At 40.9% G+C, this 72089-nt stretch overlaps 1 protein-coding gene across 1 annotated transcript; it reads right to left on the minus strand.

Annotated features, from left to right (window-relative positions):
• Nucleotides 1–16975: 16975 nt before the first annotated feature.
• On the minus strand, nt 16976–17967 carry LOC122662995. Its single transcript, XM_043858701.1, has 2 exons — nt 17725–17967; nt 16976–17650 (listed from the first exon to the last, which is right to left on the minus strand). Exons 1-2 carry the CDS (start codon nt 17965–17967, stop codon nt 16976–16978), a joined length of 918 nt encoding a protein of 305 aa, XP_043714636.1.
• Between the last annotated feature and the right edge of the window lie 54122 nt (nt 17968–72089).

A 72089-nucleotide genomic window follows, 5' to 3' on the forward strand; every position in this document is an offset into this window, starting at 1 on the left:
AGAGACCTTGCCGGAGAAACTACAGCGGCAATGGCTGCCGCTTCTCTCGTCTTCCGCCAACAGGCTACTCACCCATGCTAAGCAGGTCCCCAGTTCTCACTAGTCTTCTAAGTCCAAAGTTTAGACATCTTTTTTCTTCACTAAGGTCGGGTTCTGGCGCAGGTTAGCACACCCTTCTCCTTTCTTCAGCGTCTATCGCTAGGTGCCCCTTTCTCCCTTCCTTGTTCCCCTGCTACTTCACCATCCCATCCTTGATCTTCTTCATCTTAAAGCTCTCATGCTGTGCTAGCTCCTTCAGTTTCGACACAATTGCAGAAGTCGGCTTTATAAACATGAACCGTGATTCCGATTTGTGATTCCTGTCCTAAAAAAGCTCAGATAGGTCGAATCCCATGGATTGAGATATGATATCAAACGCATTCATACAAGTTGGTTTCATAGAATCCATCGTCACTTCTCCTTTCTTCTGTGAGGAAGTAGAACAACTAGCATCACCAGACGAATCGTGAGAAAAGGCATTATGGACATCACTAGCTATCATGTCCTCTTCTTGTTATAGTTGTGGGTGTTCTGTTGGTTTGTATCCCTTCTTGAACCATGGGATCTCCATGATCTTGGAGATGATTAGCCTTGTATTAGGATTGGGATCTAGTATTCTAGAGAGAAGCTTTCGAACTTCAGGTGAGAACCAATTGGGGCATTTGAATTCTCCTCTGCTAATCTTCCCATACATCTCCATCAGGTTTGCATCTTGGAATGGAGATTCCCTGCCAGTAACACAAACAGAATAACCCCACATGAATGGTAGATACCCTGCCAATGAGAGAGAGGGATGAAGGTTGCAGCGGTGGTAAAATGGTGGTTGAAGAAGAAGAAGAAAGAAGACGAGGAAGAAATAGTGGTGCGTCCCATTTTTTATGTTACAAAAATAAAAAATTAGAATAAGATTATTTTAATTGAAGGGTAAAATTGCGATTTAAATTTTACATTTAACATCGCCCACTTAAAGGTGCTGGATGTATATTTTGAAAACACAAGGGATTGCACTGTATTTAATACAAACCTCAAGAGGAGAGTGTAATTTTTCCTTTTAGTTTTTGTTTTAAGCCTTCTAGTTCTAGGTTTCTAATTCTTTTGAGAGGACTTAGAGATTTGGAAGAAGAAGGTATGCAAGTTAATTCAAGTTTTTGAGGCTTCATCAGCTACTTTCATCCAATGCTCATTTAACCTCATTTAACATATTCAATTGCTAGTTTGGTAGAAGATCCATCCATTTTTTTTTTTTCTTTCTCTTATTTTTATTTTCTCTATTTCTTCCATTCTCTTTATTTAATTCTCATTCTCATTCCTCTCTATTTCTTCCATTCTATTGGGATTTTTTTTTTTTTTTTTTTAATTTACTCTCACCCTCATGTCTTATGTTAGATTCTTAGTTTGATAATGTCACGTCCCAGACCCGGGTAAAAAGTATGGGGGTAGCTCTCACGGGCTGACCATGTGATAATGATGTGGTATGCGGTTCCATTATCAGAATTCACAACGGTTCTCTGTGGTTCGATCGGTTACTCTAGTGGTAAAACCACTTATCAAATTATCCAATTATTTAATTCCACAAAAATCATATATTCTAATCATTTGCATGAACAGGCATAATTTAGTAATCATAAAAAATAAGGTCTAAATCAAATTTAGATTATTTAAATCTAGTGGCATAATTAAGTCTAACTAAAAATATAGAATATGTCTATTATTATTACAACCCATAATAAAGTAAAAATATTAGAAGTAAGTTCTCAAGAATGTCTTCAACTGGTAAATGAAAAGTCTACTTTGCCACAGGGACAAACTCCAGTTCCTTGGAAACATGAACACAATCATCGCACATATAAGCATCGGTTCCTGCTGCTCTTTCCTCTGAAAAATGGTTCCACATAATGGGGTGAGCTCACACGAGTCCAGCAAGATAGATAACAACATATAGAGGAAAATATAACAAGCATGATAAAATCATTATGATTCAAACATCAGGAGTGTGATATAATATGGCAGAGCATACTGATGAATCAATACAAAAGAAAGGAAATCTTGAGTATCTTATATCCTAACTAGGTCAAAGTTGTGTGACTGTAGCATGCGAAAGGGTGAGGCAAAAACACACCATTGATCGAACGGTTGCGATCCAAACTTGGGGAAAATACCTCGTGACCTTCGGACGAGGTTTTGGCTTGCATCACCAGTCCTAGTGTTCCCGAACTTCGGGGGAACCCACCTTGCGAACTTCGGGCAAAGTGTTGGGCGTGTCCTCATCCAGTATCTAAGCCCCTATTGAAAAGGGTTACAGTCACATTTGGTTACCGTATAAACATATGTCGTCCCATACCGGTTACCCATATACGGATTCACTCCTCACTCACAAAATACTAAATCATTTGTTCAAATTATGCAATATTTGTCATTTACTTCCACATGACCAAACACATGTTCAATCAAAGGCATGAATATAATTAATAAATAAATTCCATAGGATTTGTGAAATTGAGGATTTCATACCAACATCATGTGTGCACGATTTCTATCATGCATAACACGACACCACAAAATATTCATATCAAAACAATCTCATCATACCATATATAACTTCTATAGATAGGTTAAAATCTACTCACCTGGTATGCTAATCCCAAGATCTGAAATATCGTAACAAGTATCGAGGTCGTCAAAAATGGTCTCTCCTAGATCGATATGTACACACTTAGCGAAAATAAATGCATCCAACAATTTCTTTCAATATATGCCATTCCCAAAAATTCCCTCGATAGTATTGACAGTAGTTTACCCGAAACCCCTTACTTCTTACGGTCAGAATAACCCTTTTTAATTTCTAACATTATCCACAGGAGAAAACTACTATTACCTAACTCTCAAACTCCATATCCAATTTAAAAAAATAACCTTTTTCATAAATATACAGGTACTTGTGCATAACTCTTAATCAAACAAAATAGATTCCCATTACCTACACAGCAATGGTCATGAACATGGAAATTGTTATTTTATTTATTTACTTGGCTGTAACTTTATTTATATATTATCTTTATTATTTAAGATAACGGGTTCGGGACTGCAAGCATACACATATGGGTAACAAGGATACACGGGTAGCTTAGGTGGGTTTGCTATTCAAGTGTTCCTCTTGGAACCATGGGGTACATGGAATGATCAGGGGTCTCTGGTTCAAACATGGATTCAAGTTGGGGATCGGTTTAGCCTGTGCATAGCACGGAAGTTGGTCTGGATTATTGAGTATTGTACATACAGGGTGTTGGGTTTTATTCATTTAATTAAGAAGCAGGTATACTATTTAGGAATGGGGTTGATATAACCACTATCCATCAATGAAACCAACATATTAAATAATAGGGTGATGTAATCACTATCCAAAAACAATAAATGAAACCAATGTAAATATAAAATAATGAGGTTATGTAACACAATCTAACATAAATATATAAAAAATAATAGATTGAAATGTAAGTACTACTACTTTTATAAAATATAAAATTGATAAACGTATTAAAACCAACACTATTTCAAGGGGATGCACTCGGTTGTCTGGGCTTGGTGACTTAGTCACCGTGACTTGAGAAGATGGCCGGAGCCATGACCATAGTGAAAAGAATGGGAATAAAATTAGTGGGTTTATATATAAATATAGTCCATTATGATCGAATGGGCAGGGGTATTTCATGTTGAAGTTTGAGAACTATAGAGACTAAGGATACCTGAAAACGTTAACAGGTGATCACGTCTTCCACAGCGAAGCTGTTTCTGGACGGTGGAGTCTTGCATTGCAGCTGCTACGTGGGCAACAACACCTCCTCCTCTTTTTCCAGAAACAACTCAGCTCCCTCTAATTCTTTTACACTCTGACTCTACTCCACCTCTCACCTTCGACTCTTTCTTTTGTTCCACTCTCCCTCACACACTATAAAAAGCACCTCCTCTCACACCAACTCACTCTCACGACCCACCCTTTCAGCTAATGGCGTGAAACCATTCCCTTTCCTGCCTTAGCTTTATAGACCCTCTTTTACTCCTGTACATTGGAGGAGGATGATGGAATTCAAAATGGGAAGTCAAGGAAAGGTCCACCGGCCATATTTTAAACGGCTATGACATTAAATGCGACTGCTAGATGATGGAAGCAAAATCAAAATGGAGGGATCCTACCCATCGCCTACCTATCACATAACACTGACGCGAATGGAAAAATGAGGTGTAGAACTCACGTGAATCCCGGAAGATGTGGAGCATCACTCAAGTGATTGAGTTCAATGGAGAACCCCCAAGGATGTCATCCTACATGCCTGTTAGAAGATAGGTTGCTGACCCATGCAACTGCACTGCACGCAGCCTGATGTACAATGTCAACCCCAGGTACTCTCTCTCCTACCCATATATGCAGGGCACACACCTATTCAGATGTGTGTCAAACCTTGGAAGGGGTGTCGGTGTAATGCCCAAGCCATTGGCCATGCACTTGTGCAAGCCTAAGGCCAATACAGGAAATCTGTATTCTCTGGGCGATTGGCCCAAAGGCCCACAGAATCGCCCAGAGTGGCTGAAATTGGTTTATTGGACTCCAGACACCAGGGGACCACCCATATAGACCATGAACACTCTCTAGGGGTAGATGGGAATTTTATGAACCATTACCCACTCCTGGAACCATGTGGACCCCACCAGTACAGCCAGGATGGCCCAGAATGCACTCAAAAATGTATTCTTGGGAATGGGACCTAAGGCCAAACAGGCCTTAGTCATCCTAACAATATAAATAGGAGGGACCAGCTCCTATATTTCGTTCCTTGCTGCTGTAGTTGAAATAGAAAGAGAGAAAGAGAAGGAGAAGGAAGAAGAAGAGAAGGAAAGGGCAGAGAGAAGAAGGAGGGTGTGACCTGAGCTGCATTTGGCACTGAACCAGCCTGCATATAAGCTCCAAGTAATAAATTCAACCATTGTATGCTGCTGTTCTCTATGTTTGATCATAGTCCTATGGTTTGCTTGATGTGTCTCTGGCCTGTAATGCCCAGAACATCACTGTGATGCCTTGGGAGGCTTCAGATCTAGTATGCGTAACCATTGCATGCAAGATCTGAGCATGGAATGTTAAGAGATGTTGCTATTTCTGCAGCTGAGACTGAAGTCAGTCTCTGAGCTTAACTTCACAGCATACTTGCACCCAGAACTGGCAGTCTGGGCATGGATCTTTGCAAGCATTGTGATCCTTGCATACCTTAGCATAGGATCAGAGTTATAACATGTAAAACCAGCCTTGCATGCAGCCAAAGCTGGATCCATGAGCCCAAGCTCTGCCTAGACAGCTATTCTCTGTGCTGTCAGACCTCCCCCAGCTTCCAAATGAGAAAACCAAACTCAAATCCAATTAGACCAATGGATTTTACCTTAATTATGGTCTATGAACATCCCCTTAGCATCCCGGATCGAAATCATGGCAGCCCCTGCTACAAAATCCAAGAAAATGAGCCTGATCTCGTGTCAAACAGGCTCTGAGCGATGCACTGGGCGATTGGCCCAAACGCCCATAGATATAAACTGGGCTTGTGATCTGTCTTTTTGGGCCCTCACCAGTGGACCTAGGGCAGTGTAATGGGGTGGTAAAAGACCTAAATACCCCTCTCCACTTGACTTTGTTGTCATCCATACCCTGGAGACACAAGTGGGCCCACAAGGCCAGGTAATCATGCCCAGGGTTGGTTTCAGCTGGGCTATTGGCCTTGGCACTAGTTTTTGAGGTTGTTTGGGTCATGCATAGATAGGCTATGCTGTAAATATACCAAGTTTGGAATACCCTTCATCTATGGATGATGCATCGAGAGATAGACCCGAAAGCCCAGTGCAAGACCTAGAGAATTCCAAGTAGCACCTATGTGAATACAAAGTCAGTGTAATTATGCCTAGACCCACTCTAAGACATTAATATAATTTTAAACATTATTTAACACACTTATGATCTCATAAATTAGGTTTTGATCCCGTGCTCGAGGTGCACAGTCAGATACCAACCGGGACTGAGCTGATAGCTGAACTAGTAGGACTAGAACAAGGTGAGTGAAATTACACCGTGTGTGTAAATGCAACATGACTAACAAGTCAAGTAAGGGTGTCAAAAGCAAACGGAAACCATTTATTGAAACCGAACCGAACCGTTTAAACCGAAATCGATAGACCATTTAATTAAATGGTCCGGTTATGGTTTTAGAAATGACATCGTTTATTTAATCGGTTCAGACCGATTAATCCAACGGTTTCAAACCATATAATCCAATTAAAACCAATTATAACCAAACCATCTAACTATTTAAAAACCTAACAAATTTTTTTTTTTTTGATAAACAAAAAATCAAAACCTAGCAAGTAGCAACTACTAAGTAGTCACGTTTCTTCATAAATGATTTCTTTTCTCAAAAAAGAAAAACTAATAACTTAGTAAGTAATAAGTATTAACTATTAACTAATAACTAGTATTAGTAAATAGAGTAGTAAATGTGTATAGAACCGTCTAACCGAAACCGTGTAAAACTGCATAGAAACATTTAACCGAAACCATTTAAAAACCGTTTAACCGAAACTGTTTACTAAATGGTCCAGGTTTTGATTATGAGACCGTTTAGTTAAACGGTTTGGTTATGGTTTCTACCCTCAAGCAGTCAAAACTGAACTGAACCGAACCGTTTAATCGAAACTAGACCATTTAACACCCTTAAAGTCAAAGAAATTACAATAATATTACTTACTTAGTTATTTCATTTCAAACACTGTATATTCTATTAAGTAAGGAATGCTTAACTGGTGAACGTTGTGAATAAACCATGAATGCTTATATGTGAATTCTAGACTAGATGTCATAGCCGGCTTGGAAATGAGGACTGTGGTAGCCCGTAGAATGGGATGTGGTTGACACCTCCCGACTCATACTATGCCATATAGATGCATTGGGCTAGAGTATCATTACCCATGCTACTTACCCTTGCCAATGGGGTTTAAGATGTTGGATGCTTGTCAGAGTGACCATATGAATAAGAAAAGAAAAGAAAGAGAAATGAAAAGAGGAAAGAAATGGAAATGTCATGCACCGAAAAGGTGGTATTGGGCTATAAGCCAGAAAAAGAAATGTGATATGTTGAAATTTGGATGGATGCCTCACAAGTTAATCCCAGAGGGCTGGTTGGGCTGACCTTGGTGAGTGATGTGGGAGCTTATCGGTCCTCTCCGACAACTCAATGGATGTGTTGCAGGAAGGGGTTAAAAGCCTGCACCAGGGATAATGTATTGGGGATTGTAGTAGCACTTACCGCCTTAGTTGTGATGTTAGGTGGCTAATAAATGAAATGAACTGCACATCATGTAGGACTCATATGGTTGTGCTTGCATGTGCATGCATGGTGATTTTTCATTCATGGGCTCAGTGGAGCTCACACTCTGTTATATATGTTTTTGTTAGATGATCCTGCAGGTGGATGTCACTGTGGCGGGGAGACTTATCTCCCGGAGACGGGCTAGTGTTGTTATGGCGATATTGGTATGGACCTGGATGGAGGTCATACCACTGGTGCGAATATTTTCAATTGATAGTTGAGGAAGACCCGTGAGGGGGTGCAGCTGACTCTATTTTTACTGTGGAACTCTTTGTGTTTTTGCTAGGGTTCCCTCTTTTGTAAAGCTTTGTTTTAGGGCTCGGGTTGCCTTGCCCTATTTATATTCTTTTGTAAAGCTGGGTCAAATAGAGTTGGGACTGTTAGTGTTCTGACAGAGAGGGTGAGTGAAGTAAAACAATGTTGTGTATATATTTGTTTCCCTTGTTTTTCTTTCAAGCTTAATGTATATATAGCTTTCTGCAGCACTCTGTGTTTTACATCTTGTATTATTGTGGATGCGTGTGTCTGTGAATGGACTTACGGCTTCTAGATCTTTGGGGTTTGGTGGATTACTACAATGCAATTTGGGTCACCTACCTAATCCTCCCAGGGGGTGGTTTGGAGTGTGACAGAGCTTGGTATCAGAGCGAGAAGCTCTTTTTACATTCACGGACAGTGGAATAGGATTAACAATTTGTAAGAAATTAAATATGTAATAATTCAATTAACAGGGGGCAAATGTGAATAATAAACAATAAAGAAAAATGGAACACTAACAATAAGCTTTAATAAAATTTAAAATATGGCGGAAGCCATTACGTAGATGTTCAAATTGGAAGTACTACTTCCAGATACAACCAGTAAGGAAACAAACGAAAGATAGAAACTGCAAACAAAGAATTACATAAGCCATGACAAAAAAAAAAAACTACAAGAAGTAAAGTAGCAAATGAAGGACCAAATCTAAGGTAAGATATTAAAGCTGAAGAAGCTACTCCTGCGAAGGATCATCGCACTATGGAGGCCGAGCCTATAGTGAGTCAACCCGGTAGTAGGAATCCCAGAAATTGAGGTGCTGCTCAACGGAACCTACTCTCCCCTCTAGGGAAGTGAAACCCTAGTCCATCAGTGATGACATCTGGGTAAGCTGAGTTTGGAGACCCTGGAATTGTGCCATCATGTCAGCCCAACCATAGGACTCAGGCGCCTAAGGTGGCACTTGTGAACTAGAAACCCCTATAGGCTCATAGGGAGGCAAATCTCCAAACTGTGTGCCTGGATCCACTGGGACACCCTCCTGCTCACCCACTCCAACTCCCTCCACTGCCTCGTGTCCCTCCTCCATCTCCTCCTCCTCAAACTCTGAGTCACTCTCTGGCTCCCCTTGCATCTTCATCTTTTGGATCAAGGTTTTGCTGATGAGCTTTGACCTATCTCCTACCTCGTACTTCCCAGCAAGAGAAACCCCAAAATATAGGAACACATGGGTTAGGAATCGCCCATAGGGTAGGTTCCCATCAGATGGGTTTTGGGCTTGATAGAGCATCACCTGCATAAGGAAGGAAGGGAGGTTGATCACTGGACCCCCTTGCCTGCCCTCAATAAACAATAGGTAATATATGCCCGAAGCATAGAAATGCTGCCCCGGTTCCCACCCTTGGGGTAGATGTTGTAGGAAATGCACCTGCTTATAATTCTAGCAGTGGGCTTGTAGCCCCCCTCAGATTTTGGAGTCTGTTCGACCCCAGTCAAAGCCTTGAAGATCATCCTCCTAGTCTCCAAAGAAAACATGTTAGAAATATCCACCCTAGGTTTGTAATAGCACTAGTCACCTGTATCTGGTAACCCCAAAATCTCCGCCAAAATGGTCGGGGTAAATTTCATGTCAATCCCTTTGACCCTACTCTCTAAGCAAAACCCTTGCACCCCAGAGGCTGGTACAAGGTTGTAGTAGAAATACCGAACCAGGTTCGAGTAGCATGGCAGTGTGGGAGATAGCATCGATGCCCAACCTAGGGCATTGAATTTGGCAAAGAGCCCGTACTGGTGGAAGTCATCCACTTGCACCATCGTCCTATTCACTATGTTTTTGGAGGAAAACTTCACCCAATCCTATGAATGCTTGTACCGGGAGAACCAATATCGATCAAATTCTAGTTCTTCGGATGAGAAATCCTCTTCAGGTGATGGCGAAGGTACTGCCGATGGTGAAAGAGGCAATGGGTCTGACCGTAGGTGCTTGCGGGTTACTACCTTCCTTGCTGTGTTGTGTTTGCCACTTGAAGACATGGCTGCAACAAGGTAAGAGGAAGAAGAAATGGGAAACTAGGGCACAAACAATAAAATCAAATAAATGGGGAAGATAGGGACAACAACATAAATAGGAACAGAAATGTACCAAAACCTAACTTTGGCTCACATAAATGCGCGGGGAACTTGATTGAATGCTTGGAATTGGTGAAGAAACAGCCTAGGAACCCTTTGGAGCACAGCCCTGGTGGTTTGGAGCTCTCAAAATGATGTTTGGAGTGAAAATGAGAGCTCTCAGACTGTTTATATCTAAGACCCGATTCTCTGGGCGATGCACTAGGCGATTAAGCCAAACGCCTAGTGAATGGAAAATCAGCAGAAATGAGATTTTTAATACATGGGCTTATGTTTCCTACATTGTTATGGTGCAATTAAGTTCTTTGAAGCATTTATTGGATAATGTGAATATATTCAAAAAAATATATTATATATATAATAATATATAAATATAAATAATAATGATAAATAAAATACAAATATGCACATAATGTATGATAAGCAAATGAGCAAATGCAAGGCAAATGGGAATTTTAATTTTTATAACTTGTTTCGGGCATGAATATTATACATAAAGTAATGTATATAATCTTGGTTGTATGAACCTCTGTGTGGGTGATATGTATGAAAATCCAAACATAGATGCATAGGGATGTATGGCAAAGTGTAGTTGCAGTATTTCAAGAAATTAGACATTTATAACACCATACCTACATATAGGTCCTATTATACCTATAGCCTAACCGAATCAAGGTTAGAACCCAATAGGTCATAGGGAGAAATAAGGAATATATTCATTGCCCATGTCCCTACCAAGTGGTATGTTAGACCCGATAGGACACTGTGATATTGTTTGTAACCATGAGCTAACCTATTTAACTTCACAAATATGATTGTTTAAGCTTCCTATAGTATCAAGCATGTTAATGAGATAAGGTAACCATAGAAACTTGATACCTAGAACATCTTCTTGGCAGGATCTAACTATGTTGTTCGGGCTTGGAGACCCCAACAACATGAGCTGCATTAGGCGACTGAGAAGGAGATTAGCTTGGATTCGAGAGATTTAGTCCTGGGCAGAGAAGCAAATGATTGTTTATTTGGCACTTGTAGACACTAGTGGTGCAGCGGATAGTGTCGTTTACCTTGCCTTAGCAGAGGAGGTTAGGAGCGATAAAGGATACCTAAACATAAGGCTTTTATGACCAGGAAGAGGTTGGAGAGACTCACATGTTAGGTACAGGTATAAGACTAAGTAGCTACTGGTTAACATAAAATCTTTGGTTAACATAAAATCTTTAATTCGTTATCCTGCATAACATACCATGGCATAAAACACATTACAAACAAAAACTCTTAGCAACGATAATCTAGCTGGAAATATCCTTGCTAGTTATTACTTCTTACTAAAATGCAAGCCTTATTACATTAGAACTGTAGAAATGACAACTTACCTGTGATAGTTAAAAAATTGTAAAATTTTTCCGATAAGAGAGTTGGAATATTGAAAAAAAAAGCTTCTTTCAGAAATCAATCATGATCAATACTAGATCCAACCGGGGTGGTCGTCGCAGAAGACGCCCTCGATTTATACTAGAAGTTGAGCTATCGAATTGAGCCGAAGCTCAGAACTTTGAAGTATCAGTTACTTCGCCGAGGGTACCATGAGTCATCCCAAATCCGGTACCGATGGCTGCCCAAGCTACTACTGCTGCACCTCAACTAGGAATGGCAGCTGGAGAGGTGAACACCATCATGACCACCATGATGTGAACCATGCAGTAACAACAGGAGCTGCTAGGCCAAATGTCTACACAGTTCGCAGCCATGATGCAATAGCAAGCGGTGCCACCACCACCATCGAACTCACCCATACAATTTCCACAACCTGTGCCCCAACATGTGGCGGAAGGCTCTATAGCTAAACTAATGGAGACCACTACAACTTCCACTTCCTCTGTCTCTTCAGAAGGCTGATTTCTTGTTTCATGCAAACCTTGACCAGCTTTTTATTTTTTTTCTTTTCAATATCAAGCTTCTCAAGAGTCTCTTCTAACTCACCCTCGAGAACCACTATAGCTTCCACTTCCTCTATCTCTTCAGAAGGCTGACTTTCTCTTTATTGATTTCATAAGCCATGAATAGACACTCATTGATATCACTGTCTGAATCTTCATCAATCTCTGAATCAGATAAGAAGTCATCACTCTCCTTGGAGATAAAAATCTTCTTCTTGGGGAATCTTCTCTTAATGAACTACCTTTTCTTCCCTTTGCATTTTTCTTTGTTGTTGTTGTCTTCATCATCATTGCCTCTGAATTTCTTCTTTTGAGGACACGAGGTAGCATAGTGACCAATATCACCACACCTGAAGCACTTGAATGGAAGCTTGTTTTGATACTTGCCTTTCCCTCTGGTGAGCTTTCTAACAAAGTTTGTTTCAGCCTCATCATCACTATCTAACTCAATATCAGAATTTTCATCAATTTTTAGATTCTTCTTTGCTTTAAAAGCAATCTCTTTTTCTTTAGATTTGCCTTTCCTTTCCCAGTTCTCATCTCATAGGCTTTCAGTTTTCCTTGCCAAACATCCAATGTCAAGTTGTCTATACCATCATGATCTTCAATAACTGGTACCTTGGAGTCATATGTGGGCAGAAGTGATCTGAGTATCTTCTGACAAATCTCTGAGTCACTCAATGTATGACCTAGACCTCTGATAGCATTTACAACTTCATTGACTCTAACCATATATGCTTCAATATCTTCACTTTCATTCATTTTCAATCCTTTGAAATTTGTCTTGTGAACTTGAAGCTTAGACTTTTTGACCCTCTGAACACCTTAATACACACCCTTAAGCCTGTACAACAATTGCTTGGCTATCTTGCAATCCATGACCTTTACAAGCTCCATGTTTGTCAGTGCACTCTTAAGTGCATTCATTGCCTTCAAGTTATTTTCAAACTTCTTGATTCCTGCCTCATCAGTTAGTTTTGTATTGGACATCTTGAACTCGGCATATATCAATCTGAGAACACCATACCCCAAAGACCTCAGATAGGTCTCCATTCTGTTCTTCTAGAAAACATACTTAGTACCATCAAAATGTGGTGCCCTTCCATAACTTGAGCCTTTATTGTGTGCCATTATTCCTAGAGAGATCTCTCAACTGTCGATTTGACTATTGTTGAGTCTAGCTTTGATACCAATTGATGAATGGCACTAAACATAGAGAGGGGGGTGAATCTGTGTATATTTAAAATTTTTTTTTCAACAATCAAATTCAGCAAGCACACATAAGCATATGGTCACCCACCTCACCCTACAAGTGTAGTTGAGGTCTACCAGTGATCCACACCCACTCTGCAATCAAAGCACTTCAATATGCTAGCGTACATATCACAAGACAAACATATACGTGGTTCGGCATAATGGCCTACGTATATGGAGCAATACCCCTCATGGGTTTCGTGTTTTGCTCAGCACACTTCTATTAAAAACCTTACTACACAGGTTCAACACAGTTCCATATGACACAGGAACCACAGGAAATATTCCCACACACCTAACTATATTAGCATAGTAGGCTTTAAATATTAAAAATGAGTTTATATGATCAACCCAAATTCTCACCACTCAAAATTACATGAATCTCACTCCGCAACAAGACTCAATGATAAGAACAAGAACTTGAATGAAAAACTACCTCAAGAACGAAGTAGAATTATAACCATCGTCGATGCAGACCTTCTAGACATCAGTAGCAACATGCAGCATGTCTTGGAAGCCTCTGACATGGATCCCAATACATCGATCTACTCAAAACTCCTTTTTCTCTAAGAAATTTTGAAAAACAAATCATAGAAGCATCACACCTTGAATCCGACTTCACCACTGCATAGAAGACGTCAAAATATAGGGAATAGCATCTCTGCACAAATCCCAAATTTGATTTTTAAATAGCCCAAAGTTCAAGGAAAAGATTGAGTCAATTTGGGCCATTAGATCAGACCGTACGGATGGCCCAAATTAAAATAAGATTCGATCTTCCGTCTTCCGCTTTACACGAGAGCGGAACACACATAAGCCGTTGGATCCTCATCTTTGATATGAGATTAAAACAAAACCATCAGATTAGATTCCTAATCCACTAATGAGAAGTCATCACTTAAGTGTACCAATTTTACATGTGCTTAATTTTGAGATGTTCATTTAGAATCTTTTATCTTAGCCATTGATTATGATTTAGATCAACCAATCAGAACAAGAGATTCTAATTCAAATTTCAAGATCAATCTCAGCCACACAATTGCTTGTGTTTTTGGGACAACGATGACTCATCCATAACCTATACACGTGTCGAACAAAACTAGAGTTTTTATCTCCCACTATTTGCCATGTGGGCTTCACATCCGAACGGTTGGAATTCTCATTTGATGCTTCAAAAAATTCACTAAATCTTTATAGAGAATGATTTCCAGTAGCTTGATTTTCAAAACCTCAAAATATTTTCTAAGTATATGAGTACCCACAATCTTTTTGACGAAATGCCCAAGAGGGCTGGGCTGCTATGCCCATGGGACTAGGCTACTGTGCCCATGGGGCTGAGCTGATGGGCTGGTGCTTGGGCTGTTGTGCCCATGGTGCTAGGCTATTGGGCTAGTGCTTGTGCAGCCATGATGTCAAGGCTGTGATGATCATATGGCCATGTTGACTCAGTCAAATGCCAAGGTGGACATACCACCTTACTATCCCTTGACACGTGGCACCCCCAGGTGGGGTCCACACTCTCTCTCCTCTTTCTTTCTTTCAAAATTAACTCAAGTTTGTTGTCCAGCTTCACTGACAATGATCCTGAAGTACTCTTTGGGTTTTCACACACATCAACCTGTAGCTCGAATGACTGTGTGGTTTGATCACCCTTGCAGAGAAAAACTTTGTAAACATGTTGGCACAAATCACTTCTCTTTTCTCTATCATATGCTCACTTTTCAAGAGTCCCAAAAAGGCTTCACAGTCACAGTTGCTAAATTTCAGATTTACTTGAAAACTTGCAACTGAACATGTCATTTTCATAAATAATCATTGTTTGGCTCAAGTAACACTTGGAACACATCATCAACATGAATTTGAACATGTGTAGCCACTAGGAAGACTAGTGGGTCTCACCAATCATCAAACCAACCTCCAAACCAAGAAAACACTGTTTTGACTTGAATTTTTAGAAATCTTGAACTTGAACCTTGAGGAGGCAATATAGCTCGAGTTTGACTTTGAACTTTCTTGTAACATATCCAATACACTGAAATAAGAGCCACCAAGAGCTCAAACCACCAGAAAACTCTCTATATTAAGAATCCATCTCTCAAAACTATATACAAAACCTCTAGGTCTCTGAGAGCAAAGTTGTTAGACCTCAAATATAATATTTATGATATTATGGGTATGTTCAAACAACTACACAAGGTGGCCTACATGCGCACACTCATGCAATGGAAAAATATACTATACAAACATGAGAAATAAGCATGAATGAAACTACAATGCTACTGTGTGTTACCAAGCGATACCTCAAGGAGTCATGTCATCCTAAGCAGGATTGTCAAGAGTTGGAAACCTCTTGAAAAGCTATGGGCATTGTCCATGTGCATCACCTAGCTTGCAAGAAGAGTCAGGCACCCAATGTTTTTGCCTTTCTATAGCTTTACTTTTTTCTGTCCCTTTTATTTTTACTGGCAATGCTTATATGATAAAATATTGAATGCTCAGGCATACCATGGGGTTTTGCTGTCCCTTTCATTTTCTAGGTCATGCTTTCTGTCTTCTCATTGGAAGCTCACATGCCATGGGATTTTGTTGCCCCTTTCATTTTCTAGGTCATGCTTTCTATCTTCTCATCAGAAGTTCACATGCCATGGGGACTTAATTTATATATTACCTTTGAGGCTCACACAGTGTTCCTTATTCCCAAGTTACAGACAAGCTTAGCACATTCCTTACACCACTGTTGTCCATTAAGTTTCCAATAATGACAACAATGCCATTAGATCAACAATCTGCCCCTTTGGCATTGTAGGTAATACACCAGTACACAAACACACTTCCTACCTCAGAGACTCTCTCCCTCTTTGACAACAAAACCAAAGGGGTACCCAACCTGACAAAGAAGAAGAAAAAAATATATGCAGTAACCAGACATACTCCCCCTATATCAGTGCTAATGATAAATTAAAGTGAGGTAGCTGCAACTACTCTTAGTCTCTGCCTAAGATATGCAAATGTTGATGTGAGGAGGGGTTTAGTGAAAATGTCTGCCACCTATTCAGCAGTAGGAACATAGTCAAGTTTAACATCTCCACTACTTACCTTTTTCCTTAGAAAATGATACTTGATGGCTATGTGTTTGGCCCTGGAATGCATGACTGGATCTTAGAGATATTGATTGAGCTCAGCAAATTTGTTCTTATCAGTAGTCATATGACTTGAACAACCACTATCAAGGATCCATGGAATAGCCTTGTCTTGAGCTCTGAAAGTAGTTTGAACAACCAAAGAGTTGATAAACTTTCCTCTTGAAACTTTTTCAACCCAAACCTTCTTAACTTGCTTTTTCGCACCTGAACCAGCTATAGTCTTCTTTTGATTTGACTTCTTTATGGGAGAGAAATAGATGGGATGTTTGGAATTCCTAGCAAGGTGACCATGATTGCAACAATTGTAACACACCACATTTTGCAACAAAGGTGCAAAAGAGTTCTTACTAGTGAAAAACACTTGCTTTGATTTGAACTTGCAAGTGGCTATCTTATGTCCATATGTGTTACACTTGAAACAATAACCAGGAAACTAGTTGCCCTATTTGCCTCGAAATCTTGACCTTCCAAACCTGGATGTTCCATAGAATCTGAAATGAGAGGCATTGGTCTTTTGCTGATTTCTTTGCTTTTGGTGTCTCTTCTTCTGCTCCTGCTTACTTGTTGTATGGGAAGCTTTTCCTCTTGCATTAGTAGAACTGCCTTCTTTCACAAAATCCATCTTCTTTAAGTTTTTGGTAAGTTTCTCATTATTCCCAGATGACTCCATATGATCATATCCCAAACCTGCTTTCATGCCAGCTGGTCTCTGATAGTTGATGATCCTCTAAATAATCTAACTTGACTCATTTGGTTGAGATTGTGTGAGCTGAATTTCTTGAGGTACACCATTCTCCTCAAATTTTTTGACTATCTATTTCAACTCATTAAGTTCACCCCACATCAGCTCATAGTAGCTGATTTTGTCTTCATACTCTTTGATTTGGCTTTGAAGAATATCATTTTCTTGAGTAAGCTTGTTGCATTGAGTAACCTTGAATGCAAGTTGAGTCTCAAGATCGTTCAAAGTTGTCTGGCTGCCTTTCAAACTCTCCAATTCTTTTTCTTGTTTTATGCAAACCTTAACCAGCTTCTTATTCTTTTTCTTCTCAATAGCAAGCATCTCAAGAGCCTCTTCTAACTCACCCTCAAGAACCACTACAGCTTTCACTTCCTCTATCTCTTCAAAAGGCTGACTTTCATCCTTATTGATTTCATAAGTCATGAATAGACACTCATTGATATCATTGTCTGAATCTTCATCAATCTCTGAATCAGATAAGAAGTCATCACTCTCCTTGGAGATAAAAATCTTCTTCTTGGGGAATCTTCTCTTAATAAATTGCCGTTTCTTCCCTTCGCATTTTTCTTTGTTGTTGTTGTCTTCATCATCATTGCCTCTGAATTTCTTCTTTTGAGGACACGAGGCAGCATAGTAACCAATATCACCACACCTGAAACACTTGAATGGAAGCTTGCTTTGATACTTGCCTTTCCCTCTGGTGAGCTTTCTAACAGAGTTTGCTTCAGCCTCATCATCACTATCCAACTCAATATCAGAATTTTCATCAATTTTTAGATTCTTCTTTGCTTTAAAAGCAATCTCTTTTTCTTTAGATTTGCCTTTCCTTTCCCAGTTCTCATCTCATAGGCTTTCAGCTTTCCTTGCCAAACATCCAATGTTAAGTTGTCTATATCATCATGATCTTCAATAACTGGTACCTTGGAGTCATATTTGGGCAAAAGTGATCTGAGTATCTTCTGACAAATCTCTGAGTCACTCAATGTATGACCTAGACCTCTGATAGCATTTACAACTTCATTGACTCTAACCATATATGTTTCAATATCTTTACTTTCATTCATTTTCAATCCTTAAAAATTTGCCTTGTGAACTTGAAGCTTGGACTTTTTGACCCTCTGAACACCTTCATGCACACCCTTAAGCCTGTCCCACAATTGCTTGGCTGTCTTGCAATTTATGACCTTTGCAAGCTCCATGTTTGTCAGTGCACTCTTAAGTGCATTCATTGCCTTTAGGTTGTTTTCAAACTTCTTAATTTCTGCCTCATCGGTCGGTTCTGTATTAGGCATCTTAAATTCGATATATATCGATCTGAGAACATCATACCCCAAAGAAGCCATATAGGTCTCTCTTTTGTTCTTCTAGAAAACATACTCAGTACCATCAAAGTGTCGTGCCCTTCCATAACCTGAGACTTTATTGTATGCCATTATTCCCAAAGAGATCTCTCAACTGTCTATTTGACTATTATTGAGTCTAGCTCTGATACCAATTGGATTGATGTGCCTATGGGGCTGAGCTGCTTGGCTGGTGCCTGGGCTGTTGTGCCCATGGTGCTAGGCTGCTAGGCTGGTGCTTGTGCAGCCATGCTATCAAGGCTGTGATGGCCATATGGCCATGTTGACTCAGTCAAATGCCAAGGTGGACATGCCACCTTATCACCCCCTGACATGTGGCACCCCCAGGTGGGGTCCACATTGTCTTTCCTCTTTCTCCCTCTTCAAAATTAACTCAAGCTTGTTGTCCAGCTTCACTGACAGTGAGCCTGAAGCACTCTTCAGGCCTTCACACACATCAACCTGTAGCTTGAATGACTGTGTGATTTATTAACCCTTGTAGAGAAAAACTTTATAAACATGTTGGCATAAACCACTTGTCTTTTGTCTCTCATATGCACACTTTTCAAGAGTCTCAAAAAGGCTTCACAGTCACAGTTGCTGAATATGTCATTTTCACAAATAACCATTGTTTGGCTCAAGTAACACTTGGAACACATCACCAACATGAATTTGAACATGCGTAGCCACTAGGAGGACTAGTGGGTCCCACCAATCATCAAACCAACCTCCAAACCAAGAAAAACATTGTTTTGACTTGAATTTTTAAAAATCTTAAACTTGAACCTTGAGGAGGCTATATAGCTCGAGTTTGACCTTGAATTTTCTTAGAACATATCCAATACACTGAAATAAGAGCCACCAAGTGCTCAAACCACTAGAAACCTTTCTATATTAAGAATTCATCTCTCAAGCCAAGCTATTACCTCTTAACCCTATACATACTTTCCATGAACTATACATAAAACCTCTAGATCTCTGAGGACAAAGTTGTTAGACCTCAAATACTATTTATGATATTATGAGTATGTTCAAACAACTAAACAAGGTGGCCTCCACTCGCACACTCATGCAATGGGAAAATATACAATGCAAACATGAAAAATAAGCATGAATGAAACTACAATGCTACTATCTATTACCAAGAGATACCTCAAGGAGTCATGTCATCCTAAGCAGGATTTTCAAGAGTTGAAAACCCCTTGGAAAGCTATGGGCATTGTCCATGTGCCCCATTGGGTGCCTGACTCTTCTTGCAAGCAAGGTGATGCACATGGACAATACCTAAAGCTTTCCAAGGGGTTTCCAACTCTTGACAATCCTGCTTAGGATGACATGACTCCTTGAGGTATCTCTTGGTAACAGATAGTAGCATTGTAGTTTCATTCAAGCTTATTTTTCATGTTTGCATAGTATATTTTCCCATTGCATGAGTGTGCGAGTGTAGGCCACCTTGTTTAGTTGTTTGAACATACTCATAATATCATAAATAGTATTTGAGGTCTAACAACTTTGTCCTCAGAGATCTAGAGGTTTTATGTATAGTTCATGGAAAGTATGTATAGGGTTAAGAGATAATGGCTTGGTTTGAGAGATGAATTCTTAATATAGAAAGGTTTCTAGTGGTTTGAGCACTTGGTGGCTCTTATTTTAGTGTATTGGATATGTTCCAAGAAAATTCAAGGTCAAACTCGAGCTATATAGCCTCCTCAAGGTTCAAGTTTAAGATTTTTGAAAATTCAAGTCAAAACAATGTTTTTCTTGGTTTGGAGGTTGGTTTGATGATTGGTGGGACCCACTAGTCTTCCGAGTGGCTACGCTTGTTCAAATTCATGTTGGTGATGTGTTCCAAGTGTTACTTGAGCCAAATTATTTTTGAAAATGACATGTTCAGTTGCAAGTTTTCAAGTAAATCTCAAATTCAGCAACTGTGACAGTGAAGCCTTTTTTAGACTCTTGAAAAGTATGCATATGAGAGAGAAAAGACAAGTGGTTTATGCCAACATGTTTACAAAGTTTTTCTCTACATGGATGAACAAACCACACAGTCATTCGAGCTACAGGTTGATGTGTATGAAGACCAAAAGAGTGCTCAGGATCATTGTCAGTGAAGCTAAACAGTAAGCTTGAATTAGTTTTGAAGAGAGAGAAAGAGGAGAGAGAGTGTGGACCCCACCTAGGGATGCCACATGTCAGGGGATAGTAAGCTGGCATGTCCACCTTGGCATTTGACTGAGTCCACATGGCCATATGGCCATCATAGCCTTGACAGCATGGCTGCACAAGCACCAGCCCGACAGCCTAGCACCATGGGCACAACAGCCCAGCAGCTCAGCCCCATGGGCATAGCAGCCCAACCCTCTTAGGCATTTTGTCAAACAAATTGTGGGTGCTCAATTACTTAGAAAATATTTTGAGGTTTTGAAAATCAAGCTACTGGAAGTCATTCTCTATAACAGTTTAATGAATTTTTCGGAGCTTCACATGGGAATTCCAACTGTACGGATGTGAAGCCCACATGGAAAATAGTGGAAGATAAAAATTCTAGCTTTTTCTGACACGTGTACAGATCATGGATGAGTCATCATTGTCCCAAAAACGCAAGCAATTATGCGGCTGAGATTGATCTTTAAATCTGAATTAGAATCTCTTGTTCTGATTGCTTAATCAAAATCATAATCAATGGCTGAGATAAAAGATTCTAAATGGACATCTCACAATTAAGTACATGCGAAATTGGTACACTTAAGTGATGACTTCTCATTCGTGGATCAAGAATCTAATCTGATGGTTTTGTTTTAATATCATATCAAAGATGGGGATCCAACGGCTTATGTGTGCTCCCCTCCCGTGTAAAGTAGAAGACGGAAGATCGAATCTTATTTTAGTCTTGGCCATTCGTACGATCTGATCTAATGGCCTAAATTGACTCAATCTTTTCCTCGAACTTTGGGCTATTCAAAAGTTGAATTTTGGGATTTGTGTAGAAATGCTAGTCCCATATTTTGACGTCCTCTACGCACTGGTGAAGTCAGATTTAGGGTTTGATGTCTCTATGATTTAATGTTTGAATTTTCTCAGAGAAGAAGGCATTTTGAGTAGATCAATGCATTGGGATCCATGTCAAAGGCTTTCAGGACATGCCGCATGCTGCTATTGATGTCTAGAAGGTCTGCATCGACAGTGGTTGTAGTTCTACTTCGTTCTTGAGGTAGTTTTTCATTCAAGTTCTCGTTCTTATCATTTAGTCTTGTTGGGGAGTGAGATTCATGTAATTCTGAGTGTTAGGAATTTGGGTTGATTATATAAATTCATTTTTAGTGTTTAAAGCTTACTGTCCTGATACAGTTAGGTGTGTGGGAGTATTTCCTGTGGTTCCTGTGTCATATGGAACTATGTTGAACTTGTGTAATAAGGTTTTTAATAGAAATGTGCAGAGCAAAGCACGAAACCCATGAGGGGTATTGCTCCGTGGATGTAGGCCATTATGTCGAACCACGTATATGTTTGTCTTGTGATGTGTATGCTGGCATATTGAAGTGCTTGATTGCAAAGTGGGTGTGGATCACTAGTAGACCTCAACTACACTTATTGTGTGAGGTGGATGACCATATGCTTGTGTGTGCTTGCTGAATTTGGCTATTGAGAAAGAATTTTAATATACACAGATTCACCCCCCTCTCTGTGTCCGGTGCCATTCATTAGGGTTAAGGTGTTGGATGCCTGTGAGAGTGACCATATGAATGAGAAAAGAAAAGGAAAAGAAATGAAAAGGGAAAAAAAATGGAAATGTTATGCACCGAAAAGATGGTATTGGGCTATAAGCCAGGAAAAGAGATGTGATATGTTGAAATGTGGATGGATGTCTCATAGGTTAATCCCAGAGGACTGGTTGGGCTGACCTTAGTGACTGATGCGGGAGCTGATCGGTACTCTCCGACAACTCAATGGATGTATCGCGGGAAGGGGTTAAAAGCTTACACCAGGGATAGATGTATTGGGGATTGTAATAGCACTTACCGCCTTAGTTGTGATGTTAGGTGGCTAATAAATAAAATGAACTGCACATTATGTAGGACTCATATGGTTATGCTTGCATGTGCATGCATGGTGATATTTCATTCACGGGCTCGGTGGAGCTCACACTCCGTTATATATATTTTTGTTAGATGATCCTGCAGGTGGATGTCACTGTGGCGGGGAGACTTATCTTTCAGAGATGCGCTATCATTGTTATGATGATATTGGTATGGACTCGGATGGAGGTCATACCGCTGGTGCAAGTATTTTCAGTTGATAGCTGAGGAAGACCCGTGAGGGGGTGCAGCTGACTTTGTTTTGACTGTGGAACTCTTTTTGATTTTACTAGGGTTCCCTTTTTTGTACAGCTTTATTATAGGGCTCGGGTTGCCTTGCCCTGTTTATATTCTTTTGTAAAGCTGGGTCAAATAGAGTTGGGACTGCTGATGTTCTAAGAGAGAGAATGAGTGAAGTAAAACAATGTTATGTATATATTTGTTACCCTTGTTTTTCTTTCAAGCTTAATGTATATATAGCTTTCCACAGCACTTTGTGTTTTACAACTTGTACTATTGTGGATGTGTCTATCTATGAATGGACTAATAGCTTTTAGATCCTTGGGATTTGGCGGATTGCTACAGTGCAATTCGGGTCACCTACCTAATCTTCCTAGGGGGTGGTTGGGGGTGTGACAATATATATAGTCCATTATGACCATATGGCCAGGGGTATTTCATGCTGAAGGTTGAGAACTACAGAGGCTAAGGATGCCTGAAAACGTTAACAGGTGATTACATCTTCCACGGCGAAGCTGTTTCTGGATGGTGGAGTCTTGCATTATAGCTGCTACATGGGCGACAACACCTCCTCCTCTTATTCCAGAAACAACTCAGCTCCCTCCAATTCTTTTACACTCTGACTCTACTCCACCTGTCACCTTCGACTCTTTCTTTTGTTCCACTCTCTCTCACACACTATAACCAGCACCTCCTCTCACACCAACTCACTCTCACGACCCACCCTTTCAGCTAATGGCGTGAAACCATTCTCTTCCCTGCCTTAGCTTTATGGACCCTCGTTTACTCCTATATGTTGGAGGAGGATGATGAAATTCAAAATGGGAAATCAAGGAAAGGTGCACCAGCCATATTTTAGATGGCTATGGCATTAAATGCGACTGCTAGATGATCGAAGAAAAATCAAAATGGAGGGATCCTACCCACCGCCTACCTATCACATAACACCGACGTGAATGGAAAAATCTGGTGTAGAACTTGCATGAATCCCGGATGAAATTTGGTTTGCACGGAATCGGTTTCAGAAAAAGGGGTTTGCTATAGAAGTGTATATTTATGGAGAAAAGACAAGTATGGTAGAGAGAACCATGCACAGAGGTTGGAAAAGTTCTCGCAATGGAGAGGATTGGGGTTGGGTAATATGGAAGTTTTAAAGGAGAAAACAATGAAGGTTTAATTATCAATGAAGGGACACACCCATGTGAAAACTACAGTTGTTGACTGAAAAATGAATTTAGATTTGAAAGTTGAAGTTGATAGCTTTGACTCTTAAACCAGCTCCATTATTATATCTACCTATTCAACTATTCATCTAACATAATCCATCTTCCCTCTTTGTGGAAAACCCTATTTGAATATTATATATATATATATATATTTCTATGAAAAATTAATATAATTCATTTATTTATATATAAAAACAAAACATCCCAAAAAAAAAAATTCAGGGTATTACAGATAATTTTTATTTTATTTTTTAGATTTGTTAGATGCGAATTCAAGTGTAGTAGAGGGAGCTAATCAAGTTCAGTTTGGTTCATGCAATCTTCGGGTTTTATTTCTTTGATCTCTTGGATTTATTTTCTTTGTTTGTGTGTGGATGTGGTAATTTTAATCCATCAATCTCATGATCCGCATTAGTTTTTGATAGGTTAGATGATGAATGCATAGGACGTCAATTCGGTAGATGCATGTGTAGGACCGTTAATTTAGTTTAATCATTAATTTAGTTTAATCATCTTAATCTGGTTCACTCTGCATTACTTTAAATGAATAAGATAGAGTGGCTTATCTCCTGGTGTTCGACCTATAGCTATGATTGACCTGTATGCTTGCGGTATTATTTCTTGACAAACAAGTTTTTGGCGCTGTTGCCGGGGAGATAATTGTCCACTTTGTTTTTCTTATTTTTAAGTAAATAGAAGTGTTTTATTTTTTTTTTCCTTTTCTTTAAAAAAAGAAAAGAAAAGAAAACCTCATCTTGTTTCAAAGAATGTGCACTTAATCCAAAATTTTTTGTATTCCCAAACCTAGCCAATCTTGGTGTACCTTATGGGATTTCATCACCTATGACGCTGCCCCTTGATTCATTTGGGTGGTTTGGATTGCAATGTGACTTATTTTTGGAAGTGAGCAACTTTGATAATAGGAAAACAACATTATGAGTGCTTTTGTTTGGAAACAAAAACATATAGTAGTCCTCCACTCTACATCACAACCCGCTAGGAGTAGCATGTAGGTGGCTAGTGAGGACTATACGGATTCCCTTGCTGTCAACCTACATGGCAACCTTATAGCTTTGGAGTCATTGTTTCAACCCTTGAGGGATCCGTTACATTTGTGTATATTTGATTGCTCCTTTGTAGTTTCTTTTCTTTTTCTTTTTGGCATCTTTAAAAAAAAAAAAAAAACATGATTGTGGAGACCTAAATTTTGGATACTTTTTCTTTTTGGCATCTTAAAAAAAAAAAAAAAAAACATGATTGTGGAGACCTAAATTTTGGATAGGTGGTTAGTTTATGTATGGAATCATGGGAGATACACCTCCACATATAACCTTGGGGGAAAGGTTTAAATAGGCCAAGGCGGTCAAAAGTAGTGAGTTAGAGAACAACTTTGCACCACCCCAGTATAATTTTGTTCCCCAACCCAACTATGGGCTTTTAGGAAATTTTGATTGGTCACATCCCCAAACTATCCATGTTATGGAAGGATGCCCTAATCTTTATGGGGGTAGCTATGGTGATGAGAATGTGAGTCCTCCATTGCAGTACAATTCTTTTTGCACTTACAATCAGGGGTGGAGTGATCATCCCAATTCCTCGTGGGAGCAACGGAATAACCAAGCTCGACCACCCCATTTCCAATATCATGGTCACTTTGGTCCTCCAATGCCCAACTCTCCATTGAATCTCAATGAGCCACCTCTCCTTACACTGTATTGACAACCCCCTGAGTTTCAAAAAGTAGGTGAGGAGGTCGGAATGAGTGAGTTTGCGAAGAACTTTGCCCTTTTCATAAAAAGTAGTAATAACATGGAGAAGCAACTCTCTCAACTGATCACCATAATGCAGGAGAGGGAAATGGGTAAATTAAATAGTCAGCCTGAACTTAATCTATGTTACTAGATTCCAGTTCAGAATGAACTGTCCCATCCCCAGTTTAATGATGTTGAAAGTCCACCACCCCAGTTTGAAGTTAATGAGAGTCACCCCCAACAAGATGATTTATTTGTTGAGATTGAGTTTCCTGAAAATGTTAGTGAACCAAAGTTCGATGAGCCACCTAGGGAAGTCCAACTTTTGCCTAAAATTTCTAATTTTAGTGAGCCTAGTGTTTCTACTAATTTAGAATCAGATTTTTATGATAGCATAGAAACCCAAGAAATTCAATCTCCCTCTCTCTTTGGAAAACCCAAGATAATTGTCATTCTGAGGATTCAATTGTCCCATATGTCAATTTGTCCCAACTTATTAAGTCAGATGCTTTTAATAGGTTGGATGTTTTTTGTGGTCCTTATTTGGACACTTTCTTGTTGCTATTGATTTAAGTAAACCTCTCACTGTTGAAGATTTACCTGATGAAGTTAATTTTCGTCATGCAGTAGATGATGATTATCGAGATCCATTTTTGGTTGATTTTTCTAAGAATGATATGTGTTCTACATTGCAAATGGGAGGGAATGGAACAATTTATAGCCTGAGTTTTAATGCCTTCATTTTCCACTGTCCCATGTGAACAGATTTTCTTGTTGGGTATTTATCATTTGTGCTTAACTTCCATGATATTTCTCGCTTTACTAAAATTCATGGTCTACTATTTTCTGGTTCTGAAGCTCTTTTTACATTTATCGGCCATGGATTGAGATTTCTGTTGATGCTCCTAGTACTTTTTGTGGAGCTCATGACTCTTCATGATCTTCTTTGTTGATTATATCTGGTAAGCCCCCTCATCTCGGTCCTTATACTTTATTTTCTGCATGCATTGCAGTCATTGCATGGTTTAAGTGTGGGGCGTGTGAACTTATTGGTGAATTTTGATTGTGGTGGTAGTTTTGTGCATACGTTTCTTTGATTGTGAAGTGAGAGAAAGAGGGAATTAGGTGCCCTAGCATGCGAATTAATAAAAAAAATTCCTTTTCAATGACGGTAATTAGTGCGTATCCGGTGATGGGGACTGAGTTAGAAAATATGAGAACCATTTCATTTGATGGCTAGATTCCTCTATGTGTTTTATGGACCCTTTGATCTTTTGGCTAGAAGCTGAGACCAATTTGTTTGTGGCAAGGCAAGAAGAAATAAAAATGAAGAAACAGAAAGAAAAGTGGAATTCCTTGGCACTACACAGGGCATTGGTGTCTCAGGAAGCGGAGTAACTTGTTCGAAATTCCTTAGAAGGATACTCAAAAAAACTTTAGCATCAATGTCTCAATGTCTTTATAGATATATGTAAAAAGCAAAGCTACCAAGTACTTGGGTGTCTGGTGTATGCTCCACCATGTCATTCAGGGAACAGTAGTGGAGTAGAAATAGAGTTCACAGTTTGAAGAGAAAGAAAAGTTATTGCCTTAATGCCTGAAAGGAAAGTATGGTAAAAAATGCTCAAAGCCCGAGTCTTTGGTTCCATCGATGCTATGAGTGGTTTACCTGAAGGTGAGTAGCGTTCAGAATATATGAGAAGATCCCTTAATCTTGATGCATGCTTGTTTCTTGAATTGATGTGGGGTAATAAAATTCAAGTGTGGGGGAATCTTTTGCTCCTTGATCTTTGGTTGTCACACCCTAAACCACCCCCTGGGAGGATTAGGTAGGTGACTCGAATTTCATATCGACAACCCGCCAAATCCCACGGATCTAAAAGCTGTGCTTACAATTATGGAGTCACAACCATCACTTTACCTTAGGTAATATCAAAGTGTCGCAGATATCTACAGTTCAGTAATAAAAAGAAGCATAGCGATACGAGGAAATGGTGATAATAGATACATATGAATGTTGTACATTTTCCCACAACCCACAAACAAAGAAACAAAGCTGAAAAGAGCATAAAGATATACATAAATATATACAGGGCGAGCATACTCAACCCCAAAAAAAAATAAGTAAAACTACTACAAAGCCAGAGTCAGAACGGGGATGACTCCTGATAACCCAAAAAGGAGTCCCCAAGCCAAAAACATCCCATGCACCCTTCAATGGTCTTCATCCGCAATGACCATTGAGAACGTACGCAGGATCGGTATGACCTCCGTCGGGGTCCATACCAAGATCATCGTAATAACCAGGACTCTCCTCCTCGAGATAGCCCTCCATGCCATAGCAAAATCTACCTGTAGGATCATCTAAGAAAAACATTGTATAACAGAGTGTGAGCCCCACTGAGCTCATGAGCAAATAACATCATCATATATGCATATGCATTCACAATTCACAGTACACATGATCTTACATGAATGCAAGTCCAGATTATTATTAGCCACCTAGCAATACAACTAGGTCAGGTCTGTGCTACTACAATCCCCAATACATGTATCCCTGGTGCGGGCTTCTAACCCCTTCCCGCGATACACCCATTGAGTTGTCGGAGAGGACCAGTCAGCTCCAGCATGCTCTCCATGGTCAGCCTGACCAGCCCTCTATGATTAACCTGTAGGGCAATCCATCACGTTTCACATTTCTCAATTCTTTTCTGGCCCCTGGCCGTGCTCATAGCACAAAATCACCATTCCGGTGTAAACACATTTCTTTTCCTTTTTCTCATACACATACATGGTCACCCTTACAGGCATCCAACACCTTAACCCTTGTTGGCAAGGGTGCGTAGCACGGGTGATGAAACTCTATCCCCATGTCTATATGGCATCGAATGAGTCAGGTGGTGTCAACCGTACTCCATAATACGGGCTACCACAGGCCCCATTTCCAAGCCGACTACGACATCTAGTCTAGTAAACATTCATCAAGCAAACATTCTCAGAGTTGATCAACAGTCATTCAATATGCAGTGATTGGAATAGTTTTAAATAGAAGTAAATATCACAACATTTATAATTCCAATTCTTAATTGCCTGCAAAATCATGATTACACATACACATAAGATAGTATCATTCACTCACCTGAGTTGGGTTCTAGGATCTCAGTTGCAAACTCAGTGTCAAAAGCAGTCTGGTTGTTGACCTCGAGCGCGGGATGAAGTCCTAGACACAAATCAGATATTGTCTTATTAAGTTATCAGCCTATCGCTGGTAGTCCTAGGGTTACCCTGACTTACTGGGTCGACCCGGTGTTTAGTTGGGTTCACTTGGAGTCACTGGGCCTTGCACTGGGCCTTAGGTACATGTCCTGGTGCATGGGCCAGTGTCTGTGGCATAGGGGTAAAATGGTCATTGTCAATGTCTGTACCCAACCCTAGATCAGAATAGGTGCACAGTGCTGTCCACAGCTTGTCTGTGTAGCAGGACCAAGCACACTAGGGTTACAATCACCTACGGGGCCTACTAGGGTTCCAAAGCATTCTTTAATCATGGACAGATGTGGGGAAGGGCTTTTAGTCATTTCCCCACATCCCACAGTGTCTAGGGGGCCATTGGGTGAGATCCCCCAGGTCTGCCCACCATTACAACCATTTTCCCTTCACTGGGCGATGTCTTTGGGCCTTGCTGCATTGCCCAGTGCCTATAGAATTGATGCAGTCTGAGTTCCCAAGGTGTGGCCCTCAAGGCTGGGATCAGACCAGATCCTCTGCATGTCAGGGGGGTCAGGTAGCCCCTGTGATGGTCTATACCATGGCCCAGATGGATTTTCCATCAGGTCCACCATCAGGCTGCCAATGGCTGCCTAAACAATCCCTGTGAATAGTGTCATAGGGTTTTGCCATGCTTGGATCTCAGTTTCAGCCCCTGGTAAGGCTAGATAATGATGGTTTTGGGCTGTAATCACCCAAACTTAGGTCTTTGTAGCCAGGCTTGCATCCAGGGTTCCATTCCAACTCATCAGGAGCAACCCTGGGCAGTACAGGAGGGCACAGCCAAGTTTGGCTCACAAGAATAGCATAACAGTCTCATATTTTTAAACAAAATTCACAGATCTTCCATGCACAAGGTCTGCATGGGAGATCTAGAGCAATTATGGGCAAACCCCAGCTGTTCTGAGCTGACCAGGAAGTAAAAACATAGTAAATACAAAGGGGAAAAGAGAACAGCAGGCATATGGGGGTAGATTTATACCTGCACAGGCTAGGAGCAGCTCAGACCAATCTTGGATGGGGGTGGCGGCACCTCCTCTTCCTTCTTCTTCTTCTTCTTTTTCTCCCTTTTTTCATCTCTTCTCTCCCACGGGTTTCTCTCTAGAGCTAATACTCTAAATGAATCCAAGGCCTCCCCTATTTATAGACCAAGACTAACTAAGGTATGTTTGGTCACTAAAGCCCCTTTTTTAAAATCAATTTTTGAACTGATTCTGACTGATTTTGGGCTCTCTGGTGGGGTCCACAGTGAACTGAGAGTATGAGGTGGTCGCTCAGACTCCCTTCTATCAGTGGAGGGTACCCATGTTCATGTTGGGTGGTCCCCATAAATAAAATTCAATAAAATAATCAAAATCAGTCACTCGGCGATGTCTCTGGGCCTTGCTGCATCGCCCAGAGAATTCTAGCAAGCTAAAATTCAATGGGGCAACCACAGGGGTTTGACCCTGGGTCAGGGTATTGTCCCCACATGGCCATTAGGGGTTCTTGGCACATTTTTACATAAGTGGGTCCCACAATAATGGGGAGGAGAGAGATTACCTGGGTTCTAGGCCATACATCAGGCTGTGAGCTATGTAATTGCAGGGGTTGGCCACCCATCTTCTGGTGGGTATGTGGGATGATCCACACATAGCTTCCTGATCAATCCTAGTTACTGGAGTGATACTCCATAGTGTTCCCTATTGTAGGGGCTGGGGTTCCTGCACTTCAGTCAGATTCCAGCTGGTTTGGGGTCGGGTTTGACATTTCTCCCAACCTTACAAAAATTTCATCCCCGAAATTTGCTTACCTTGCAATCCGAAGAGTTGAGGATATTTCTCTTTCATTAATTCTTCCTGCTCCCATGAAGCTTCTTCCACAGGATTGTTTCCCCAACAAACCTTCACGAATGCAACTGTGCGATTATGGAGGTTATGTTCCTTCCTGTCGAGTATTTTCGTAGGTTCCTCTTCATAGGTCATATCTACGTCCAACTGTTCCGGTTCACTTGAGAGCACATGTGTTGGGTTATTAATGTATTTTCTGAGCATCGACACATGGAAAACATCGTGGACGCTTGATAGGGAGGGCGGTAGTGCCAATCCGTATGCTATGGGTCCCACTCTATTTAGTATTTCATAAGGACCAATGAATCTTGGGCTCAATTTACCCCTTTTGTTGAAGCGTAGCAATCCTTTGGTCGGTGACACCCGAAGGAATACTTTTTCATCGATCTCAAACTCAATATCTTTCCTTCTATTATCCGCATAGCTTTTCTACCTTGACTGAGCTGCTTTGATCTTCTCTCTTATGACATCAACCTTATCGCAGGTCGCTTGTATCATCTCGGGTCCAAGGTACTTTAGTTCACCGACCTCATCCTAATACAGCGGTGTTCTGTAGTTTCGTCCATATAGAGCTTCAAATGGTGCCATGCCAATGGTGGTGTGATAGCTGTTATTATACGCAAATTCCACCAAAGGTATGTGGGTGGGCATCCCAACTGTTGTTCATGTCCAAAACATAGGCGCGGAGCATATCTTCCAGTGTCTGGATAGTTCTTTCTGATTGTCCATCCGTCTGTGGATGGAAAGCTGTACTAAGATTTAGTTGAGTTCCCAGTGCCTTCTGCAAACTCCTCCAAAACCTTGAGGTGAATCGAGGATCTCTATCAGACATAATACTGACAGGTACACCATGTAAGCGGACTATATTCTTAATATATATCTGGGCATATCCATGGGATAACTTATCTTGAGTGGTATGAAGTGAGCTGCCTTAGTCAGTCCATCTACAACCACCCATATCGCATTCATCCCCTTTCTGGTGTTAGGCAGATTTGTTACAAAATCCATTGTGATCCTTTCCCACTTCCATTCAGGTATCGGTAGTGGCTGCAACAAACCATATGGTCGGTGTCTCTCCGCCTTTATCTTTTGATAGGTGAGGCACCTAGACACACATATGGCTATAGTCTCCTTCATTCCCATCCCCTAATAATACTTCTTCAAGTCCTTGTACATTTTTGTACTGCCAGGGTGGATTGTATAGGGTGAGTTGTGCGCCTCTTTAAGGATTCAGTCTTGGACATCATAATCATTTGGCACGCACAATCTATCTTGAAACTTCAGTGCACCATCTTGGGCCAATGAGAAATCTGGATCCATATGGATGCCTTGTTGAACTTCTGATATGATTTTGGCCAGCTCGGGGTCCAACGGTTGCTTCGCAATTATTTCTTCTCGGATCGACGGCTGTAAATCCATGGCTGCTAATTGCACAGCCGTACCTTCTATTACCATTTCTAGATCAAACTTCTGAGCTTTTTCATACAGCTGTTTGCTTACAACTAGCGAAGCGAGAGTTGCTGCCTGAGACTTTCTGCTTAGGGCATCGGCTACAACATTGGCCTTATCGGGGTGGTACTGGATTTCACAATCATAATCCTTTACCAATTCTAACCACCGTCTCTGTCTCATATTTAACTCTTTTTGGGTGAAGAAGTACTTCAGACTTTTATGATCGCTGAAGATTTCACACTTCTCACCGTACAAGTAGTGCCGCCATATCTTCAATGCGAAAACTACCACTGCCAATTCTAAATCATGAGTGGGGTAGTTCTTCTCGTGTTCTTTTAATTGTCAAGAGGCATAAGCTACTACTTTACCTCTCTGCATTAGGATGCCTCCTAATCCTGTTCTGGATGCATCGGTGTATATTACCATTCCTCCAGTGCCGTCCAGAATGGTCAGAACTAGAGCTGACACCAGGAGGTTCTTCAACTCCTAAAAGCTTTTCTCGCACGCTTCATTCCATTCAAACTTGGCACCCTTCTTGGTGAGTTTTGTCATAGGTGCCGAGATGCACGAGAATTTTTTGATAAATCGGCGGTAGTATCCAGCCAATCTTAAGAAACTTCAGATCTCAGTGGCACTCTTTGGAGTCTCCCACTCGAGAATTGCTTTCACCTTGTCAGGGTCCACTTGGATGCCATTCTTGGTGACAATGTGTCCCAGGAATCCAATTTGGTGAAGCCAAAATTCACACTTACTGAACTTGGCGAAAAGTTGGTGTTCCCGCAGTCGTTGCAGCACGAAGGTAAGATGCTGAGCATGTTCTTCCTCATTCTTGGAGTACACCAAAATGTAGTCAATGAACACGATGACGAACTTATCCAATACGTCATGGAATACTCTATTCATCATGTCCATGAATGCTGCCAGGGCATTGGTTAATCCGAACGACAAAACTAGGAATTTGTAATGTCCGTATCGGGTTCGGAATGCCATCTTGTGGATATCACTGCTTTTGATTTTCAGTTGATGGTATCCCAATCTAAGATCAATTTTGGAGAAAACTCTCGCTCCTTGTAGCTGGTCGAATAGATCGTCAATATGTGGCAATGGATATCAGTTCTTAATGGTCAGCTTGTTTAGCTCGCGATAGTCGATACACAGCCGCATACTACCATTTTTCTTCTTAACGAACAATATAGGTGCTCCCCAGGGTGATACACTGGGTCGTATAAATCCCTTCTTCAGCAGGTCTTGAAGTTGTATCTACAGCTCTTTTAGTTCCATTGGCGCCATCTGATATGGGGCCTTTGATACTGGGGCAGCACTAGGAATTAGATCAATTGCGAACTCTATGTCACGATCAGGTGGTAACTGCATCAAATCTTCTGGAAAAACATCAAGAAATTCTCTGACGACTTTCAGTTCCTCCAAGGGTTTTACCTTTTCCTCCGTGTCTATCACCGTGGCCAAGAAACCTTGGCATCCATCATCAAGCAATTTTTACACCTGGAGGGCTGATAAAGTCACCCTCCCGGATTTCTTCTTGGGTTTACTTTGATAGGTAAGAATTGACCCATCATTCATCGTAAACACTATCTTCTTCTCCGGACACAAGATGTTTTCTCTATAGGCAGATAGCCAATCCATGCCTAGTATCACGTCAAAGTTGTTTATATCCATCTTTATTAATCGTGCGGTTAGCTTCTTCTCACAAATTTCAATCTGACAGGGGTCGTATACTTCTTTCAAGCTCATGGCACTTCCCGTCGGTGTGTTGACTACTAGCTCATACCCTATGTCTCTTGGTTGGTCTTTCATCCTACTTGCAAAGGTTGAGGAGATGAAAGAGTGGGTCGCGCCCGAGTCAAATAATACTCACGTGGGTACAGTTGAGACATACAGGGTACCTAGGGTTTGTAGGTAGTTTAGGTTACATAATGTAAGCCAATAAATCCCTATAAGTTAGTAGTGTTCATCAAAACTTACCTGTCAATACATCAGGGTTTGTCTCAGCTTCTTCATTCGTCATTGCAAACACCTTCCCTCGCGTCCGATTGTCCCGTGGCTGAAATGGTCTAGCATAGGGCTGGTTTAGCGAGTTGCGGCCATATGCTCACGTTTTGCAATCTCTAGCCATGTGTCCTTCCTTTTTGCACACAAAGTATTTATAAGGTGGAGTAGCAGGTGTTGAGGCTTGACTTCCTTGACTTGTTGCGGGTCAGGCTGGTGTAGCTGCTGTTGTCATTTGACTCGTCGTTGGTTGAGCAGGTCAATTGAATGTGGGGTGAAAAGGGTTTTGACCCACGGTCAGCCTATGATACGGAGTCTGACTTGGGTTTGTACTTGTTCCTCGATAAGCCTTATTTGGCCATCCATAGGGTTGGAAATTATTTGGCCTCTTGTTTAACCCAGGCGATGCCACAGCTTTTTCCATCTCTTTCTCTTTCAACCTATCTTCCATGGTCTTAGCTTTGTCAACCATCCGAGCATAGTCTTGGATGTCCATGATTGACAACATCGACCCGATCTTGGTTCTGAGTCCTTTCTCAAATTTCTTCGCCTTACTAACTTCCCCTTTCAGGTGCTCCATGGAAAAATGGAACAGGTCTTCGAATCGCTGCTGATAATCTAGCACTAATTTATGTCCTTGCACCAGTGCGTTGAACTCAGCTTCTTTTCTATCCCTGAAGCTCTCTGGGAAATAGTTCTTGACGAAAATCTCTTTAAATTGTTCCCAAGTGGGGTTTGGGTGAGCGGCTTCCAAATTTGTCTTAGTCGCCTTCCACAAAGCTTTGGCTTCATTTTACGGCTGATAGCCCACTCATATAATCTTTTGTGCGTCTGTACACTCAAGTACTTCGAATGCCTTCTCCAGGGCACTAATCCACCGCTCCGACTGCATTGCTTCAGAAGTTATTTTGGAAAATGTAGGCGGTTGGAGTTTCTTGAATCTCTCCATAACCTTAGCGGTAGAATTCTCCTCTAAGCGTTGAGGTACAGGTGGTGGAAATAACACGGGCCGGTTAGGTGGAGGTGACGGTGCTGCACGTTCATGCATCAGTGTTGCAAACTGCATGGACATTTGACCAAGCAATTCTTGTCGGTGTTGCATGGTCTGCATCATTGTGGTCATGAATGCAGTCACGTCGCCAGTTGCCACGCTTGGCTAAGGTGCAGCAGTAGTGGCTTGAGCGGCTGCTGGTGCCTCAGATGAAGCAGCTGATGCCTTAGAGTTTTGGGCCTCAGTCCTGTTAGGTATCTCAACCTCCGGTACAACACGAGGTTGTTTTCCCTTGCGACCACCATGAGAACCCTTTCTAGTGTTGACCATTGTGGCTTCTCTGAAAAGAGGATCACGTTCAAAATTCCATTATCATTTACACAAGTCAAAATTATTTCCTAGCTAGAGTAGATACAAACCTAGTCCACAGTTCCAGTGAGTTCAAGAGTCATGCCTGTAAGGTTGTTTGTTAGATACATTATCTTGGTTCATTATGTGATGTGTCTCATTAAACAGATTATGTTTCACCTTCTTAAACATTTTATGCCAGGGTATGCTATGCATGACACTATATGTAAGACTTCAGATTTTTTAATAAATGCTTTTATTTAATTACCTGATCTAATAGGCCAACCGCTCCAACTTCTTCCCGTATTCATACTCCATTGTCAAGAGGTACTCTATATCAGCTCTCACTTCCTCGGCTAAATACATAAAATAATCTTGCACTTCAAGTCCTCTAGTTGCAGCAATGGCTAAGTAGAAGTTCAATCGGTTTTCAGCTCGGGGCAATATCGCTTATATCCTTCTCAGCCTCTCTCGTAGGTGCTTAATATAGATCATGTTGCTGGGGTCTCCAGCCTTGCCTGAGACAGTAGGTCCTGTCCTAAAAATGATTATAGGCATCAGGTAATACTTAATTAAAAGAATTAAGTACACATCTACTAAAATTTAAATGTCTACGGCTCAATGGAGCTAGTCTTTAGGTTGGCTCGAGGTACCTTAGCGTCTAAGTGTTCGATTGACTAGGAATCCTATTAGGTCCTATTTTCAGATATCCTAAGCCTTGGTTAGGGCAAAATCTACGCTCCCCTCGCGTAACACATATGTACTATATCATACCTATGTAACTATGTTTGGTTTACACAACAACATTCCAGCCAGTTTGTACATTGCAATACTCAAGTACATAATAGAGTAGTACACTACATCCTGGGCCTATGTACACCATATACCTAACTAACTATATCAATACAATTCTTCCTAGTCTTCATATGTATCACTAAGCCTCATATAGGTATATCACCCTTCTTTGTAAAGAACTAGGTTAATTGGGTTATTAGGTCTTTGATTATTTTATTATTATTTCCATGTTCTATTATATATTTATTTATTTTTTTTTTAACGTTAATTAAAATCCACACTTTTATGTTATCTAAGGTCATATTAGGCATTTCCCAAATTCCTATAAATTAAAACCCAAAAATCAGCAAGATTCCTTCACTGGGCGATGTCTCTAGGCATTGCCACATCGCCCAGAGAATCGGGCGTAGGCTTTTTAAGTCCAAGAGGGGTCCATTTTGACTCTATTCCTCTCAAAACACTCCTAAGCACCAAGGAAAAGCTCTTGGAGGGTAATGTGACCTATTCCACACCAAATCCTCACAAACCCCAATGATTTTTGCGAGTCTACACGTGCCTAGGTACGTTTCTTCACTACATTTTCCTATTTAGTTATTTGTTTCATTAGATCTGTCCTTGGGTTAGGTCTACAAGTCGCCGTACCACACAAAAATCGGTAGCCCAAAAGAGGCTACGAGTCGAGTCAAAGAGCTCTGCTTCTACAGTGCCAGCATCCTCCTCTGGGGACGATTCCTCTTCAAAGGAACCCAGATTCAATCAGTTCCTATTCTCCAGGTACGAGCACTCCAGAGACTGGGTCAATTTTAGGGACCTAAAAATAGTAAATGGTCGGGTAGTACGAGTAGAGGACTTCGAGCAGTACAACCTCTACGCCAGGTTTAATGCCCTAGGTTGGGCATCCCTGTTATCCCCTACCGAGCCTTGTTATCCTAACTTGGTTCGGTATTTCTATTGTAACCTGGTGCCTTCTAGTGCATAGGAATTCAGGGTAGACAACAGGGTGAAGGGAGTGGACATCAGGTTAACCACTGCCCTATTGGCAAAGATTCTAGGCCTACCCGATACAAGAGAGAGATGTTACTACCAGCCTCGCATAGACGTCTCAGAGATGTTCTCTCTTGAGACTAGGAGGACAGTATTTGGGGCACTGACCGGGTCACAGGACACGCCCAAGTCTGAGACAGTTTACAGACCTAGTGCTCGGGTTATTAGCAGACGTGTGACCTATAACATCTACCCTAAAGGCTGCAATAAGGGTAGCATTTCCATGATGAGGGCATACATCACATATTGCCTATTAGGAGCTGGCCAGGGGGGTCCAGTCATCAACCTCCCATATTTGTTGCTCCAGGTTATGCTTTATCACGCCAGGAACCCAGCCGATGGGAACCTTCCTTATAGGAAGTTCCTCACTTTTGTCTTCCGATACTTTGGGGTTTCGATGGAGGGCGAGTTCATTGATAGGGCTAGATCCAGGCCCATAGATAAGACTTCTATTCTGAAGATGAAGGTGCCTAGGGAGGATCCAGTAGGGGGTGAGGAGTAGATGATGCAGCAACAGGGTGAGGAGCAAGGTGGTGATGCACTTGGTGAGGGTCTTCTTGGAGAGGAGTAGGGAGACATCGGAGGTGATACCCAGGTCTTAACTACAGAGGAGCAGGGTATAGGTCCTGAGGATTTTGAGGACTTCGGTACACAGTTCACTGATCTTCCTCCTTACGAGCCTATGGGTGCCACTACTTCGCAGGTTCCAGGGCCTCCAGAGTGGTCTCAGATGATGGCACACTTCCAGAGTCTCGGTTCCCAGCTCTCCAGTTTAGCGACTAGGGTGGATCAGGGTTTCACTTCCTTGGAGCGCAGGGTGGATTCTGTTGAGCAACGATTAGATTTTTGGGACAGGTTCTACAGAGTTGATTCTCGACATACACAGCCTCCTCCTAGTGACTTGCCTCCTACAGAGTAGTTCCTATCAACTTCCGACGTACTTGCTACGTGGCTCAGCTTATGTACTCTTTTTTTTTATTTACTTTGTGTGTCAATTGATGTAAATATTTATGTAATGTGTGCGTGTGCGAGTTTGTGTAATTACTGGTGTGGTGGTTTGTCCAAACCGATGTAGTGGCTCGGCCACATTATCTTTATTTAGTGGAATTATGCATCTTGTGTTTATTTACATCTACCTCCCTTATGGCTTTTAATTATTATGTGTTTTATGGTTTATAGCTTATTAGCCCTAGTCTGCATTCCATAATAGTAAGAATAGCCTCACGCTCTGATACCAATCTCTGTCACACCCCAAACCACCCCCTAGGAGGATTAGGTAGGTGACCCAGATTTCATATCGACAACCCGCCAAATCCCACAAATCTAGAAGCTATACTTACAATTATGGAGTCACAACCATCACTTTACCTTAGGTAAGATCAGAGTGTCGTAGATATCTACAGTTCAATAATAAAAGGAAGCATAGGGATACGAGGAAATGGTGATAATATATACATATGAAAGTTGTACATTTCCCCACAACCCACAAACAAAGAAACAAAGCTGAAAAGAACAGAAATATATACATAAATATATAGAGGGCAAGCATACTCAACCCTAAAAGAAAAGAAGTAAAACTACTACAAAGCCAGAGTCAGAATGGGGATAACTCCTGATAACCCAAAAAGGAGTCCCCAAGCCAAAAATATCACATGCACACTTTGATGGTCTTCATCTGCAATGACCACCGAGAACATGCGCAGGATCGGTATGACCTCCATCGTGGTCTACACCAAGATCATTGTAATAATCGGGACTCTCCTCCTCGAGATAGCCCTCCATGCCACAGCGGCATCCACCTACAGGATCATCTAAGAAAAGCATTGTACAACAGAGTGTGAGCCCCATTGAGCTTGTGAGCAAATAACATCATCATATATGCATATGCATTCACAATTCATAGTACACATGATCTTACATGATATGCAAGTCCAGATTATTATTAGCCACATAGCAATACAACTAGGTCAGGTCTGTGCTACTACAATTCCCAATACATGTATCCCTAGTGCAGACTTCTAACATCTTCTCGCGATACACCCATTGAGTTATCGGAGAGGACCAGTCAGCTCCAGCATGCTCTCCATGGTCAGCCTGACCAGCCCTCTGTGATTAACTTGTAGGGCAATCCATCACATTTCACATTTCTCAATTCTTTTCTAGCCCCTGGCCATGCACATAGCACAAAATCACCATTCCGGTGTAAACACATTTCTTTTCATTTCATTTCTTTTTCTTTTTCTCATACACATACATGGTCACCCATACAGGCATCCAACACCTTAACCCCTGTTGGCAAGGGTGCGTAGCATAGGTGATGAAACTCTATCCCCATGTCTATATGGCATCGTATGAGTCAGGTGGTGTCAACCGTACCCCATAATACGGGCTACCACAGGCCCCATTTCCAAGCCAACTACGGCATCTAGTCTATCAAGCATTCATCAAGCAAATATTCTCAGAATTGATCAACAGTCATTCAATATGCAGTGATTTGAATAGTTTTAAACAGAAGTAAATGTCACAACATTTATAATTCCAATTCTTAATTGCCTGCAAAATCATGATTACACATACACATAAGATAGTATCATTCACTCACCTGAGTTGGGTTCTAGGACCTCAGTTGCAAACTCAGTGTCAAAAGCAGTCTGGTTGTTGACCTCGAGCGCGGGATCAAGTCCTAGACACAAATTATATATTGTCTTATTAAGTTATCAGCCTATCACTGGTAGTCCTAAGGTTACCCTAACTTACTGGGTTGACCTAGTGTTTAGTTGGGTTCACTTAGAGTCGTTGGGCATTGTAATGGGCCTTAGGTACATGTCCCGGTGCATGGGCCAGTGTCTATGGCACAGGGGTAAAATGGTCATTGTCAGTGTCTGTACCCAACCCTAGATCAGAATAGGTGCACAGTGCTATCCACAGCTTGTCTGTGCAGCAGGGTTACAATCACCTGCGGGGCCCACTAGGGTTCCAAAGCATTCTTTAATCATGGACAGATGTGGGGAAGGGCTTTTAGTTATTTCCCCACATCCCCAGTGTCCAAGGGGCCATTGGGTGAGATCCCCCAGGTCTACCTACCATTACAACCATTTTCCCTTCACTGGGTGATGTCTCTGGGCCTTGCTGCATCGCCCAGTGCTTGTAGAATCGATGCAGGCTGAGTTTCGAAGGTGGGGCCCTCAAGGCTGGGATCAGACCAGATCCTCTGCATGTCAGGAGGTCAGGTAGCCCCTATAATGGTCTACACCATGGCCCAGATGGATTTTCCATCAGGTCCACCATCAGGCTGCCAATGGTTGCCCAGGCAGTCCTTGTGAATAGTGTCACAGGGTTTTGCCATGCTTGGATCTCAGTTTCAGCCCCTGGTAAGGCTAGATAATGATGGTTTTGGGCTATAATCACCCAGACTTAGGTCTCTGTAGCCAGGCTTGCATCCAGGGTTCCATTCCAACTCATCAGGAGTAACCCTGGGCAGTGCAGGAGGGCACAACCAAGTTTGGCTCACAAGAACAGCATAACAGTCCCATATTTTTAAACAAAATTCATAGATCTTCCATGCACGTGGTTTGGATGGGAGATCTGGAGCAGTTCTGGGCAAACCCCAATAGTTCTGAGCTGCGCAGGAAGCAAAAACATAGTAAATACAAAGGGGAAAGAGAACAGTAGACATATGGGGGTAGATTTGTACCTACACAGCTAGGAGCAGCTCGGACCAGCCTTGGATGGGGGTGGCAGCACCTCCTCTTCCTTCTTCTTCTTTCTTTTCTCCCTTTTTTCTTCTCTTCTCTCCCATAGATTTCCCTTTAGAGCTAAAACTCTAAATGAATCCAAGGCCTCCCCTATTTATAGACCAAGACCAACTAAGGTCTGTTTGGTCACTAAAGCCCCTTTTTAAAAATCAATTTTTGAACTGATTCTGACTGATTTTGGGCTCTCTGGTGGGGTCCACAGTGAACTGAGAGCATGAGGTGGTCCCTCAGACTCCCCTCTATCAGTGGAGGGTACCCATGTTCATGTTGGGTGGTCCCCATAAATAAAATAATCAAAATCAGTCACTGGGCGATGTCTCTGGGCCTTGCTGCATCGCCCGGAGAATTCCAGCAAGCTGAAATTCAATGGGGCAAGCACAAGGGTTTGACCCTGGGTCAGGGTATTGTCCCCACATGCTGATTAGGGGTTCTTGGCACATTTTTACATAAGTGGGTCCCATAATAATGGGGAGGAGAGAGATTACCTAGGTTCTAGGCCATACATCAGGCTATGAGCTGTGCAATTGCAGGGGTTGGCCACCCATCTTCTGGTGGGTATGTGGGATGATCCACACATAGCTTCCTCATCAATCCTAGTCACTGGAGTGATACTCCACTGTGTTCCCTGTTGTAGGGGCTGGGGTTCCTGCACTTCAGTCAGATTCCAGCCGATCAGGGGTAGGGTTTGACATTAATTGAGCATTTTTAGAGATTGTGTGCACTATCCTACTTATGTCATAATTAGAATTTGCAACATTTTTTGGCTTATTGAATTTTGGGTGTACATTCACTACAAACACCCATGAGACAAAACTCGTCCACTAGGGGTAACCTACGGGTTTAAAGGCTTGTTGCACGTGCTAAGTGCAACCGTGATTCCTACGAAAGTGAGTAAGGATTTTTGCATTTTAGGATAGTTTTTGTTTTGTTTGCTTGAGGATAAACAAAGTTCAAGTGTGGGGGAATCTTATGAGCACATTTATGTGTGAAATCTTAGGGCATAAAGCATGCATTTTACCACATTGAACAGAGTTACTCGGGTGCTTTTCTGTATTTTTTAGGTTTTAGGTCATTTTATGCTATTCTGAGCTATCAGGAGTTGTATCTCCTAATCTACAAGTAAAGTCACTATATTTCTTTCCATGGCTGTAAAGAGGACTGAATTTTGAGCAAGATAGATGTGGTGTATTAAAAGTACACATTCGTTTAAGCCATCATGCAAGCAACTATTCTTTTTGAGCCAGGAAAGAATAATGGGTCAGAAATGAGTTGGAATGCAAGCCTAAGCCAGTCTGCGTTTCTCCAAGGGTATTTTTGACATCAAAGAAGGTGATTTTGATCAAGGGTTGAGATTTCATCAAGTACAAGACCCATTCTGCATTTTTTATTGCTTGAAGAGAGAGAAAGGCTGCAAACTACACAAGGGGGCCACCTTCCACCTTTTTCTTTAGAGCACCGATGCTCCACGTTTTTGGAAGGGTAGATTGGGAATTTAATTAATTCTTGAAAAGAATCCTAGTCATCGCACATTCTCTCTCTCTCTCTCTCCACCAAATTTTTAAGGGTATTTTGGGGATTTGACTATTGATGGATATCTTGTGAGGAACATTCTCTCATCCTTGAAAAGTTGAAAGTCAAAGATGGAGATACCCTTGTTCAGCTTACTTGGAGAAGACAACTGAAAGAAAAAGGAAACACGAGAGTCAAATTGGAAAGCTCTCTATTTAGAAAATAGTAGGTGCATTGAACTAGGATTTGTATATTTTCTACTTTCTATTTTTCTGGGATTCAAGCAAATTGTAAAGGGAAGTGTAGATGAGAGAATCCACAATTGAGCGGGGCTTCTCCATACTCCACAATTTTTGGAGGAGGAACCCATCCAAAACCGTGGAGGCTCCCCCTCCTCTTCTCTCTTCCTTCTCCTTCCCCTATAAATACATAAGGGGTTGGGGCTGTTTTGGATGTTCATTGCTATGAGAATTCTAGTCTTCTTCTTCTTTTTGGCTCCTAGTTTTCTAGCTTTGCTTTTATGAATTTTATTTCCATGGTTGTAATTATTTTTATGCAAGTTTAATTCAAGGTTTGTTCTTCCATTATAGTTGTAATCTCTTCAATTTCTAGTTTCTAGTATTTGTTTTAAGCTTTCTAGTTGTAGGTTTCTAATTCTTGTGAGAAGACTTAGACATTTGGAAGAGGAAGCTATGCAAGTTAATTCAAGTTTTTTAGGCTTCATCAATAACTTTTATCCAATGCTCATTCATCACATTCAATTGCTAGTTTGGTAGAAGGGAGTATCGATCCAATTTTTTTTTTCCTTCTCTTATTTTTATTTTCTCTATTTCTTCTATTCTCTTTATTTCATTCTCATTCTCATTCCTCTCTATTTCTTCCATTCTGTTGGGATTTTATTTTTTATCTACTCTCACCCTCATGTCTTATGTTAGATTCTTAGTTTGATCATTTTTATTTTATTTTTCAGATTTGGTAGATGCGAATTCAAGTGTGGTAGAGGAAGCTAATCAAGTTCAGTCCGGTTCAAGCAATCTTCGGGTTTTTTTTTGTTGTGATCTCTTGGATTTATTTTCTTTGTTTGTGTGTGGATGTGGTGATTTTAATCCGTCAATCTCATGATCTGCATTAATTTTTGATAGGTTAGATGGTGAATGGATAGGACGTCAATTCGGTAGATGCGTGTGTAGGACCGTTAATTTAGTTTAATCATCTTAATCTGGTTCACTTTGCGTTACTTTAAATAGCTTATCTCCTTGTGTTCGACCCATAGCTATGATTGACCCGTATGCTTGCGGTATTATTTCTTGACAAACACTCTGCACGGTAAACCCTCACCTCTCACCTCGCCTTGTATTGTAAGCTCCCCACGTCTCATCTTGCCATCTGAATTGACTTCTATTTGAATCCTCATTTCTCATAAAATAAAACCCATATTTTCAAAGCTTCAATCAAGAATCAGCTTATAGCAACCTATTGCATTAAGAACTATTGCTAGAGTGAGCTATTCCTACAAAGAGAGAATTAGCAAGGAAGGTCGGGCCAAGTCAGTTTAGCCACTCCGATGCCTAAGTCAGTCCTTTTAGCAATAGATGATAATGCTATAATTCAGATGATCATGGAAGGAATTTACCCAGCTATTTATAGGTGATGCATGAGACTTTGGGGGCAGAGACGTGCCCTATTAGGAAAATAGACTTCGTGGCATGGATTTAGGTGATTTAGGAGTGATTTTAGGGATAAGGTTTACCCCTTATCCCATTACGCCTTATTAGGCGGCGTATGTGTGACAATTTTGGGCCATCAAGGCCCCTCCGCTCTCTGGGCAGAGACTACGGTGATTATGCTCTTTCTTAATAAAGTATGGCGCCCTGGTCGCCCTTATTCAGGTCGTCCTCATACCATACAGGGGGTCATAACCTCAATCTGGTCGCACCTTTTAGGTGGCTTGGCCCAACGATCCCTTGTTGCTCGTATGTGCCTGGTCGCGTACTCCCAATCCCGGGATCTCGATCTCTCATATATCTTTGACCTCGCTCTCTTGGATGGGGATGGTTCTCACTCTCTCTACTCTAGCTCACCCCGGTCCTGATACACATGTTACCCTTCCATTGGCTGGTAGGTTTTATGACGTATCACAAGCCCCCCACTCCTCTGGGCATTCTTGTTCAGGGGAGTTAAACTGACTTGCATGCTTCCGAATGTCTACCCTCACGCATATGAGCGTGATGGTTGATGACTATCAGACGTTTGACGGTCCTCGTCTCGACTGACATGTGGCACTAGGTCATTATGGCGCCTCGAGCAAGGCTACCATCGCTCACGATGTTTGATGTTCCAAACACCATAGGGAAGGTTCAAGACCAACTATCAATACACGGGAGAATTTGGTTTAATATCAGGATGAAATAAAAATATCAGATAATCATTAGGTATTATTATTATTATTATTATTTTCACTTCATATGATGGGAAGGTTCAAAACCAGTTATCAATACAAGGGAGAATTTGGTTTAGTTTCAGGATGAAATGAAAATATCAGCTTACTCTGGGGTATTTTTATTATTATTTTTTTTCACTTCATATGATCACCTCCATGTAGGTCAAGTTACGGTCCATGGGATCATTGTACTCATGTATCAAGCTGGGTCACAAATATTATAAAGTTTGGGTTTTCCTAGGGCGTCCCAAAGTTGCCCTAGAGCATCTATTTAAATTTTAGGGTTTTTTGTGATCACCCATGGGTGCCCTACTGTGATCCAATTAGAGTTTGGTATGAAAAACCAATGCTCAATCCTTCTCTTTCTTTTCCCATAAAATTATGGGATCTATGACAAAGAGAAAAACACATCTCCATTCCATCCCATGGAAAGAGAGATCCAAAGTGGAACTCTTCCACTGTTTTCTCTTCTTCAGTGAGAAGAGTAAACCTGGTGGGTAGTCTAATAGTCTACCCACTGCATCGAAGTTCTTGAGGTGTTAAATTTTTAGTGGGTATGTTGATTGGTCTCACTTCTGGAAGTGAAGTTTCTAAGTTATCCAATAACTCCTCAATGACTGCAGGTTCAGACTTCTTGGTCAACATTTCTTCAAAAAAAATGTAACATGTTTGCTAACAATGACCTTTTGGTCAACTGGGTTATAGAATTAGTAACCTATCATGCCTTTAGGATAAACATGTCAAAGTTCTGGATTCTAACTTGTCTGTCTGTTGCTTTTGCACATGTGCTATGGAACTCATACCCTAAAGTGTCAAGCCCTGCCCCTGACTGGCTGAAATCCAATTGAAGTGCAGGAACCCCTGCCTGAGCTACCGGGAAGTTTATGGAATATCACTCCCATGACAAGAATTGATATGGAAACCATGTGTAGATCATCTTACATTCCTACCAGGAGATGGGTAGCCAACCCCTGCAGTTGTGCAGCTCACAGCCTGATGTATGGTTTGAACCCCAGATAATCTCTCTCCTCCCTATAATGGTGGGACCCACTTATGTAAAATATGTCAAAAACCTCCAATGGGAATGTGGGGACAATACCCTGACCCAGGGTCAAACCCCTGTGCAAGCCCCCTTTGTTTTTAGTTGCTGGAATTCTCTGGGCCATGGCACTGGGCGATGCAGCAAGGCCAAATGACATCGCCCAGTAGCTGTTTTTGGACATTTTTAATTATTATAATTGTGGGGGCCACCCAACATGAACATGGGCACCCTCCACTGATAGAGGGGAGTCTGAGGGACCACCTCATACCCCTGGTTCAGAGTGGACCCCACCAGAGAGCCCAGAATCAGTCAGAATCAGGTTAAAAATGAGTTTTTCATAAAGGACTTAATGGCCAAACAGACCCTAGTCATGGGCTGGCCTATAAATACATGAGCCTTTGACTCATTTCAAGTCTTTGCCTATTGCTCATTTTGTGGGGAGAGAAAGGAGAGGGAAAAGAGAGAAAAGAGAGGAAGGGAAGGAAGAAGAAGGAAGAAGGAAGGAAGGGGAAGGAAGGAGACCTGCTGCAGCCCATTCCAACTTGCAACTGAGCCTCTCCAAGCTCCCACAGGTATAAAATAATACCTATTTATGCCTGTTGTTCTCTTTCCCCCTTTATGTTTTCTGTGTTTCTGCTACCTGGGCAGCCTAAACTAGCTAGGGTATGCCCAGGCTCGGTCCGGATCAACCATGCAGACTTTGTGCATGGTGGATCTGAGATTGTTATTGAAAATGAGCATTTAGATATGCTGTTATGCGGGCCAAATTTAGGCTGTGCCCATCTGCACAGCCAGATGGCCCTACTGAAGCCTAATTTGGAACCCTGGGTGCTGGACAAGGCTGCAGAGACCCAACCCTAGGTGGTTGCAGCCTTGAACCACCAAGATTCATGCATTTCCAGCCATGCATGTGGCTGAAATCAACTCCCAAGCTTAGCCAAAACCCTAAATACTATTCATCTGGGCTGCTTGGGCAGCCAATACCAACGTGATGGTGGATCTACTGGGCGATCAGCCTAGGGCAGATTAGAGGCCATCACAGGGGCTACACAACACCCCTGACATGCAGAGGATCAAGTATAAGCCTAGCCTTGCAAGCCCTGCCTTGGAATCTCAGCCTGCATTGATTCTACAGGCACTAGGCGATGCAGCAACGCCCAGAGACATCGCCCAGTGAGTGAAAGCTTGCTGTATTGATGGACAGACCTGGGAGATCTCACCCAATGGCCCCCTGGACACTGTGGGATGTGGGGAAATGACCAAAATGCCCTTTCCCACATTTACCCTTTATATGGAAATACTTTGGAACCCTTGTGGGCCCTGCAGGTAGGAGGCCTGTTGTGCTTGGTCCTACAGCACAAGCACACCTTGGGTAGCACTGTGACCATGTTCAGACCCTAGGATAGGTACTGACAGCATTAACGACCATTTTGCCCCTATGCCACAAACACTGGTCCATGCACCGGGACATGTACCTAAGGCCCAGTGCAGGGCCCAGTGACTCCAAGTGAACCCTATTGAACCCTGGGACTAACCAGTAAGCTTAGGTCAACCTTAGAGCTAACAGAGGTAGTTTCAAAAGTTTAACATGACAACTTCTAATTTATAACTAGGACTTGATCCCGTGCTCGAGGTCAACGACCAGACAACTACTGGAATTGAACTTGTGACTGGGTACCTAGAGCCAAGTACTGGTGAGTGAATGATGTTATCTTATGTGTATATGAAATCATCATTCTACCGACAATTAAGAAATTGGATTTATAAATGCTATGTTGTTTATTTCTGATTAAATTTCTCAAATCACTGCATAATGACTGTCTATTGATCAACACTGTGAATTCTTATATGATGGAATGTATGTTAGACTAGATGCCGTAGTCGGCTTGGAAATGAGGCCTGTGGTAGCCCGTAATATGGATGTGGTTGACACTGCCCGACTCATACAATGCCATATAGATATGGGGCTAGAAATTCATCACCCGTGCTATGCACCCTTGCCAACAGGGGTTAAGGTGTTGGATAACTGTAAGGACTACCATTAAACCCTAGAGGCATTTACGCCAGGAAGCCTCAGCACAGTTGGGATGCCCCAGGGCAGATTTGCCGGGAAGCCTCAGGCTATAAGCTTGGGAAGCACCGAAAGGTGAGTATAGGAGGAATGCCATATATGATGATTTTGTACCGATACGGGTGAATTGATATTGAGTCGATTACCTCATAGGAGTTAATCCATAGGGCTGGTCAGGCTAACCTTGGTGAACGAATGCGGGAGCTAACTGGTCTTCTCCGATAACTCAATGGGTGTATCGCGGGAAGGGGTTAGAAGCCCGCACTAGGGATACATGTATTGGGGATTATAGTAGCACAGACCTGACTTAGTTGTATTGCCAAGTGGCTAATAATAATCTGGACTTGCATATCATATAGATCATGTGTACTGTGAATTGTGGATGCATATGCTCAATTGATGATGTTATCTGCTCACGAGCTCAGTGGGGCTCACACTCTGTTATGCATTATTTTTCTTAGATGATCCTGCAGGCGGATGCCACTGTGGCATGGCGGGCTATCTCGAGGAGGAGAGTCCTAATTATTACGACGATCTTGGTATGGACCCCGATGGAGGTCATACCGATTCTGCGCATGTTCTCGGTGGTCATTACGGATGAAGACCATTGAAGCATGCTCGTGATGTTTTTGTTTGGGGACTCCTTTTTGGGTTTTCAGGAGTTATCCCCGTTCTGACTCTGGCTTGTTAGTAGTTTTACTTTCTTCTTTTTAGGGGTTGAGTATGCTCCCCCTATTTAGATGTATATATATAGTTCTGTACTTATCAGTTTCGTTTTCTTATTTGTGGGTTGTTGGGGGATGTACAAATTGGTCTATGTATATGATATCACCGTTTCCCCGTATTGCTATGCTTCCTTTTATAATTGTTAGTTGATGTTTTGTGCGACACTCTGATCTTGCTTATGGTAAGTGATGGTTGTGACTCCATAATTAGTAAGCACAGCTTTTAGATCCGTGGGATTTGGTGGATTGTCGATATGTAATTTGGGTCACCTACCTAACCCGTCCAGGGGGTGGTTTGCGGTGTGACAGAGCTTGGTATCAGAGCGTGAGGCTCTTCTTACTGTTATGGAGTGCAGAGTAGGGTAATAAGTTATAAAAATAAAATAAAACATGTAATAACTAAAAGCCACAAGGGAGGTGGATGTAAATAAAAATAAGATATAAAATTCCACTAGATAAAGAGAATGTGGCTAAGCCACTACATCAGTTTGAAACAGAAATACACTGGTAATTACAAAACACTGACACATGCCCACATTACACAAATATTTACATCAACGGTTACATAAAGTAAATAAAAGAAAGCAGTGCAGCTAGACTAAGTACAATACAAGGAAAAAGAAAAGTACATGAACTGAAATAAAAAAAGAAGATAAGCTAAACCACATAGAAAAAAGTCTGGAACTGAAGGGAACTACTCTGTAGGAGGCAAGTCGCTGGGTGGAGGCTGTGTCTGTCGTGAGTCAACTCTATAGAACCTATCCCAGAAGTCAAGACGCTGCTCTATAGAATCCACCCTGTGCTCTACGGAAGTGAAGCCCTGATCCACTCTAGTCGACAAGGTAGTAAGCTGAGTGTGAACTGGCTGGCACCGGCTATCTCATAAGCTGGAAGGTCAATGAATGGTGTGTCAAAACCCTCCAAATCCTTTGCACCTATCCCCTGCTCCTCTCCAATCTGACCCTCATCCTGTGTACCACCAATGTCGCCCTATGCATCACCACCCAGACCTTTACCCTGCTACTCATCTACTGGTGGCATCGGCTCCTCACCTACAACTAGATCCTCTCCAGGCACTTTCATCCTCAATATGGAGGTTTTATCTATGGGCCTAGATCTAGCCCTATCAATGAACTCTCCCTCCAGTGGAACTCCAAAGTGTCAAAAAACTAAGGTGAGAAACTTCCCATAAGGAAGGTTCCCATCGGCTGGGTTCCTGGCATGATAGAGCATGACCTGGAGCAGTAAATATGGAAGGTTGATGATTGGACCTCCCTGACCAGCTCCTAGTAAGCAGTAGGTAATGTATGCCCTCATCATAGAAATACTGTCCTTGTTTCCACTCTTAGGGTAAATATTGTAGGTTACACACTTACTAATCACTCTAGCACTAGGTCTGTAGGCAGTCTCTGATTTGGGAGTGTTCCTTGAACCTGTCAGTGCCTCAAATATTGTCCTCCTAGTCTCAAGGGAGAACATCTTGGATATATCCATGTGGGGCTGATAATAAACCCTCTCACCAGTGTCAGGCAAACCCAAAATCCTTGCCAATAGGGCAGTGGTCAGCATGATGTCCACCCCCTTCACCCTACTCTCTATCCCAAACTCCTGTGCGCTCGAAGGCACCAGGTTACAATAGAAATACCAAACCAATTTGGGATAACATGGCTTGGTGGGGGACAACATCGATGCCCAACCTGGGGCATTAAATCGGTCATAGAGGCCATACTGCTCGAAGTCCTCAACTCGCAATACCCGACCATTCACTATTTTCACATCTCTGAAGTTGACCCAGTCTCTAGAGTGCTCGTACCTGGAGAACAAGAATTGGTCAAATCCGGGTTCCTCTGGAGAGGAATCGTCCCCTGAAGAAGAAGCAGGCACTGTGGAGGCAGAACTCTCTGATTCCACCCATAGCCTCTTTTGGGCTACTGATTTCCATGTAGTACGGCGGCTTGTAGACATTTTCTACAAGAAGTAACAAAAATGTGTTGGTTAGGGCAAGGAAAAGAAGAGAAAACCTAACCTAGGAACCGATCCAAAGAAGTAAATGCCTAAATAGGTAAATGTAGGAAAGAAACTTAATTGGGCACGTGTAGGATCGCAAATAGCCCGAGCAAATGTCAAATTTAGTGTAGAAGTGGTCCCCTCACCCTCCAAGAACTTCTCCCAAGTGTTTAGAGAGGTTTAGAGTGAAATAGGAACCAAATGGGGCCCTCTCGGACTTAAAAACCCTGCGCCTGATTCTCTGGGCAATGGCACTGGGCGATGTGGCAACGCCCAGAGACATCGCCCAGTGATGCAAATCCTGCTATTTTGATGTTTTTGCTTATGGAAATTTGGAATATGCCCAAATTATCCCCAAATAACACAAGGACAAAAAAAATAATATATAAAGACCTTATAATAATTAAAAAATATATATAATAATATAATTTGACCTAAGAACCTTGGTTTCATAAGGTCAAGAAGGTGGAAATACTACAAGTGTGTTGGTAGAACACATAGGCAACTAGGGACAAGATATATTGCTAAATTAAAATAAGTGTAGTATATCTATATACATATGAATATGTTTATACCTAATTATAGGCTATGGTGAGTATAGCTACTATATGCTTGTATATTGTAATGTACAAACTGTTTGGAATGGTTTTATGCAAACCAAACCTAGCTATATAAGTTATTGGGGTATAAAGGAAATTACGTGAGGAGAGTGTAGGAATACCTTAATCCAGGCTTAGGTTAGGTGAAACTAGGACCTAATAGGAGCCCTAGCTAACCGGACACCTAGATGTTAAGGCACCTCGAGCTAACCCAAAAGTTAGAATGGATGACCCTGATTATTTAGAAATCTTGCTGACATGTACTTAATTCTTTCAATTAAGCATGTCTGATGTCTGGAATCATTTGATGATAGGAAACACTAACTCAGGCAAGGCTGGAAACCCCGGCAACATGCTTTACATTAGGCACCTACGTGAGATGCTGAGAAGGATACGAGCAATTTTGCCCCGAGTAGAGAACCGATTAGACTTTTACCTAGCCATTGCTGCGACTAGAGGACCAGAAGTGCAAGATTATTTCCTGTATTTAGCTGATGAAGTGAGGATTGACCTAGAGTATTTACTAGAGATGCAGTATGAGTACGGGAAGCAGTTGGAGCTGTTGGCCTGCTAGTTCAGGTAACTAAATAAAAGCTTTTTATTTAAAAAATTTGAAGACTTGCATATAATGTCATGCATAGCATACTCTAGCATAAAATGTTTAAGAAAGTGAAACCTAAAACACTTAATGAGACACACTACATAATGAACAAAGATAATGTATCTAACAAACAACCTTACTGGTATGACCCTTAAACTCACTGGAAATGTGGACTAAGTTTGTACCTACCCTAGATGGAAAGTAATTTTGACCTGCGAGAATGTGAACGAAATCCTGAACATGCTCCTCTTTATAGAGAAGCCATAATGGTCAACACAAGGAAAGGTTCTCGTGGTGGTCGCAAAGGGAAGCAACCTCGTATCATATCGGAGGTTGAGCTATCTGTTGGTACTAAGGCACAGAACTCTGAGGCATCAACTGCTTCATTAGAGGCACCAATGGCTGCTCAAGCCACTGCTGCTGCACCTCAGCCTAATGTGGCGACCGGTGACATGACTGCACTCATGACTACAATGATGTAACCATGCAACAACAACAAGATTTGCTTGGTTAGATGTCTACACAGTTTACAACTTTGATGCATGAATGCACGGCACCAACACCACCACCCAACCCACCCGTACAGTTTCCACCACTCGTACCTCGCTACGTGGAGGAAAATTCTACCGCCAAAGTAATGGAGAGGTTCAAGAAACTCCAACCACCTGCATTTTCAAAAATAAATTCTGAAACAATGTAGCCAGAGCGGTGGATCAGTGCCCTTGAAAAAACATTTGATGTCCTTAAGTGTACAGACGCACAAAAGATTATATGTGCGGGTTATCAACTGCAGAATGAAGCCGAAGCTTGGTGGAAGGCGACTAAGCCAAATCTCGAAGCCACTCATCCAAATCCCACATGGGAACAATTTAAAGAGGTTTTCTTCAAGAACTACTTCCTGGAAAGCTTCAAGGATAGGAAAGAGATTGAATTCAATATGCTGGTGCAAGGAAATAAGTCAGTGTTGGATTATCAACAGCGGTTTGAGGATTTATTTCATTTTGCCCCGGAGGACATAAAAGGGGAAGTTAGTAAGGTGAAGAAATTTGAGAAGGGACTTAGAACCGAGGTCGGCTCAGTATTGTCAATCATGGATATCCAAGACTATGCTTGGATGGTCAACAAAGCTAAGACCATGGAAGATACGTTGAAAGAGAAAGAGAAGGAAAAAGCTATGACGTCGCCTGGGTTGAACAAAAGGACAAATAATTTCCAACCCTATGGATGGCCAAATAAGGCTTATCAAGGAACAAGTTCAAGCCCAAGTCAGACTCAGTACCGTAGGCCAATCGTAGGTCAGAACCCTTTCCGCCCCACATTCAATCGATCTGCTCAGCCGATGATGAGTCAAACGACGACAGCAGCCACACCAGCCCGACCTACAACAAGTCAAGGAAGTCAAGCCTCGACACCTGCTGCTATATCCTACAAGTGCTATGTGTGTAACAAAGAAGGGCACCTAGCCAGAGATTGTAGATCATGTGGATATAGCAATAACGCACCGAATCAGCCTTGCGCTAGACCTTTTCAGCCACGTGACAATCGGACATGAGGAAAGGTGTTTACAGTGACAAATGAAGAAGCCGAGGCGAATCCTAACGTAATGACAGGTATGTTTGTTGAACACTACTAACTTGTAAGAGCTTATTGGCTTACCTAGTGTAACCTAAATTACCTATAAACCCTAGGTACCCTGTGCGTCTCAACTTTACCCGCGCGAGTATTATTTGACTCGGGCGCGACCCATTCTTTTGTCTCGATGACCTTTGAAAGTAGGATGCAAGACCAACCGAGAGACATAGGGCATGAGTTAGTAGTCAGCACATCGACAGGGAGTGTCATGAGTTTGAAGGAAGTATATGACCCCTGCCAGATTGAAATTGGTGGAAGGAAGCTAACCGCACGACTGATAAAGATGGACATCAATGACTTCGACGTGATATTAGGCATGGATTGGCTATCCGCCTATAGAGCAAACGTCATGTGTGCGGAGAAGAAAATAGTATTTATAATAGGCGATGGGTCAAGTTTCACCTATCAAAGTGAACCCAGGAAGAAATCCAAGAAGGTAACCTTATCAGCCCTCCAAGTGCGAAAGTTACTTGACGATGGATGCCAAGGCTTTTTGGCCACGGTGATAGACACGAAGGCAAAGGTAAAACCCTTGGAGGAACTAGAGGTCATCAGAGAATTTCTTGATGCTTTTCCAGAAGATCTGACGCAATTACCACCTGACCGTGATATAGAATTCACAATTGATCTGATTCCTGGTGCAGCCCCGGTATCGAAGGCCCCATATCGGATAGCGCCAATCGAACTAAAGGAGCTGCAGTTACAACTTCAAGATTTACTGAAGAAGGGATTTATACGACCTAGTGTGTCACCCTGGGGAGCACCCGTGTTGTTCGTTAAGAAGAAGGACGGTAGTATGCGGCTATGTATCGACTACCATAAGCTGAATAAGCTGACCATCAAGAATCGATACCCGTTGCCGCGCATTGACGATCTATTTGACCAACTGCAAGGAGGAAGAGTTTTCTCCAAAATCGATCGATCTTAGATCGGGATACCATCAACTGAAAATCAAAAGTGGTGATATCTACAAGACGGTGTTTCGGACCCGATACAGACATTATGAATTCCCAGTTTTATCGTTCGGTTTTACCAATGCCCCCGCTACATTCATGGATATGTTGAATAGGCTATTCCATGACGTATTGGATAAGTTCGTCATTGTGTTCATTGACGACATCCTGGTGTATTCCAAGAATGAAGAGGAACATGCTCAGCACCTCACCTTCGTGCTGTAACGATTGTAGGAACACCAACTTTACGTCAAGTTCAGCAAGTGTGAATTTTGGCTTCACCAAATTGGATTCCTAGGACACATCATCACCAAAGACGACATTCAAGTAGACCCAGATAAGGTGAAAGCGATTCTTGAGTGGGAGACCCCAAAGAGTGCCACTGAGATCTGAAGTTTCTTAGGACTGGCTGGATATTACCGCCAATTTATTGAGAATTTCTTGCGAATCTCGACGCCAATGATAAAACTCACCAAGAAAGGTGCCAAGTTTGAATGGAATGAAGCATGCGAGAAAAGTTTTCAGGAATTAAAGAACTGCCTAGTGTTGGCTCTGGTTCTGACCATTCCGGATGGCACTGGAGGAATGGTGGTATACACTGACGCATCCAGAACAGGTTTGGGAGGCGTTCTAATGCAAAGAGGGAAGGTAGTTGCTTATGCCTCTAGACAATTAACAGAACACGAGAAGAACTACCCCACCCATGATTTAGAAGTGGCGGCGGTAGTCTTCGCATTGAAGATATGGCGGCACTACTTGTATGGTGAGAAGTGTGAAATTATCAGCGATCATAAAAGTTTGAAGTACTTTTTCACCCAGAAGGAGTTAAATATGAAACAAAGACGGTGGTTGGAATTGGTAAAGGATTATGATTGTGAAATCCAATACCACCTTGGCAAAGCCAATGTTGTGGCCGATGCCCTAAGAAGAAAATCTCAGGCAGCAACTCTCGCTTCCCTAGTTGTAACCGAACAGCTGTATGAAGAAGCTCAGAAGTTTGATTTAGAGATGGTCATTGAAGGAACGACTATGCAATTAGCAGCCATGGATTTACAGCCATCGATCCGAGAAGAGATAATTGCGAAGCAACCATTGGACCCTGAAATAGCCAAAATCATATCGAAAGTTCAACAAGGCATCCATAAGGATCCAGATTTTTCTTTAGCCCAAGATGGTGCATTGAAGTTTTGAGATAGATTGTGCGTGCCAGATGATTATGATGTCCAAGACCGAATTCTCAAAGAGGCACACAATTCACCCTATATAATACACGCTAGCAGTACAAAAATGTATAAAGATTTGAAGAAGTATTATTGGTGGATAGGCATGAAGGAGACTATAGCCATATACGTGTCTAGATGCCTCACCTGTCAAAAGATAAAGGCGGAGAGACACCGACCATATGGTTTATTGTAGCCACTACCGATACCTGAGTAGAAATGGGAAAGAATCATAATGGATTCGTAATAAATCTGCCTAACACCAGAAAAGGAATGAATGGGGTATGGGTAATTGTAGACGGACTAACTAACGCAGCTCACTTCATACCAATCAAGATAAGTTACCCCATGGATAAGCTTGCCCAGATATATATTGAGAATATAGTCTGCTTACATGGTGTGCCTGTCAGTATTGTATCTGACAAAGATCCTCGTTTCACCTCAAGGTTTTGGAGGAGTTTACAGAAGGCACTGGGAACTCAACTAAATCTTAGTACAACTTTCCATCCACAGACGGACGGACAATCAGAAAGAACTATCCAGACATTGGAAGATATACTCCGCGCTTGTGTTTTGAAAATGAACGATAGTTGGGATGCCCACATACCCTTGGTGGAATTTACATAGAATAATATCTATCACACCACCATTGGCATGGCACCATTTGAAGCTCTATATGGACGAAAGTGCCCACACCACTGTATTGGGACGAGGTCGGTGAACGGAGATACCTTGGACCTGAGATTATTCAAGTGACCTGTAATAAGGTTGATGTTATAAGGGAGAAGATCAAGGCAGCCCAGTCAAGGCAAAAAAGTTATGCGGATAATCGAAGGAAAGACATTGAATTTGAAATCGGAGAAAAAGTATTCCTTCGGGTGTCACCAACCAAGGGACTACTACGTTTTAACAAGAAGGGTAAACTAAGCCCAAGAATCATTGGCCCCTATGAAATACTCGATAGAGTTGGGTCCGTAGCATACCGATTGGCACCACCGCCCTCACTGTCGAATGTCCACAATGTTTTTCATGTGTCGATGTTGAGGAAATACATTAATAATCCGGCACATGTACTACCAAGTGAACCTGAGCAATTGGACGTGGACATGACCTACGAAGAGCAACCTACAGAAATATCAAACAGGAAGGAACATAACCTCCGTAACCGCACAATCACATTTGTGAAGGTTTGATGGGGAAACAATCCTGTGGAAGAAGCTTTATGGGAGCGTGAGGAAGAAATGAAAGAGAAATATCCTCAACTCTTTGGATTACAAGGTGAGCAAATTTTGGGGATGAAATTTTTGTAAGGTGGGGAGAAATGTCAAACCCTGCCCCTGACTGGCTGGAATTCGATTGAAGTGCAGGAACCCTTGCCTGAGCAACCGGGAAGTTTGTGGAATATCACTCCCGTGACAAGAATTGATATGGAAACCATGTGTGGATCATCTTACATTCCTACCAGGAGATGGGTAGCCAACCCCTGCAATTGTGCAGCTCACAGCCTGATGTATGGTTTGAACCCCAGGTAATCTCTCTCCTCCCTATAATGGTGGGACCCACTTATGTAAAATATGTCAAAAACCTCTAATGGGCATGTGGGGACAATACCCTAACCTAGGGTCAAACCCCTGTGCAAGCCCCCTTTGTTTTCAGTTGCTGGAATTCTCTGGGCCATGGCACTGGGCGATGCAGCAAGGCCCAATGACATCGCCCAGTGGCTGTTTTTGGACATTTTTAATTATTATAATTGTGGGGGTGTAGACACCACATTTTGACACCTTGGAAGTGTGTCTTGGCAATGATGGACCCTAAATCTAGGTGGCGACTCCCATTTTCCCATTTCTTTCTTTCCCCTGGGTGCACGCCAGCGACTCTCCATCCGTTGTACCTACAGGGGGCCACCCAACATGAACATGGACACCCTCCATTGATAGAGGGGAGTCTGAGGGACCACCTCATACCCCTGGTTCAGAGTGGACCCCACCAGAGAACCCAGAATCAGTCAGAATCAGGTTAAAAATGAGTTTTTTAAAAAGGACTTAATGGCCAAACAGACCCTAGTCATGGGCTGGCCTATAATTACATGAGCCTTAGGCTCATTTCAAGTCTTTGCCTACTGCTCATTTCATGGGGAGAGAAAGGAGAGAGAAAAGAGAGAAAAGAGAGGAAGGGAAGGAAGAAGAAGGAAGAAGGAAGGAAGGGGAAGTAAGGAGACCTGCTGCAGCCCATTCCAGCTTGCAACCGAACCTCTCCAAGCTCCCACAGGTATAAAAAAATACCTGTTTATGCCTGCTGTTCTCTTTCCCCCCTTTATGTTTTTTATGTTTTTGCTCCCTGGGCAGCCTAAACTGGCTAGGGTATGCCCAGGCTTGGTCTGGATCAACCATGCAGACTTTGTGCATGGTGGATCTGAGATTGTTATTGAAAATGAGCATTTAGATATGCTGTTATGCTGGCCAAATTCAGGCTGTGCCCATCTGCACTACCAGATGGCCCTACTGAAGCCTGATTTGGAACCCTAGGTGCTGAACAAGGCTGTAGAGACCCAACCCTAGGTGATTGCAGCCTTGAACCACCAAGATTCATGCATTTCCAGCCCTGCATGTGGCTGAAATCAACTCCCAAGCTTAGCCAAAACCATGAATACTATTCATCTGGGCTGCTGGGGCAGCCAATACCAGCCTGATGGTGGATCTACTGGGTAATCAGCCTGGGGCAGATTGGAGGCCATCACAGGGGCTCCACAACACCCTTGACATGCAGAGGATCAAGTATAAGCCCAGCCTTAAAGCCCTGCCTTGGAATCTCAGCCTGCATCGATTCTACAGGCACTGGGCGATGCACTAGGCGATGCAGCAACTCCCAAAGACATCGCCCAGTGAGTGAAAGCTTGCTGTATTGATGGACAGACCTGGGGGATCTCACCCAATGGCCCCTTAGACACTGTGGGATGTGGGGAAAGGACCAAAATGCCCTTTCCCAAATGTATCCTTTATTTGGAAATACTTTGGAACCCTTGTGGGCCCCGCAGGTAGAAGGAGGGTTGTTGTGCTTGGTCCTACAGCACAAGCACACCTTGGGCAGCACTGTGACCATGTTCAGACCCTAGGCAGGTACTAACAGCATTAATGACCATTTTGCCCCTATGCCACAAACACTGGTCCATGCACCGGGATATGTACCGAAGGCCCAGTGACTCTAATTGAACCCTATTTAACCCTGGGACTAACCAGTAAGCTTAGGTCAACCTTAGAGCTAACAGAGGTAGTTTCAAAAGTTTAACATGACAACTTCTGATTTATAACTAGGACTTGATCCCGTGCTCGAGGTCAACGACTTGACAACTGCTGGAACTGAACTTGTGACTGAGTACCTAGAGCCAAGTACTGGTGAGTGAATGATATTATCTTATGTGTATATGAAATCATGATTCTGCTGGCAATTAAGAAATAAATGTTGTGTTGTTTATTTCTGATTAAATTACTCAAATCACTGCATAATGACTGTTTGTTGATCAACACTGTGAATTCTTGTATGATGGAATGTATGTTAGACTAGATGCCGTAGTCGGCTTGGAATTGAGGCCTACGGTAGCCCGTAATATGGATGCGGTTGACACTGCCCGATTCATACGATGCCATATAGACATGGGGCTAGAGATTCATCACCCGTGCTACGCACCCTTGCCAATAGGGGTTAAGGTGTTGGATAACCGTGAGGACTACCATTAAACCCTAGAGGCGTTTACGCTGGGAAGCCTCAGCACAGCTGGGATGCCCCAGGGTAGATTTGTCGGGAAGCCTCAGGCTATAAGCTTGGGAAGCACCGAAAGGTGAGTTTGGGCGAAATGCCATATATGATTTTGCACCGGTACGGGTTAATTGATATTGAGTCAGTTACCTCATGGGAGTTAATCAAGAGGGCTGGTCAGGCTGACCTTAGTGAACGAATGCGGGAGCTGACTGGTCCTCTCCGACAACTCAATAGGTGTATCATGGGAAGGGGTTAGAAGCCCGCACCAGGGATACATGTATTGGGGATTGTAGTAGCACAAACCTGACTTAGTTGTATTGCCAAGTGGCTAATAATAATCTGGACTTGCCTATCATATAGATCATGTGTACTGTGAATTGTGGATGCATATGCTCATATGATGATGTTATTTTCTCACGAGCTCAGTGGGGCTCACACTCTGTTATGCATTGTTTTTCTTTAGATGATCCTGTAGGTGGATGCCGTTGTGGCATGGTGGGCTATCTCAAGGAGGAGAGTCCTAATTATTATGACAATCTTGGTATGGACCCCAACGGAGGTCATACCAATTCTGCGTACGTTCTCGGTGGTCATTGCGGATGAAGACCATTGAAGCGTGCTCATGATGTTTTTGGTTGGGGACTCCTTTTTGGGTTTTCAGGAGTTATCCCCGTTCTGACTCTGGCTTGTTAGTAGTTTTACTTTATTCTTTTTGGGGGTTGAGTATGCTCACCCTGTTTATATGTATATATGTAGTTCTGTACTTATCAGTTTCATTTTCTTGTTTGTGGGTTGTTGGGGGATGTACAAACTAGTCTATGTATATGATATCACCGTTTCCCCGTATTAGTATGCTTCCTTTTATAATTATTAGTTGTTGTTCTCTGCGCCACTCTGATCTTGCTTATGGTAAGTGATGGTTGTGACTCCATAGTTAGTAAGCACTACTTCTAGATCCGTGGGATTTGGCGGATTGTCGATATGCAATCTGGGTCACCTACCTAAGCCGTCCAGGGGGTGGTTTGGGGTGTGACATAAGGTGTTGTATGCTGGGCTTATGCCCATTCCACAACTCAAAGGGTGTCTTAGCTACAGACTTAGTTGGAACCCTATTCAAGATATAGATAGCCGTTTTCAAGGCAAACCCCTAGAAAGAAAGAGGTAGTTTACTATAAGTGAGCATCGTCCAGACCATATCCAATAAAGTTCGACTGCATCGTTCGGACACACTATTTTTGCTGTGGTGTTCTTTGATTAGTTAATTAATTAACTATCCCTTGTGAAGTGAGATATTTCTTAAATTCATCCGATAGATATTCCCCTCCACGATCTGATCGTAAGGACTTGATGCGTTTATCGAGCTATTTTTTGACCTCGACTTGAAATTCTTTGAATTTATCAAAGGCCTCCGATTTTCTACGCATCAAGTAGATATAACCATATCTAGAGTAGTCATCAATGAATGTTATGAAATACTCAAATTCATACATTGGTTGTATATTTATGGGTCCACACGCATCAGTATGTATCAACTCTAACAGATCTGTGGCTCTAGTACCTTCATTGCTAAAGGGTTTTTTGATCATCTTGCCCTGAAGGCATGACTCATAGATAAGGAATGGTTCTACCCTCGGACTCTCTCAAGGCCCATCCCTTACCAATCTACTGATTCAGTCTAAGTTAATATGATCTAATCTTAGATGCCACAGATACGTTGAGTTCACTGAAGCTGCATTACGTTTCAAATCAACATTCGAAACAACATTTGTTCTAATAAGGCAATTCGGGAAATATAATCCACTATGCAAATATACATATGTCACAAAAGATTTATTAAATTGAATAACTAATTTAGAATTAAAGGAAAAACTATATCTGTCCAAAACAAGTATTGAAACTGAAATAATCTTCTTCTTAAAAGAGGGTACATAGTAACAACCCTTTAAAACTAAATTAACAGAACTAAAATTTAAAGTAAAAGTCCCAATAGCCATCGCCATGGCTCCAGCTCCAATGCCCATCTGAAGAGGCACCTCATTTCTTTCCAGTTTCCTTATCTCCTTGAACCCTTGTAATACATTGCAAATGTGAACAGTGGAACCACTATCCACCAATTAATAATTGGTTGGTTCAAAGGACAAATTAGACTCATAAAGAATATAAACATCACATGTACCTTCTTTGGTAGCCTCTGTGTTGTTGGCTTCTTTTCTTTCATAGTGGCAAGGAATGCACGACAGTTTCTTTTCCAATGACCCTACTTGTAATAGAAGCACTTGCCTTTAGCTTTCTTAGTGCCAAACTTCCCACCCTTGGACCCTTATTTCCCTTTTCTTCTTCTTCCCATTTGAAGAAGGCTTCACATCAGTAGCATGAACCTCAGGCTTATCCTTTTTCAAGGTGGTTAATGCTTTTACCAGTGCATTATCCTATCTGACATCTTGTAAGACATCTTAAAGGATGCATAGGCAGAAGTGAGTGATGCCAAGATAACATCAATCTTGTACCGCAGATCAAATCTGATCCCCATGGATTCCAATTTCTCAAATAGATTAATCATTTTCATAACATGGTCCATCACTAGAGTCCCTTGGGACATCTTATAGTTATGGATCTGACTCACTACATCAGAGTGTGCATGTGTTAGCTACCTGCTGAATAATTTAGCAAGCTTATCCATTTAACCCCCTGAGGTATGTATATCCATGATTGAGTTCAATATTCATTTTTCCAATGATCCTAGGATGTAAAGTGATGCCTTGATGTCCATCTTAAGGAAACCTTGCATCTCCTCATATGCCTCAAAATCATTTGCGTCAAGTTAAGGAGGAACTTATTCATCAAGAACCATGCAAAGACCTTCTACAGTCAGGAACAATTTAATGCTCCGGTACCAATCAACATAGTTTGTACCATTTAATTTGTATTTGCTAATAAGCATTAATAGGTTGGAATTAACAGAAGTCATTGAATTAGAATCTACACAAGTACAAGTAACAACAAACGCATATTAATAACCATTGATAAATATTTGAGAATACACATCAGTGGTCTCTCATAATTTAGGTCTCCCTCATAACCCAAAAATGAATTGGATACCTACAACCCTTGCATGTATAACTTACCCTGTTGGGAATCATTATACACACCGTGATAGTATGGATTATCTGTTTGCCTCATGGGCTTCCAATATTTTTGGCCACCTGGGTATCATGTCCAGATTCTGTCGGCTGACATACACTCAAGTCATGCATACACTTATTGCATTAGTTCGAATCATGGAATCATGAAAGATGGCCCACTGTCCCAATCCCCTCTCACTATCCATATCCTAACGTATCTAGATAGAGATAAATGTAGATAACCATGTGATAATAAGCCTGACAATGTCCTGTAGGCGTATGCAGGGTCATATCACACAACCTTAACTTTTACCTTTAATAGGAGGCCATGGATATGCCTATTAACTTAAACTAATCCATACCATACATATATTGTCATCAAAGAGGGATATCAATCAACTCTCACATATATATCATGGATGGAATCAAATAACATAATTAATCAATATTAATTATAAATGATTATGGGATGACAACATTTTTATTAGAAGTAATTAAAAATCCCTCCCAATAAAAATTTAAATCTAATAAACTTCAAGGGTCCAAGGATATAACTTGCTTTAACTCGATCACCTCTTCCGTCCCGTCTTTCTCCAAAGTTGGCGATCATCATCTCCATAAACTTTAAAGACATATGGATCATAATCAACATGCTTTGGAAAATCTCATCTCCTCTAAAAATTACAATGGAAACCTAGAAAAAATTCTGTACACTTTTCTTTCCATAATTAAGAACCTCCATAGAGAAACGAACCTACCATTTTGGGCTATCCACGAGGTGGAGTACATTTGTTTATAAAAAAAGATAGAGGAAAAAAGAGAACGAGAGAAGCATCACATCTACCCATTAAACCCCATTAATTTAAATTCATGCGATAAATAACCATCCACATTATTAGATAGCCAATCCCATAATCACATCAACAATGCAATATTATGTATGGGGCCTACAATCATATGGATCATTCCAAAAATAAAACATCACATCTCATGTGAAAACATGTAATCAAATCCACAATAAAATCAAATTTATTCCCAAGTGGGTGAAAGGAAGAATCTCTTTACCCATCCTCTTCCTCCAATCCACAAAATAATAAAACAAATAAAATATTTTGTTTTACATTTTTTATTAATTTTTTAGAGGGAAAAACACTACCAAATACACCGAGCAGCAGTCGCACACATACAGCACAGCTGGGTAGCAACACAGGGCTCGCGCAGCCTGCACAGAGCCAGACCGTGCGCAGGCTGTGTTGAGGAAAAGACCTTATACATAAACTTCAAGTCATCTATCATGATGATATAGAGGTTTTGATGATAACAAATAAAACTATATTGTACTAACTCTTGTTTAAGATATTTAGATAAGAGCTTAGCACCAAGTGAGGGGGAGCATGGACTCAATTCAAGTGTCTGATGATCAAAGCTACTTTCAAAGACATGAAATGAAGAAATAAGCTTTGAAGATAAAGACCAAGTCAAGATAGAAGATCTTGCATTAAAGACTTTCAGGAAAAGTTTAAGTCTAGAAGATTTCAAGTTGTACTATTTTGTAAAATCATTTGTTAAAATCAAAATTAATGTAATGCATATACACACACATACATGCATATAGAATGACTTTAGGAGGTTATAATAACCTCAATTCATATGACCAAATTCATTTGGAAATCCCCGAGGTAGTCCATCAAAGGCCTTAGTTCATTTAAGCAGAAATTAACTAATCCGGTATACCGGATCCTTAAACGGCGTACCGGATCAGTTATGATCTCAAGAAATAGCCTACTGTAGCCTTTTGGCGCACACTGAATTGTGATCCAGCATACCGGATCAAAGGCTTGATGTGTTTTATCTTGAACCGGCATACCGGATTATGATCCAGCATACCGAATCAGACATAACTATTAGAATTTAACCGTTATACCAAAGATCATTTAAGGAAATTTGGTGTACCGGCATACCAAATTAGGAATCGATATACTGGATTAATACTGTCTAATCCAATCCGATCTTAAGACAGTTTATAAATTTATTAGACCTACCTAGCCTATAAATAGACTCTTGTTTAAGGCTTTAATCACTACTATTAATCAGCATCATTAAGAGCCTTCATTACAAGCATTCATTGCAATAGCATCAAGTGAGCCTTCATTGATTGTAAACATCAATTCATCACAAAGCTCACACACTCAAGCTCCTCTACCTCATTTAGCTTCAAGCTCCAAGGGTGGAAGGTAGCTTACACATTTTTTAAGGTCGAGGTAACCCTTTTATTAGTAATTTTTTATTATGTGTTAATTGAGTCTTCTTGCTTGGAATCAATATTGGTTGAGTCCTCTTGCTCAAAATCAAGAGTAGTGTTCAGTCTTCTTGTTCTCAATCAAGATTTGTACAAGTTCTCTTGCTCATTATCATGATTCTTTTTAGTGGAATTCTCTCTAAGGTAAGAAGAGTGGATGTTGGCAAGTTTTTTCCGAACCACTATAAATCTCTATGTTATCTGTGCAATTTAATTGTTTCTTATTGATAATATTTTTTATTTTCGCATAAGTTTTTATTTTTCACTACCGGCACCTATTTACCCCCCTAGGTGAATACACATTTGGGTTCAGAGCGGGAGCTCAAGACCTTGATTGTTTTAATCTTATTAAGAGTTAAAGATCATGGGATCTTCTGTCAATCAAAAAATTGAAAGATACAACATTACCTGACCACTCTTCTTTGAAGGAGAAGGATTTTTCTATTAGAAAAAAATCGCTTCAAAAATTTTGTTTGTGTCAATACAATTGATGCTTGGGAAGTTATTGAAAATGGACCATATACCATAGACAAACCCAAAGAAGAATGGACTACCGCTGATAAAGAAAAAATCCAACTTAACTATGTAGCAATAAGCTATATTCAATGTGCTTTGGAAGAAAAAGAATACAATAGAACTTGCATGTGCGACTCAGCTAAGGAGATGTTTGACAAGTTCGTTGTAACCTATGAAGGTACCTCGAAGGTCAAACAGTCTAAAATAGATATGCTTGTTAATAAATATGAATTGTTTAAAATAAAAAATGATGAGGATATCTATGTTATTTTACTCGTTTCACTAATATTATGAACAAGTTGAAAGGTTTGGGTAAGATCTATTCAAACGGAGAAAATGTAAGAAAGATCTTGAGATCTCTTTCCAAGGAATGGAGATCCAAAACAACGGCCATCAAAGAATCAAGAGATATCGACAAGTTGAGCCTAGATGAGCTATTGGGATTACTCCAAACTCTCAAAATGGAACTCAAACTAGACACCAAGAAAGATGAACCAAAAGAATCTAAGAAGAAAGTCGTTCATTTAAATCATGCTACGAAATCAGTGATGATGAAGAAGAACTTTCTGATGATGAGATTACCCATCTCTCAAAGAAGTTTTCAAGATTCCAGAAGAATAAAGACAAAACTTCATTCAGTATGAGGAGATTCTCTAAGGACCAGAAAGGTAAGAGTATTTCCAAAGATAATACTGATTCCTCTTCAAAAGACATTATTTTCTTGGAGTGTAGAAAATCAAGACACAATAAGGGAGACTGTCTGAAAATAAAAAAATACAAAAAGATATACAAAGCCGAACACTCATTTGATTCAAGTGATGAACAAGAGGAAGACGAAGAATCTCAAGAAGAAGAACAAACCAATCCTGCACTCATGGTTCTTGAAGATGAAGAAACCAAAATGAGGTAACCCCCACATCTCCATTTCATAAGAATAAAGATTTCATAGAATTAGAAGAAGCATTTGAAGACCTTTATCAAAGTAGTATGGAATTGACAACCAAAAAGAATCTCTTAGAAGAGATCAATATCCTTAAAGATCAAAATATGACTTTAACTTCACAAGTTAAAGACTTGGAAGAAGAAAAAGAAAAGTTGTGTAAAGTCTTAGAATCTTTTACTAATAGTAAAAAGAACCTTGACATTTTACTAGGATCTTCATCCAAAGCACCTTTTAACAAGGAAGGGCTAGGCTATGATGTGAACAAGAGTTCAAATCAAACCAAAGAGCCAAGTACAAGTAAAATAGAAAGTAAGAAAGTAAACAAGAACAAATACTGTAATTATTGTAGGAAGAATGGACTTTCTCTTGAGGAATGCTATTCCAAGAAGAAAAGTCCTCAAGTTAAGAACCCCAATCCCAAAGGGAAGACTCTAAATGCAAATTCTCTTCAAATTATTGTTTACAATAACTGCAACAAAAAGGGACATACAATTTGGGAATGCAATCATATGAAATAAACATTCTATTATGCTAGAAGACCTTATATTGGTCAAAATAGGAGAAGTCCTCCAAAGATGCAAAGACTAACTAGAACTCCACCAAAGATGTAAAGATCACCTAAGAACCAAGGATCATATAGAGTACCCTAAACCAAAGACCTTGGAACCCCCAATCATACAAAAATTAGTATGGCAACCAAAAGGTAAATGGGAACCAAATAGTTTGAAGACCAACAGAAATGTATGATACTAACAATGATGGACTCAACACACAATGGAGACCAAAATTTTATTAAGTGTTATTGTTTTGTAAGTGTACAAGAGCAACATGAAATGGTACATCGATAGTAGCTGCTCAAAGCACATGACATCCAATGTGACCATGGTAGTGAATTTGACAACATAGATGAATTTGAAGACTTTTATAGAAAACAAGGTATAACTCATAACTTTTTGGCTCCTAGAACATCACAATCAAATAGTGTGGGTGAAAGAAAAAATAGAACAATCCAAGAAACTGTAAGGACGATGTTCAATGAGTACTCTTTGCCAAAGTATTTTTGGGCCAAAGCCATTTGTATAGCGTGTTATGTGTTGAACCGAGTTCTGATAAAACCTATTATTTTGAAAACTCCTTATGAACTTTTTCATAATAAACATCCTAAAGTTGATTACTTTAAAGTTTTTCGTTGTGCATGTTTCATTCTTAACACAAAGGACAACTTATGAAAGTTTGAAGAACAAGCTGATGATGGTATATTTCTAAGCTACTCCATAAATAGTAAAACTTATAGAGTATTTAATAAAAGAACACTAGTTGTGGAAAAGTCTATGAATATCAAATTTGATGAATCTATGGCCAAGGATAAAAATAAATACTTAGAAGAAGAAGATGAAGATGAAGTACTTTTTAGAATAACCTAATGATCTTGTACAACAACTTCCAAAAGAAATAAGGACTGTCAAAGATCACCCTCTTAACCTTCATATTGGAAACCTATAAAAAGGCATACAAACTAGAAATAAAGTACAAAATGCTTGTTCTAATGTAGCTTTTATCTCTACCATTGAACCTAAGAATATAAAAGAAGCTCTTTTGGATAGTAATTGGATAACTGCTATGCAAGAAGAGCTTAATCAGTTCGAAAGAAATCAAGTTTGAGACTTAGTGCTAAAACCCACGAACACCAAAATTATTGGAACTAGATAGGTATTTAGAAACAAGCTTGATAAAGATGGAAAGATAACTAGAAACAAGGCTAGATTGGTTGCTCAAGGCTACAACTAACAAGAAGGCATTGACTTTGATGAAACATTTGCACTTATAGCTAGACTTGAACCTATTAGAATGTTACTTGCATTTGCATGTTATAAGAATCTCAAGCTACATCAAATGGATGTAAAAAGTGCATTTTTAAATGGTTTCATTAATAAAGAAGTACATGTTATCCAACCCCCTGGATTTGAAGACTCTAGCAACCCTAATCATGTCTACAAACTGAAAAAGGCCCTGTATGGCTTGAAACAAGCCCCACGAGCTTGGTATGACAGGTTAAGTAAGTTTCTTATTGATAATGGCTTTTCAATGGGTAAGATTGATGCTACTTTATTTGTTAAGCATAACAAAGATGATTTAATTATTATTCAAATATATATTGATGATGATATTTTTGGTTCAATTAATGAATCACTTTGTCTTAAATTTAGTAAATCTATGAGTAGTGAGTTTGAAATGAGTCTAATGGAAGAATTAAACTAAATTCCTAATGGAATTTTCATTAGTCAAACTAAATACCTTAAGGAACTCTTGAAGAAGCTTGACATCAATGGACAAAAATCCTCTAGTACTCGAATGAGTACATATGTAACATTGTCCAAAGATGAAGATGGAACTCCTGTTGATCCTACAAAATATAGAGGCATGATATGTAGTTTACTTTACTTAATGGCTAGTAGACTAGACATAATGTTTAGTGTCTGTGCTTGTGCTAGGTTTCAAGCCCAACCTTTGCAATCCCATTTGAGTACTGTAAAGAGAATCTTTAAGTACTTAAAAGAAACTCAAATCATTGGCCTCTGGTACCCTATGGACAATGACTTTGACCTAATTAGCTTCTTTGACACTGACTTTGTCGGGTGTCATGTTGATTGGAAGAGCACAAGTGGAACTTGTCACTTCCTAGGATCATATTTGGTTTTGTGGTTTAGTAAGAAGTAAAATTCTATTGCTTTATCTACCACCAAGGCCGAATACATTGCAGCCAGACGGTGTTTTACACAAGTGTTATGGATGAGGCTAACTCTCCAAGATTATGGAATCAAATTTGACACCTCCTCTATCCAGTGTGATAACACAAATGCTATAAACCTAAGCAAGAACCTGATTTTATGCTCAAGAGCTAAGCACATTGATATTCGTCATCACTTTCTACGTGATACAGCTCAAAGAGGTGAAATCGGACTTGACTTTATAGAGACCGAGATACAACTCGTAAATATCTTCACAAAACCCTTAAGTGAAGAAAGGTTCTGCTCACTTAGAAGAGACTTGCGTTTATGTGACCCTTTTTGAGTAGGTGAATATGCTATAAAAATTGGTTTTTCCTGCTGTTTCTGTTGAAACGGTAATACCAGATTACCAAACAGTATACTGGTTCAGTAAATATAGCTGTTTACTGACTGTTGGACTAGAAACGGTATACCGGATCATAAAATAGTATACCGGATTGGTCTTTTTGACCGTTTTCTAGCTGTTTGTATACATAATTAAGGCTATATAAACCCCTCTTTTTGTCATTTTCTACATCACTATTCACTCTACTTTCACTCTCAACTCAAAGTACATTTGTAAAGCTATATCTCTCTCTTTCTCAACTCTCTCTTACACTATGAGTTGAAGAGGTAAGGAGACTATGGTTGAAAGATAACAACCACCCAAAAGAGGAAGAACAGGAGAAGATCGGTTTCCATTAGAGGTGGCTCCTTAAGGCAACCTTATTTGGAAGGTGAAGACTGACCCTTTCGCTCACCAGAATGTCATAAAAATTGCCCTCTTTACCTTGCCCAAAAGATTGAAGAAGGATGTGAAGTTGACATTTTCTCATTCAAAAGTATTTGCCTTGAAGAAAGATTTAAGGACATCGGATGTGAACTTCTTCTTAATACATCGGAGTCGTGCAAATCTCTACTTTAGCTGGTCAGAACGAGGTTTGAAGCTCCACTCTTATGTGAAAAGTGTTCACATAGACCTCTTTGTTGACGACTGATGAGCACATTTATGTGTGAAATCTTAGGGCATAAAGCATACATTTTACCACATTGGACAGAGTTACTCGGTGCTTTCTTGTGCTTTTCAGGTTTTAGGTGAATTCTTGTGAAATGGAGGAGAGGATGCTAAGAAAATGTTTTTAAGCTGTTTAGAGGTGTTAATGGCTTGGATGCGTAGCCCATCGATTCCGCTTCGCAACGGTTCAAACGACACTTGATTCCGAGTTGAAACGAAAAAGTTACGGCCGTTTTCGTAACGAAGCACGAAAATGGTCTATAGGGGTTTATTTATAATTATTGACAGTTGACCGGGGACAAAGTGAAGCGAAAGTTCAGATTCCAGGGGCCTTAACGAATAACCAGAAGTTATATTTCCTATACCCGGAAGATTCCATTTGAAGGGCTCTGGACAGTCCAACTTCAACTTAAGATATCTTGGGCTCCCGAACTCCAAATTGGACAAAATTTGGATCTATTTTGGGTGATTTTTCGCAAAGAATACAATGGTGAGGCCTATATAAGCACCCCATGCTCCACGCTTTCTGAAAAACAGAATGGGTATTTTATTTATTCTTGAAGGAATCCTAGTCATCACCCTTACTCTCTCTCTCCTCCAACTTTTCAAGGGCATTTCTGGAATTCTACTTGGAATAGATTTATTTTGAAAGATATTCTCTCACCTATGAAAAGTTGAAAAGTCAAAGATGCTTTGATTTTATTACTTGGAGAAGATATCTACAAAGAAAAGGAAGCACTTGTTAGAGTTGGAAGTTTACTTTTCTAGAAATAGAAGGTCTATGTAAACAATCTTCTCTTCTTCTTCTCTCTTTTTTTTTCTTAGGATTCAAGGCATTGTAAAAGAGGAAGGAGAAGAGAATATTCTCTTTTCTTAAGGAATATTTCTCCTACACTTCCCTCTTCTCTCTTCTCCTCTCTTCCCCCTATAAACACCCCTTGCCCTTTGGCTTGTAACAAGTTAGTTTTTTAGTTAAGTTTTTAGTTAGTTTCTAGTTCAATTTTAATTCAGTTTTTTAGTGTGATTTTTACTTCATTCACTTAGTGAAATTTTCTCTTCTTTTCTTATTTTTGGCTTAAGTTCTTAGTTTTGATTTTATAAGTCTAGTTTAATGATTGTAATAGTTGTAGTTTAAAGCTTCCTAGTCTAAATTCCTATGTTGATGACAAGACATGGAGATTTCGCAGAGGAAGCCATGGTGAGTTTATTCAAGTATTCAAGCACATCAAGGTATCTCATTCTCTAAACCCTTATTCTCATTCTCCCTCTCCTCTATCTCTCTCTATCTTCTTCTTCTTCTCCCTCTATTTCTTTTATTTTTTTTTATATGGTTGTGGTTTGTGGATGCACTTTTATTCCCTTATTCCTTTTTATGTGGTTATTATGTGTGGCTGTATTTTTATTCTTTTCAATTTACGTTAGCCTGATAGGTTAGATGCTCATGTGTTAGGACGCCAATTTAATCCCTTAATTTTGTTAGATGCTTATGAGTTAGAATGCATTAATTTTCATTAATTTAATTAGTTTAATTTAACACTTTAATTTGGTTCACTTTGCATTACTTTTAAGTTAGTTAAATAGAGTAGCGTATATCTTCTCATGTTCGACCCGTAGCTACGATTGACCCGTACGCTTGCGGTATTATTTTAACTCAAACAAGTTTTTGGTGCCGTTGCCAGGGAGATTATTGACCACTTTATTTTTTTGATTTTTAAGTAATTTGAAGTGCTTTAGTTTCTTCTCTTTCTCCTCTTCTCTTAAAAAAAAGGTTTTTGAAAACCTCTTCTTGTTTCTCTTCTGTTTCAAATAGTGTGCGCCCAATCTAAAGTCCTTCATATGCCCAAACC

The sequence above is a fragment of the Telopea speciosissima genome, chromosome 5 (genome assembly GCF_018873765.1).
Source record: "Telopea speciosissima isolate NSW1024214 ecotype Mountain lineage chromosome 5, Tspe_v1, whole genome shotgun sequence".
Lineage (NCBI taxonomy): Eukaryota > Viridiplantae > Streptophyta > Magnoliopsida > Proteales > Proteaceae > Telopea > Telopea speciosissima.

What these genes read in the sequence shown, in the direction of transcription:
- LOC122662995 (XM_043858701.1), bottom strand. Translation starts at nt 17,967, where the DNA reads ATGAATGAAAGTAAAGATATTGAAACATATATGGTTAGAGTCAATGAA. An exon ending in TGAGAACTGGGAAAGGAAAG is followed by an intron (nt 17,651 to 17,724) that starts GCAAATCTAAAG and finishes TCTGATATTGAG; the next exon opens with TTGGATAGTGATGATGAGGC.